Source organism: Thermobia domestica, chromosome 18 (assembly GCF_964235325.1).
Source record: "Thermobia domestica chromosome 18, izTheDome1.hap1.1, whole genome shotgun sequence".
NCBI classification, from domain to species: domain Eukaryota; kingdom Metazoa; phylum Arthropoda; class Insecta; order Zygentoma; family Lepismatidae; genus Thermobia; species Thermobia domestica.
Window position 1 is genome coordinate 73963790 of NC_137471.1, and position 72089 is coordinate 74035878.

General features: G+C 36.1%; 1 protein-coding gene across 1 annotated transcript; it reads left to right on the top strand.

Annotated features, from left to right (window-relative positions):
• Positions 1–1636: 1636 nt before the first annotated feature.
• LOC145676165 (U3 small nucleolar RNA-associated protein 4 homolog) lies at positions 1637–28190 on the top strand (the record flags this gene model as incomplete). The annotated part of the gene is given in 9 exon segments (XM_081747068.1): positions 1637–1707; positions 4781–5041; positions 10526–10715; positions 13931–14037; positions 18186–18281; positions 20428–20610; positions 24575–24709; positions 25310–25443; positions 27985–28190. Coding segments are annotated over 8 exon segments (1160 nt in total), but the record flags the coding sequence as incomplete, so codon positions are not given.
• Between the last annotated feature and the right edge of the window lie 43899 nt (positions 28191–72089).

Here is a 72089-nt window from a genome sequence, read left to right on the forward strand (position 1 = left end):
CCGGGTCAATTGGACGAAACTTTTCACAATACTTAAAGAAATGAGAGTCACCTGGAGAGACCGACGACTCATTCGAAACTTGTACAGAGGACAACGAGTGAAGTTGCGCTTGAATGAAAGATAAACCAATAGTGTGGAGATTGGGAGGGGAGTCAGACAAGGATGTAGTATGTCGCTCCAGGGGCCGCGGTGGCTCAGTGGTAGAGCGTTCGCCTCTGTGCTTGGGGTCTCGGGTTCGATCCCAGACCCCGCCAAGTAAACTTTGTGGTGGACAAACACCGTGTGCGTGGGTTTTCTCGGGGTTCTCCCGTTACCTCCCACTTTCTTCATTCCACCATTTCATTCATTACTCATCATCACCGTCTCCTTTAGCCTAACCGGCATAACCGTGGGACGTAAAACTCAAAGATTTCATTTCAATTTTAGTATGTCGCCCCAATTATTCAACATTTACAATGAATGTTTAATGAAGGAATCATTAATGGGAATTGGGGATTTCAAGATTGGAGGGCAGATCATTAACAAGATCAGATATACAGACGATACGGTTATTATAGCTAGAACCGAAGAAGGACTACAGGAGATGATTGACAAAATAGTTGACACTGGGAAACTATTTAAATCAACATTGAAAAGTCGAAAGTCTCGAGAATATCCCGTGGAAACGCGTCTGTATGGGTCAGAGTAGAACAAAGAGAACTTGAAGAGGTCGATAATTTTAAGTATCTGGGGAATATTTTGATAAGAGACGCTTACTACACCAAAGAGATCAGGTCAAAAATTGCCATAGCCAAAGAACCATACAACAAGAAAAGATCAATCTTAACCACCAGGATCAATATTGGACTTGGGAAGAAGTTGGTCAAGTGCTATATATGGAGCGTTTGACTGTATGGTCTACTGACTTGGACATTACGGAAGTTAGAGAAGAAGTATTTAGAAAGCTTCGAAATGTGCTGTTGGAGGAAAATGGAGAAGATAAAATGGATAGAGAGAGAACAACAGACTAAGATGTTTTGAAAGGCAGAATACTTAATAATAATAATAATAATAATAATAATAATAATAATAATAATAATAATAATAATAATAATAATAATAATAATAGTAGTAGTAGTAGTAATAACCATAGTGGGGTTAAACTATGAACTCTAGCTTACTGCATGGACTACTGTTTATGGTTGTGACCTTGATTGTTCACAGTGTTTCTTCCCTCCGGTTTCGGAGTGACTGTAGCCACGTTATTTCCTGTGCAAATGATTTTGACAGATGCTGTCCTTCAGTTTGCATACTTTCTCGACTTGTCCGACTGTGAAGTTGAAGCTGCCTGACTGAAACTAAAGAACGTTATCCCTGCTGAGTTTTCTGATCTTCCTTGCAAAATGGCATTCTTTCGTGTGGAAGTTTCATATGTAAATGCAGCAAATGTAAAAAAGTTTTTTTGTGAGTGTGACATGTGGTATCTAAGTGTAATGTGAATTTTTGTTATGCTCATTTCTTTCATCACAACAGTTTACAAATAGTAGATATTTTCGTCGGATCTTGTATTATTTAGAAAAGGAAACATCTGGACAATTTGTACGTACATCCTTATGTTTCTCGAATGTGTAATTTATGTTGTTTCTTTTCATTGCAGGTATAGATGGATATGTTACGGTCACCAGCTATCCTCCGAAACTGTTGTTGAGATACCCTCCGTTTCCACAGGTATTTCCCATTGTTTAATGTTAATAACATGTGGCTTTCAGTTTGTTATAGACAAATACAGACTAAATGAACACATTTCTGGGACGATTTGTCGTATTTGGGTATTTGATAATGGGTTGATATTTGGTATTTGGGAATCGATCTTAAACTCCAAATAAATTTGGGTGCTAAATACAGTTTACCAATAAAACGCTACTACGATGTTTATTTATTTATTTTTTTTATTGTAAATCTACCATAAAGTGAGATGTTTCCCGACTAAATGGTGGATATAAAATGAATTTTCTTTTCTTTTTATTTTATAGCATTTCATTTATTTATTTGATTTTGTTTTGTTTCTATGTAAATTTATATACAGCGTGGGCTATAAGTCGCTTGACACTTTTAAGTATTCAGTTCTCAGTTGACTGGAGTAGTAGCAGCTGATTGACTTAAACAATACATTATGGTGTGACTCATAACAGTGCGTGGTTCGTGAGTAGTACGCTGTAAGAAGTGATTTTATAAAGGATTGTTATTGTAATTCAGTTATTTACAATGAATAGAAAGTTATCAAAGGATAAACATCTGTTTGTACCTTATATACCATACAGCGTATCCCGCTTAAGACTATAATTAAAGAAAAATGTAACAGTGAAACAAATGACGGAACGTTTGTACCACTGTAGGGGGTAACTCAGAAAGGTTTGTTAACAATTTCTCAAGTGCTACAAGTGCTCCTATCTTGCACATTAGCGACTCTTATTGTTTGTCTGCTAGCCATCATGTGGACGCCTCAACAGGAGGTGTTTTGAGTGTTATCGCTGGCGGAATTGAAGTCTATGAAATTTGTTCAGAAACTTTTTCATGTACAGCATGGTGTCGGCGCAAAAGAAGTACCAAGAAATGGGACCAAGTTACGAGAAACCGGTTCGTTGTAAATGATGACTGGTAAAAGCTTGAAGAGAATTCGTTTTGCATTTAACATAAGCCCCCACAAATCCATACGGCAAGCTAACAGGCAATTACCCACATAGCACACGACGTCACTAGAACGACCCACTTTGATTCCAGTTATCCCATATAGTTCCTGGGATTATCGGGACAATGAGTAGACATCCCATGGACATCCTACATGGAACGTCTTAAAGGATTTCCACGTACGATGTCCACGGGACGTCCTGGATGGAACAGGAGATCCCAGAAAAATCCCACGCCGGACATACCTAGGACCACATTATTCCACGATTTACCAGTAGACATTCCTTTGAGGTCCCGTTGAATATTCCGTTTTCCGGGATATGAACGGACATATAGATATCCCGCGGAGGTCCTGTGGATGTCCCGGGAGCAAATTCGGATGATCCCGAGGTGTCCCATTGTCCATTGCGGGTCAGTCTGGGACGTCCCGTGGACGTCCGTGGGCTATGTGGGTACAAATCATAAAGTCAACTGTGCATAAGGTACTCTACAAAAGATTGCACCTGCATGCTTACAATGTTCATCAGCGCATAAAATCGGCTGATAAGCCGCTGAGGATACAATTGACAGAAGAAATGCTTGAAAAAAATTAACAAAGACGGCGCATTTCTGAACAGTGGTTGTTTTTCAGACGAGGCGACCTTCCATGTGAATGAACATGTTAACATAGATAACTGTAGGATTTGGGGTTCAGAGAATCCTCATGAAGTGCGAGAAAGAATGCGATTCTCCAGTATAGTGAATGTGTTGTGTGGTGTCATGAAGAATAAAAATACCAGTCTCTTCTCTTTTGCTGAGGCAACGGTAAATTAGAACAATTATCTAGACATGTTGCAGCAAAATGCCTTGCCTCAACTCCTACCCGGAGCCATTCTCTAACAAGACGGAGCTCTATGCCATTTTTCTAACGTCGTCAGAGACTTCCTCGATGATCATTTTAATGGAAAATGGATTGGAAGAGCTCAAAGTTCACAATATGACCCCCACGATCACCAGATCTTAACCGGATGAGACTTTTTCTTATGGGGATTTGTTAAGGACCAGATTTATTCTACTCAAGTTCAAGATCTGGATAACTTTCGTAAAAGAATTGTCGTTGCAAAAAGCAGCGTCACTACGGAAATGCTTGAGAACGTTTGGATTGAGGCGGAATACTGTTTTGATATTTGCCGAGCAACTAACAGTATACACTTAGAAATTTGAGTAGTAGTTGTGTGTGTGACAAGTTTGGACGTTTTGGTAAGTAAAAAAGTTACGCCACTTTTATTTGTTACGAAAGTGGCACCACTGTATAAGAGTCACTGAGTGGAACACAAACATTATATATATCAGGTGTTCTAAAAATAGCGCGCACGGACAAGAGAACACTATTCTCCAGATAAAAACAAAGGAAAAATAATGGTATACCCTTACGGGTCTTCTTTAGTCGCTATGGGGAATCAAAATTTCATTATGTGACAACGTCGTAGAATAATTTGGAATGATTAGCATTGCTCTACGAATCTCTCAAGCAGTTACATCGATTGTTGCATTAATAAGTGGTACCAGTATCAACGTCTATCAACTTTACTTTAACTGGCATCTGGAAAGAATCGATGTGGCTATTTGATGGTTTGGTAAATCTTTCCAGAATTCTTTATCTGTGACGTTGGCATATAGTGTAATTCGTGTCTTCAGACGAGGGCCCAAAAAGTATACAATTATACATATTTTTCGTTTTCACTTATAACAGTGCTCTGTAGTCCGTGGGCGTCAATATTAAAGCACCCGATATATAGAATGAAAGAAATCTAAAGCATTTAAAAGAGCGTGTTACTTCTCAGTTTGATAAATTATCATCCAACAACATTCAAGACATGATTTATACATTGAGAAGTTATGGAGAACACTTTGAAAACTTGATTTAGATAACCTAATTTACTGTTGTAATACAACTTATAATAAGTTCATAGTTTCGTAGTTAATAAGTAATTAATTTCAAATATATTTTTGCCAAGTGATTTACGTTCCACCCTGTATATTAATACAATGGAGTGAAGAAAATCTTACTAAATTGTAAATTCAATAAATCGCTTGATAGTGTGAATTTTTAGTCTACTATTATTTTTTGTAGGCACCCTGTGTTCACCTTGCTCCACAAAGTCGATGTATACTGCTTCGATATCCTGAACATTTAGAAGTGTGGAGGCTTGGTAATTCAGCAGCTTCGCGTGCGGAGCCTGGAACTCTTCTTGCATTAACGCAAGATCCGATTAGATTATTGGAGTTACGGACTAAGCACCAGGAACAAATAGTTTGTTGTGGAATATCTAGTGATGCACAATGGATTGGTTATTCGACTGAAACACATATGCGATTCTACAAATTAATTGTGGTAAGTATTCCAATTTGGCTATTTAGTAAAGTCTTTGGTGATATATAGTAAGTAGAATATACTCATGTAATATACACAATGAGTCTACTAAATTTTAAGGCTAGCATTATCAGAAAATAATGCAGAAATGAATTATCTTTATTGGCTGCTAATTTTCAATATATGACCCTCCTTGTTGTATGCAAGCAATTGCACGGGTGTATAGTTTCTGGAATCCTTTCTGGAAGTCCTCTTGTCCGACATTGTTGAATTCCTTCGTCACAGCCCTTTGGATGTCCGAAATTGAGTCAAAATGTTTTCCTTTCAACGTCATTTTGACCGTTGGAAACAAGAAATAGTCTGCTGGGGCCAGGTCGGTGAATGGTCGAAACGTTACTTTTTTCTTTTTGACAAAAATGTCTGTACTTCAATGGCTGTGGCACGTTGGCACGGTTCACGGTGCATTGTCGTGCAATACAAGCTAGTTATCCCACATGAATCATCTTGTTCCACGATCTTCCGAACCGAAATTGGGCCACACGGAAATATGTTGGAATGAACGATAGTTCGACAAAAAACGCACTAAACTAGTAGAGAAAAGAAAATAGGCAAAATTGCTTTGGTTACAAAATCCAAATGACATATTGGGAGAAAATTTCGTTGACATTAGTTGGGAAACTTCCAAAACTTTTAGAACAAAGAAACATGATTTTTTTGAAAGCCAAAGCTATTGAACTTGAAGATAATAGTAAAAACAAAAACATTCGGGATATGTATAAGGGCATCAACGAATTTAAGAAAGGCTATTAAAGAAAGCGGACGGAATGATTCTTACGAACACAAATAGTACTTTGAATAGATGGAAAGATTTCTTCGATGATTTGCTTAATATGCAGTCAATGAATAAATAATAATAATAATAATGTTCGTGGAGAAAGTGAAGTACACACCACAGAACTGAATCCTAATTGTAATTCCAGATCATAATTGAACAGCAGGGTTGGCAAAAACCATGGTTTTTATTTTAAAAAAAATAAATAAAAACCATGGTTTTTATTTAAAAAAAAAACGTTTTTTTTGGTTTAAACCAGGTTTTTTTGGTTTAAATAATTTGCTCCATATATTCATATCATATATGGACAGAAATAAGTTTGTTTCGCCTTGATGTTATTATGCAACAACCGGATTATGCTGGAAGGGGTCACATAAGCTTAAAGCAGAATAAAAACCGCTTCTCGAGTTACATCAGAGAAATTGTCCTCCATTTGAACTCGGAACCAGGACTAATTGGCCACAAATGCGATACGTCTGCCGACTCACTCACGAAGGAATCCTGATAAAAATACGTTGTACTGATCTTTACATGCTTCTTAATATAACTAACTGTCAAGAGTCATTTCAGAAGGACAAAAAGATAAACAGTTGCACAAGTGAAACCATTATACAGAATTACATATAGACAATTTCAAAGTACTACGGAGAACAGAAGAACTAATTTAGTTCAAGTTAGTAACAACGACTTTTATTGGTCCAAATTAAAGAAATACAACGACTTAATTTGCATATCAGTAAGAAAAGTGAATAAAGATACGAATTATTTGAGTCCACTTTGGCTCAGACTCATTTATACATAAATAGATACCAAAGATACTTCTCATTTCACTAAATGCCTCTCGTGGGGTCTGTATGACCCCCCCCCCCACACACACACACATAAAGTACGGCATTTCGATGTATATTATCAATAGTAAACATTAAAACGAAACAATATTTAGAATTTTTCTTTGATTGCAATTACATAACAACATTTATAAACAGCTAAAAAAAAAAAAAAAAAAAAAAAAGTTGCTTTTGTAGTATAATCTTTTTGAGTAATGAATGGGGAATTTATGTCTGGATATAATACGAATAATATACGGGAGTGAAACGTGATAACCCACAAATGTGTGTTCATCAAGATTTTACTAACACTTACAGTTTTACGAACAATTTTCGTTTTTTGGTTTAAACCAATTGTTTTTTTTTTTTTTTTTTTTTTTTTTGAAAAAAACAGCTGGTTTAAACCAGCCAACCCTGTTGAACAGAAATAGAAATTGGTATAAAGAAACACAAATCTCCAGTGTGGACGAAGCTGGAGAAGTAAAATTGTAGAACGAGGTACACAAACTCATTTTCGTCATCTGGAACAAAGAGGAATTGCCACAAGAGTGGAAAGAATTATTCATTGGTCTAACTCACAAGATAGGCGACAAAACTGATTGTAATAATTATCGAGGCATCTCTCTTTTGTCAACATCCTATAGAATCCTCTCAAACATTCTGTTCGCAAGATTGACCTCATACGCAGAAGAAATTGTTGGAGCTTATCAGCGCGGATTCAGGCAAAATCGTTAAACTGATATTTACCATTGATCAAATACTCGAAAAGAAATGGAAATAGAATACCCCAAATCAGAACAGAATACCGGTTCATCAAATATTCATTGATTTCAGAAAGACTTACGAATCGGTTGGAAGGGCAGCATTGTACAAGGAAGAATCTTATTGAATTTGGTATACTAGAAAAGATAGATTAACTAAAATGTGTTTGAATGAATTCCCAAAGTAAAGTTCGAATAGGAAAATACTTCTCCACGAGCTTTCATATCGAGAATGCCTTAACAAAGAGATGTGTTAGAGCTGTTATTATTTAGTTTCGCTCTGGAATACGCTATAAGGAAAATCAAAGATAGCAAACGGGGCCTATTGCTAGATGATATTTACCAGGTTATGGCTTATGCTGATGATGTAAATCTAATAGGTAATGATATAAGGACAATAGAAAGAGATGCAGAGATTTTATTAAAAAGTTGCAATGACATGGGTTTAGAAATGAATGTTGAGAAAATCAAATACATATAGAAATTCGCCGTTAGCATAATACTGCAAATTAGGGATACGTTGAAATATTAAATACTACTTTCAACAAAGTGTATACTTTCAAATATTAGGATCCACATTAATGTACCGAAACCATATCCACGAAGAAATTAAATGTCGACTAAAAGCAGGGAATTTGTGCTATTGTTCAGTTTAAACTGTTTTGTCTTCGCGAATTCTGTCGAAGAATTTAAAGCTTAAAACATAATGATAATTATCCCTGTTGTAATGTATGGGTACGAAACATGGTTGCTTACTTTGAGAGAAGAATACAGACTGAAAGTAATTGGAAATAAAATCCTGAGACGAATATTCAACCCAAGAAGGACGGGAGTGGGGAAACTTCATATCGAGGAACTGCATAATTTATACCGTGTACCAAACTTCGTTAAGACCAAGTGTAGGAGGCTCAGGTGGGCAGGTCATGTAGCCAGACTAGAAGAAAGAAAAAAAAGAAAACTTCCAAATTTTAACTGGAAACCCAATCGGAGAAAGATCTAGGAAGGCCTACTCGCAGATGAGAGGATAATTGTAAGGCGGATCTCCAGAAATAAGAATACAAAGTAGAAGTTGGATCCAGTGGCTAAGAACAGAAGTCAGTGAAGAGCTTTCGTGAATGTGACATTGAACCTTTGGTTGTATAGGCCATGGAGTGAATAAGTGAGGCTACTAATAAACCTACACCACTTGATCCGACCTTCCTGTATTAATATATTGTGAATATACACCTTATATCCAAGTCTTCAAGTCCTGACTTTTTCTGATAACAATCTATATCAGAAATGGCCAACTTTTTAGGATTTAGAGCTACTTTTCATTTCAGAAATCGCTAGCGGTCTACTTATCTGCTCACTTGTGCACTAGAGGAAACAATAAAAAAAAAAAAAAAAAAAAAAAAAAATCGATACAGACAGTATGACACAGATCACTGCGGGATACCTCTCAAGACTTGTCAGTCGACTAGTAGACCACGATTGACGAGTAGTTCACCGATGATCTATATTGTTACCTAAATACAGTCTGACATTTAGTCATAAGTAATGGCCGGATGTTTAGGCATTAAAAACCTGAAAAATAGGTAATAAAATAGGTACTAAAATAACTCGAAATCATGAAGATAAATATTCAATAGAATTAAAAAATAAATTCAAACCATAGACAATGTTCAAAGAATATTGAAGCATACCTGTTTGTTAATATCTTCTTTTACTGTATATAGAAAAGCGAAGCTTGACATGTATTCCATGTATATTTGGTAAATGCATTCTATACAGCACTTATCACTACACATAAGTCCAAATTTTATACACTTTATCAGTACACACAACAATCCAAAGTTGTACAGTCATCCACATAAGTACCTGGACTCCAATTAATGGAATTATAATAGTCAGTGGGTGATTGTACAGCACTTATCAGTATACATAACAGTCCTGAGTTTTACGGCATCTTATCGCTACAAACAGCACTTATATTTCTCGGAAGAGGCAGAATCCTTTCTTGAAACACTAATTGTATATTTTTCCCAATAAAATTTTATTTTGAAAAAAATGCTCAGAATAGGCAACATTAGGCACTAAAGCAATTATTTAGGCAGAAAGGGGCAAAATGCGCAAAATAGGCAAAAATAAACTTAGCTTAAATTGAAACTGCAATCTCCTATATAAACTTTAAAAAGAGATTCATATCTTTAATATTAAAGAATAGGCATTTTTCCTAACATCCGGTCTCTACTCATAAGTCTCAATATCAGACATGCCCACCCTTTTAGAACTGAGGACTATTTTTCATTTCAGAATTCACTAGCAATCTACTTATCTGTTCGTTAGCCTGCTTGAGGAGATCATACAACAATAAAAATGATCGATACAGACAGTATGAACACAGATCATTGCGAGATACCTCTCAAGACTTGCCAGTCAACTAGTAAACCGCAGTCGACGCGTTAGCCATCCCTGATCTATGTGGTTATCTAAATACACAGTTTTCAGCTATACTTCAGATGTTCCATTTGCGATCACTTCTACATATTACCTACTTATCTAAACAACATATATAGACTTTTTCTTAGCAGTCCTCTACTTCCTTAGCAGAGTATGTTACTTCCTATTGAGACATCTGTCTCCTCATAACCAGTGTCGGACTGGCCAAGTTGAGGACCCTTGGCGTGGGTCCTCAAAGCCCCGCCACCCATATATATAAAATTAACGGTTACGGACTAGACGGGGTCTTTGCTAAGTACGAAGTTTTAGTGGCTCACGAGGCCGTACTGATATGAGCAAGGGGGCCGTGAAGACTTCTTTTGGAAAGACAAACTTAGGTTTCCGCAACCTTTTTGGTAGAAAGACTCTAGAAAGCATTTCGCATCGCGAAACTTCGACAAAGGCCTATAGGTCCTGCTGCTCGTGATCCTTGCAGGGCCCCTCAGACCTTGGGCCCTTGGCGATTGCCAAGTAGCCAACGTGGCCAGTCCGGCACTGCTCATAACATACTCTGCATTTGCCTGAAATAAAGCATATTTCATAATTATGTAATATTTCATATAGTTTCGTAATTTTTAACATAGATTTATTTTGTTACTTTTAGGATTCTGAAACGATTCAGCTGCAAAAAGTAACTGGACTTCCTTCAGATGTCACTCTAGCACAAAGGCTGTTGTTTATGCCTGATAATGAACGAGTAGTAATAGCAACTAAAGAAAGAACCCTTCAGATAGTAAAGTTAGACTTGATAGATCCTGTTCTTTTATACACATTCGAACCAACTGCGTCCCAACGTAAGTAAATTATTAATTTCTATATACAGATGGTTATCAGAAAAATGGAAACACCTGAACGAAATTGCAACTTACCAGATTAATATGGTGTCGAGCCACCTTTCGCCTTCAGAACAGCCTTGATGCGACGTGGGATGGAGGCATAGAGGTCGTGAATGGTAGCAAGTGGAATTTTACACCATTCCTCGTGCAGAACATCGGCCAGTTCTGTGAGAGAGGATGGAGGTGGAAATCGTCGCCGGAGTCGTGTTTCCAAGACGGACCACAGATGTTCAATTATGTTGAGATCTGGGGATTGGGCGGGCCAGGGGAGATGTTGAACTTCATCCCGATGTTCCTCAAACCACGCTGCAACAACGTCAGCTGTGTAAATGGGTGCATTATCATCCTGGAAGATGGCGTCATTGTCCGGGAACAACATCCGGACCATAGGATGCAAGTGGTCTCCTAAAATTACGACATAATCGTTGGCAGTGATTCGTCCGCTAAGTGTGACCACAGGACCCAATGAAAACCATGATGTGGCGGCCCACAGCATCACCAAGCCGCCGTCATGTTTCACAGTTGGGCGGAGACACTGCAGATCATAAGCTTCTTTGGGCGTTCTCCACACGCAAACACGGCCCGTGGTTGTGAATAGGGTGAAGGATGACTCATCCGACCATATCACACGTTTCCCGTCCTCAACGGTCCAAGTTGCATGGTCGTGGCACCATTTGCGGCGTGCGAAAGTGTTATGGTCCCTGATGAGCGTTTTGGCCCGTGCAACACAACCCCGTAAGTTCATGTCATGTAATTCGCGGCGGACTGTGATTGTCGAAACAGGGTGGGGGAGGATCTGATTGAGTTCCTCCGTCACTTGCTCCGCAGTGGCACGACGGTTCTGCGTGACAATGCGCTTTAATATCCGGCGTGACCTGTCACTCATGATTTTCTTCCGCCAACTGTTCCGCTTTCCCGATGTGGTTTTCCCGTGTGTTGTGTAGGCCGTCATCACCTTCGACACTGTCCCACGCAACACACCTAACACAGTAGCCACTGCCGTCACACTCACTCCACACAACCGCGCACCAACAATTTGCCCTCTTTGAAAATCTGAGAGGTCTCCCATTTTACACTACCTCCGTCTGCTGCAGCCACTGGACACTGCTCTTCCACTGCGCCTGACGTAGTATGGAGACCGACCTAACACACCACCACCAGCGGTCCGGCGCTGCGGGCGCCACGGCACTACTGCCAACCCATACATCTGACGTGTTGCCAACTACAGGTGTTTCCATTTTTCTGATCACCATCTGTACTTGTTTATAGAAGTAACTAATAAATAAATATCTCTTAATGCATTTTTAGCGATTAAAACATATCACATGTGTGAATACTGGAAAGCAGTTGTCACGTTCACATGCGAGAACGAGGAAAAGTACCTTCTTAGTGCAATTTTTTTAAATACGTTACTTTTCTCTTTGTTTGCTTGAGTTAAATCGTAGAACTTTAATTTCATGCGTTTGCATACTAATTAGAGCTTTGAAATTTTGTACAGAGACGTAACACAATGATAAACAACATTTTGACATAACTTTTGCTCTAGTGCATCATTGTACTGTCAAATTATTATTATTTGTGCATTTGTGAGTAGTTATTTTTATTCTCTCACTTAACTGAGCGCATCAAGTGTGAGAATTCGCCGTCAGATGTTAGACTTATATTAGAATTCAACAAAATAGTAGTTTTACTCTTATGGTAATAAATGACTATGTTAGTTATAAATTCAAAATAATAACCGTAAAAGAAAACCTCTAGAAACGATGCTTTTATAAAATGACCAAAAAAGTTTCTTTGTTGGGGTAAACCGAAGGAAAGAATATACTAAAACTAAAAGCATTCGATGCGATTGATTATAATGGATTATAGTGAATTAGATCACCCAGTACTTTAGTCTCTGTCCCATTTCTTCTTCTTTCCCCTTATTTCTTCAGGAAACATGTTACCGCTGTTACAAAAAAATAAATAAAATAAAATAAATAAATAAAATAAAATAAAAATAAAAATTATACGAATGTTAGAAATGCTATACAGATTTAATCAAAATTTCACGACGCTAGCTACTTATCACAAGGCCTTGGTTTCTTCTGTAGTGGAATACTATCCCATTTGGTCTGTGGCTTGCCCCACATACGTTTCCAAGCCAAACGCTATTCTCAACTTCTTTTTCCCCATTGTTCATGTGTCAAGTTACGTATGTCCCCAGTTCCCCAACGTTACGTATGTCAAGTAATAAAACTACTCAATGTAGCATATGAGAACACTCAATATAGCATTATACATTACTCTCACGAAAAAAAAAAAAAAAAGTGTTTCTACATAAAATAGTAAACGGAAAATTAAGCTGTCAATCTCAACTCCTTCTCACACTCAATTTCAGAGTACCCATTGACACAATTCTATGTTCCGAAGTTCAAACTTGGAATAGTCCAAAGGTCGCCCACGTTCAGGCTTCCTACTGATTTCCTACTGACCCTACCTTAGACATCTTTACCTCTGAAAGAAGTTCCCGATTGACATTGAGCAAAATTAATTTTTAAGTATTTTACGTAAATATTTTTTTAATTTTTTCCCCTTGATATATTGTTATTCTTTTGTATTATTATTATTGTTACATTTTGATAATGATTTTTTTCTTCTTTTCTTTTCAAACTGTTGTTACATGTTTCGGTGTAAAATTACCAACGCATTGTTTCTGGAACTATACATATAAATAAATAAACATTTCGTACTTGAGCATGAAATACGCTATTTGAACTTATTCATAAAGCGCTTTTAAAGCTCACTCAGAAATTGTTTGAAGTTGTCATGAACAATTGGTTAGAAACTATTCAGTCGGAGTGAAAAGACTTAGCTTTTCGTGTAAACTTTTCCTTTAAATTGTGATGCCAATTTAGGTTAAGATATTTTAAATGTGGAGCGATGATATTAGTTCAATAGACACTTTTTGTATGTACTATTAACAGTTGACTAATCACTTCTTAAACACAGAGTATAAATACTTGTAAAAGCAAAGACAAACGGTAGAATGTATCGAATTCAGTACAGAGAGAAATCTTTTCTGATTATATTCATATTTCACATATGAAAATAAGAACTTATCAATCTAAAGTAATTCTGACTTAAACTGACATAAATTTTTGCCTGCTGAGATTGCTCTACTTTCTTTTCAGATTTTACGGACACAATTCATTTGCTTGCAGTGAGCAAAGACTGTAAATATCTTGTTGCTGCAGATCATGATAGTAATATAGGTATATGGTCCATCGACAAAGAAAAGGTGAGAATTCATTAATTAGTAGTTGAAGGGTTAATAGAATCGCTTATTAATTTGCACTGTTAGTAACTATTTAATTTTCTTGATTCAGTGCTGGTCGGGATATTCGTAAGGAATTAAATACATAAATAATCATTTTTTTTTAAATAATATTTTTTTATCTGTATCGTAAACTTTGTAAAAGTCTAAGAAATATTGTAATAGTAAATAAGGTGATGTATTGAAAAAGGGAACACTGTAGTGTAGTGGTTAGAGTGTTGGGTTCATGTCCGCGTGGTCCGGGTTCGATTCCCGGCCGGTGCTTCCCAATTTTCGGGATCCAGCGTCGTGAGGCAAACTGGGCAGTCATGCAAAAACAGGATGTGATGGCCACTAGGTCTACAAAGCTCTTGATGCGCCTGCTAGGGACAGGGCTCACAAATAGTCCGTTACGCCAAGGGTTTGTTTAATGTATTAGAAAATGGGTGAAAAATTCGGATATCACTGATTTCCCAGTACACAGTCGAATTTGGACTACCTTACTCTTAAGAATAGTTTTGCTTTCTCTTCAGTTTTTTTTTCTTGTATATTTTGAATATATTCTTGAAATCGTATTATTTAATACATTACATCCTTCGGTTATACATTTCAAAATCCAAAATAAAAGTAACTGATTTAATCTTATATTTTTTTTTCTTTTCTCTAAGAAAAGTATTAATGGCAATGTAAAAAATGTATTGACATTATTTTTAAGACCACGCTTTTTGGAAGATTCGAACCGGCGGTCCCCATGCTTATAAGAATACATACTACCCTTAGCATCACTTTGGCTCACACTGATGCTCTCGTTAAAATGTTGACCAGTGCAACTCGGCCATTCCAGAAAATTTGAAACCAATCAAGTCAAAAACTGGAAAATATTTACAAATGAAACCATTTCTTCGGTTGTATAAAGTGAACTTTGTGGTGGACAAACACCGTGCTCGTGGGTTTTCTCGGGGTTCTCCCGTTTCCTCCCACTTTCTTCATTCCACCATTTCACTCATCTCTCATCATCACTGTCTCCTTTAGCCTAACCGGCATAACCGTGGGACGTAAAACTCAAAGATTTCATTTCATTTTTTCTTCGGTTGTATAGAAAAATGTGTAAATTTTACTGATGCAGCAAAATAAACTTGTCATAGTAGGAAATAGTGGTTTTATGAGCGATTGAAATAGGAGTTTGAGTACTGATGCTGGGTTGACACTTGCAGAACAGTTTTTCGTAAGTTGTCATAACGTTAAAATTAACAGTTATGTAACATACTACATCTATAAATGTGTAAACATTATTCCACTTGTGATTGAGTATTATTTTATTGCAGAACTTAGGTTGCAGTGGCTTCTGCGTTAACTGAAAACCTAGGGATTTTGATGTCACGTCCGTTACCAAAATAAAAAAGTTTACATAAATGTTTAACAGACGATCAGAAAATTTTCAATCAGTTTTCGTGGAATTTCCTTTGCAGAAATTTAGAAGCCTGCAAATTGCTTTAATTTGGTGTTTTGAGAGTAACGGACTTGACACATTTTAAGCTACATGTTTGAAGAAAGTGTTTTACCTACTCTTAATTACATTTTGTTTGCATCTTTACATGACTCATTCAAAGTGCAATGTCTGGACTTTTCTAAAAGTAATTGGAAATTTTATTAGATTACGAGTTTCAGAAGTGACTTTTTAAATGATTTTCTCGGATAATGCTATGTCAAAATTCAGAAACAAATATATAATGTGCAACTTACGTTAGTTTGAAGAGGACTTAGGTATTCATGTTTGATTTTTGAATGGAATACCTTTGCAGCTTCGCACGGTAAAGGGCGTGTAGATGCTACGGGGGGAGTTTGAAAAACCTAGTTTGGAGAAGAATTTTAGCTAAATCTGTAAGTGCTAATTCTGCTTTCGAGTATTATTGCGCAGCTGAGGAGATTTGCACGAACATCTACCTCGTTTACGTGCCCAAGGAAGACGCTAAAGGATACAAGGTACTTTTGAATGCACGCTGGAGTTCACAGTTAACAATTCATGGCTTGCTTCGTTTCCACCACTTTCAACTGTGACAAACACCATATTTTTATTAGTGGAACTGTTCTTTTTAAGTTGATAAAGGTACATGTATTTGAAGATGAGGTTGATTTTTAGCATCTTCCAAGACATCAGCATGTAAGGTACACTGATGTTTATAGTAGTGACGATGATTGATGTTTGTTTTTCATTTTGCAGTTTCTCATGACATTCTTTTCATTATATTGTAAATGGTAATGTTATATTATTTGAAATATTTAATCAACACTCACTGTCAGTATTGTTGACAGATATGTTGAATATTCTCGTTTTTTCTTTCCTTTTTTGTACATAAAAAGTGAAGGACCCTCGTATTAAGCTTAAATAAATTTTGCTACAATAAAACAGGAAGGAATCTACTTACCTGTCAGTAAACATCAAATTTATTGTTCGATGATACATTCATGTGTTAACTGAAGAGTTGGATATAATAAAATTGTACTTGTCACATCCGTTACTTTCATTGGTCACGTCCGTTAAGTTGATTAATACTTTAAGCAATCCATAGGAGAAAAATGGCATTATCGCAGGTGCATTAAAACCACAAAGATGTAGCATATTGTAAACATATGTAGCACTCCTGTTTCCGTGCGAGTCATGTCCGTTACCACTGTTCCAATGCCTACATATACATGTAGCTTTCTTTCAATAAATATACGAATAAAACTGTATGCAGAATACATTGTTATCTATCGAATGAAGGTTTTCTTAGTTGGTATGTACCATTTTTTACTCTGGGGTGGCATCAAATAGCCATTCGAATGTCACGTCCGTTACTTTGGAATGGCCGAACTACTGAAAAAAGATTCAAATTTTGACTCATCTATGTTATCTATGGCACATGGGATGAAGATACTCAACATTAGTCTAGAGGATGTGTTGTCCATATCAAAGCATTAAATTTTGGCGAAATTTACGGTGACGGTCATTGCTTAGCCTATCGAATGCAAAATATTATTTTGAAAATATCATTTTATTTGCGTTTAACAGATGGTCTGAATTAACCTTAAAAATAAGATCTGTTGTACTATGATGATGGTCGTATCAAAAAAAAAAAAAAAAAAAAAAAAAAAAAAGTTATTCATTGCGATGTCCAATGTTATGATTAGAGCTGATAATTTCGGTATTTTTAGATGCTATGAATGATAAATATTAAGTATGAATGGCTCCGAGCTTTAAATAAGGAATCTTCCGAAATAATTCAGCTTCAAGACGAAATTCTTTCAGTATTTCAGTTGTTATCGTTTTTCTTATTTTTTTTATTTTATTTTATTTTTTTATTTTTTTTTTTTTTTACCAGTGTTATGATCATAGAAATAAATTGAATGGAACACTTTCGAATCACTTTTCATTCGCATTAAAAATCCAGATTTTAACACAGAGAAAATTTAAATAAAGAATGGGATACTATTTATTATAAGTAACTTTGTTAACAAAAATAACTGACAGAGCTACGTACAGTTCTGTAGTTTGTACCATATTTGTTTTCAGATTTGACAATACTGATAAAAGTTGAATTACAAAGAAATAATAGTTCAGCTAGTACAAAGATTTTCTCTTGTAGTTTAATTATCATTAATGTACTGAAAATTGTAAAACGCAATGAGCTATTTCATTTTTATAGCCTATTTTTAATACACCGCATTTGTTTATTGTTCTTGTTTGCATTATGCATTATATCTTAACTTTGGTTAGTTACAGCGATTATGGCTACTACTACTTTTACTAAAGTCTGTTTCATGTTTTTGATATTGTTATTACTTTTTTATTTTGGTCATATTTAGGCCCAAAGTAAGTGTGTCAAACTACAGAATCAATCCGTGATATTTTCATAAGAGTAAACGGTTGTCTATCAAAAATGAAACTAACTAGAAGTAAGCTATGTAATGGTAGCTTCATTAGGAGAAAATGCTGTGATCTTTGAAAAAATGATAAAATGTCGAGTTCATAAAGTGACTAAAATTCCATTGTAATACAAAATAAAATAGCTGTTAGTATTCCACTTAGATAGAAAGTCTACTAATTAATTATATTTTTAAAAAATGTATTATATTTTTCTTTTCTTTTTCAGCATATCTGTGTTTTACCGAAATACAAATGTGAACCAACTGCAATGTCTATTCACCCTGAAACCAATCACCTAGTAGTAGTGTACGCAGACCAAAAGGTAATGAACTTTATTGTGTTTAGTATAATTTATATTAATGAGTCTGTGGTATTTACTTTAGAAAAGAAAGTAAAGTAAAGTAAAGAAAACTGAGTCACAACTGGAGTTTCGTTGTATCTTCCAAAATTCGTAAAGCAAAATTCCCCCTAAATATGAATACTATGCAGAGAGTCAAGTTATTCTACTTTTTTCATTGGAAAGATCATACTATTAAATAAGCCCTACTGTTAAATTATAAATAAATATATGCAAGTAATACTTTCATAGTGTTTATTCTGCATTTTTGTTGAATTCACGGTGGTTAGCCTTAATCCCATCTACTGAAAAGGTTATAACTCCAAGAGACCAAAAGTTAGATAAGACGAGATTTTTAAAGTATAATACACATTGAGTGGTTTACTTTTGTTATCCAATGTTACTAAAGTCTTATTTAGAGGTCATATTTGAATTACGTCTTTCTTGCAACTCTAATTAATAACGCTAATTTCCCACAACTTGAACGTTTGAGTTGTGGCGGTATTCTAGCCGAGGTGCAATATGTATTCATTTAATTCAATAAATATTTTGTCCTTTGTTTGTTAATGGAAGTTAATATTCTGCTTCCACTATTTTACCTGCAACAATACTTTTTGTTGCTTGCATTTACTTATTCCCTTAATTTGCATAAAAGCATCTTTACTTATCTTATTCACATCGATACGTAGATATTTTTTTACTGTACTCTATTATTTTTGATTGTCAATATAAATTCTGCATAAAATACAATTTCATATATGTTTATATATATACAGGGTAATTCTTTATTGGAACCCCACACAGACTTGGTTTATATGTTATTATACTGAAAAAAAAATCTTCAAATGTGACAAATCCCTTATGGCTCAATGTGTGCACTTGCCGTCATCCTGGACACCCCAACAAAAGTCGATTTCCTGCCAAACAGTAGCCAGCATTTCGGGGGCAACGTCCGCGTGTAATCTGGAGACCATGGCGGCCAGGAAATTAATCCACCGCAACCTATCCACTTATCTGGGAAATGCTTATCAGGAAATTTCCTTACGTCTATCAGGTAGTGCGGGGCGCCATCTTGTTGCAACCATAAGCGGCCATCGTGGTCATCTTCATCTAACTGTAGAACAAGGAAGTTCTGGAGCATATCAAGATAGCCGATGCCGGTGATGGTGCTCTCAGCAAAGAAGAATGGTCCATACACCTTTGCTCCGGAAACAGCACAAAACACGTTCATTTTGGGACTGTCACGAACCAGCTCCTCGTGCGTATGTGGGTTTTACGTGCCCCAGATACGACAATTGTGTGTGTTGACTCGGCCGGAAAGGTGAAAAGTTGATTCGTCACTGAATACCACATTGTTCAAGAATGACTCATCACAACTAATGGATTCAACCTGGTAACACAAAATTCATGTCGTGTATGTTTATCCGCTTCACTCAGTGCTTCAACCAAGGACAGTCTGTATGGCTTCATGGACAAATGTTTACGCAATACACGCCAAACAGTGGTCTAAGGGATACCAGTTTCTTGTAATGCACGTCGTGTAGATTTTAGAGGAATGCGGACAAAACAAATTCTCTATAACTGTTTCCTCCACATCGTCAGTCACGGGTAAGCGCTCTGGAGGCTTTGTGTGTCGCACAGAACAACCTGTTTCAACAAATGTCTGGTGCCATTTGTACACTTCTGGCTTGCTGGGTGGTTCCTTGCCGTATTGTGTGCGAAACTTTGTTTCTTCAAGCCAAAACACGCACTTAGCTCTTTCCGCACCAGCGAAAGTGTCCATTTTCAGTGACTGACCGGTGGCGCCGCGTGTGGTCAACTCCGCAGCTACTCACTGCGTGAGTCAAACTTGAAGTGTTTTGCAGTATAATGACATATAAACCAAATCTGTATGAGAATCCAATAAAGAATTATAACTGATTGAAGTTGTAAGCCCTATAAAGAATCACTTTGTATATATATATATATATAGTGTGTGTGTGTGTGTGTGAAGTGTGGTAAAAAATAACCAAATCTCCATTATCTTAAATTCAAATCAAGATATGACTAGCTTTCTGGAACGAGTTAATTTTAAATTAAGGTGCAGTCGTATTTATATCGTTTTCATGCGATTTTTTTCCTTTCCTTTCAGATTATTGAGTACAATCTACATTTGAAAAAGTACACAGATTTCTCACGGGAATTAGATGTCAGGCATCCGAAACAATGGCTGATCAGGCCGTATGCCATCAGTAATATAGTTTTCGACCCACGAAATAAAGATATAATTATTCTTCAGGATGATAACACAATATGTGTTATAGACAAGAATAAGGTAACTAATTGCATACAATGTGCTAACACTTAAGGAATTTTAATAATTACTTTACTTATTTGAAATTCTGTTTCCTGAAAATGCCATATACTTTCAAAATTTCGACTTTCCCTAGGAGACCTGTTCTCGGAGAATAAAAGTAGGAGGAAAAATAAGACATCAAGGAAATAAAAAGGAACAGATTTATAAGTGCCGTGCAGTGCATAAACACCTCGTTGACAGCTTCTGGTCACATAGCAAATGTTAGTGCAGCACGCCGTAAAATGGCGAGCTCAACTTGTTTATTATTTAGGCAGGGAACATATTTTCAGGAATCACAATTTCAAATATGTAAAATAATTAATTACATTGCCATTTATCAGTCTATTTCGATGGTCTGTTAGGCAGTCTTGCTTCTGAAATATTGTACACTTCTGGTCATAGAAACCAAGATTGCCTTCCATCTACATACACTTTAAAGTGTGTACATTTAGTGCTTCAGGTTTTGCTTGAAAATAAACTAGTGGTGGGCACAGAAACCGGTTTTTCTGTTTTTGGTTTTTAGAAAAACCGAATCCGTTTTCTTGAAAATTTTCAAAAAAACTGTTTCGGTTTTCTTCAAAACCTGTTCCGGCTTTTTTTTTTTTTTTTTTTTTTTCAAAATTAGTTGTATTTTTGATCTGAATAGTGTTTCGTTGTTCTCCGGAAACCGATTCCGTTTCCACAGAAATAGTTTTATTTGTTTTCCAAGAGTTTTCACGGAAGTTGGTTTTGGAGAAAACCGAAATGTCGGTTTTTCTAGAAACCAGTTTCCGGTTTTTATAACTGGTATAAAAGCCGGTTTTCCTCATCCCTAAAATAAACTAATAAAGAAAGTGGCTAATGCATAAATCCTTGGTGAACGAGTTTTTGAGTTCAGTTACCAGTGGTTGGATTAGAGTTTAGCGTCCCTTTCAGAAGTAAGGATATGGGAGAGGTGGATCTACAAAAAAGAAATGAAATCTTTTAGTTTTACGTCCCACGATTATGCCTGCTAGGCTAAAGGAGACTGTGATGATGAGAAATGAATGGAATGGTGGAATGAATAAAGTGGGAGGAAACGGGAGAACCCCGAGAAAACCCACGCACACAGTTTTTGTCCATCACATTGTTGACTTGGCGCGAGCTGGGATCGAAACAGTTACCCCATGCACCAGAGGTGAGCGCTTTATCATTGAGTCACTTCAGCTCCAGGTGGATCTACAGCTTACGATGTGATCCGAACCACATAAATTTTTATCAGGAATCGAACCCGAACTCTCCAGCAACAAAGGCTCATAGGTTAATCATATAACTACGAAAAGCTTAACTCGCGATGGGAGAACGCACTACACTGCTTCAGATACCTCTTTAAACTGTAGGTCTCATTGTATGTAGTATCTCTGCTCACTGTTAGAGTTAAATATAAGTCAACCAACAAGTTTGAGAGAGGAACAAGGGCGAAAAATTTCCACTCATGTTTATATATTTCTAGTGAGCTCCTCGTGTCTATATGGTTAGCGTACGCGTTTTTCGCACGGGAGGCGGAGAAAATTTACTTAGTCATAGAAATTATGGGAAACCAATATCAGAGTTGAGTTGATTTTAGTTTAGCGTCCCTTTCAGCAGCGAGGCTATATGAGACGTGGACCTACTGATTAACGTGGAATCCGAACCACATGAGCTCCCGCCGGGAATCGAACCCGGGTCTCCCACGCCAAACCAATATCAGAATTTCAGTGTGGAAACTGTTCTTGTTACACTGTCTACAGTTCATTTCACATAATTTTATACATTCCATTTTTACTTACATTTCATACTTACGTAGCGCTGTTGTTCGTCTTTCCCTTTTCTTACTATAATGCAAAGTATATTTACTTTTCATCTTTAATTTGTATCCTTCATTATGACCAGGGTAAACGGTGACTTTTTTTTTCACTAAGCGATTTTTTTCTTTTCTCCAGCGTCATGTGAATTTGTTTTGCTAGCTTTTATTATTTTTCTTCCTCCTTATTTTCCTTTCCTGAAAAATAATTTTTTTAAAAAAATGTATAAATATCAAAAATATATCGTCGGCGTTCAGGCAGAAATCACTAACTCCGAAAACATACGAATGGAATTAGATACTTCTTCTGGTGCGATAACTATACACAAGGTGAAATAGACGACGTTCTAACATTGTCAGGCTAGATTTAGCAGGTGAAATTGTGTTGCTAAGCGTGGTTTTACGTAGCATAACAATCCCATCTGCTACATCTAGCCTCATCAGGCAGAAGTCACTAACTCAAAAACATAGAGATGAAGCTAGTACTTCTTCCAGTACAGAGTTTCGTATGTACAAGGTGAAATGTACGACGTTGTAATACGTATTATGAGGCTAGATGTAGCAGATGGCATTGTTACGCTAAAGATAACCACGCTTAGCATTAAAATTTCACCTGTTACATGTAGCATGACAATGTTAGAACATCGTGTATTTCACCTTGTGTATCATTGTCGTACTGGAAGAAGCACCTAACTCCATTCGTATGTTTTTGGAGTTGGTGTCTTCTGCCTGAACGCCGACGATATATCATGCGAATTCAACCGAACTTATCCAATCTGGATCGAACTTGGCATTGTAGTAGACCTTGACAAGCTTAATACGCATATGAAATATGATGTACAAGCTTTTGCTTTCCGAATTATAGTTTATTAAATTTATCGCCAAAATTTGCGAAGACAAGAACATGAACCGAACTCACCCGATCTGGATCAAATGTAGCATGGTGGCCCTTGACCTGCATGCAATACAAGCTTATGAAATATTGTGGTGTACAGGAATTTATGTTCCTGAGTTATAGGATATCAGATTTTGGATTTCATGTTTTCGCACCCAAAATAAATAAACATATATATAAATGAAAGTGACTATGTTAGTGATTTAACAACTCTTGAACCACCCGACGGATCTCGATCAAATTTTTAACCTAGATGAGGTTCGGGCTTGGGATGGTTTTTATCATTTCACTTTGACGGTGCAACTTAGGGCAGAAAGAGGGTGGAGATACTTAAAAATGATCGAAAATGACCGGTATTAATGTCGAATCCATAGTTTTCGGGCCTGTTAGATGAATAGTGACACTTCCGATGCCGTTTAAATCCAAATTCAGCACTTTGTGTCCAAAATGAAACGTATTCTCCCTGTGCGAGGACCTGGTATTCTGCTAGTTAAAAATATAAATAAATAAATGAATAAAATTTAAGTGCATCGAACTTTGCATGAAATAGACTTGACCTACTACACAAGGTTTCTGAGTTATAGTGAAATTTTCGCATAACAATGTTAAAAATTTGGTTAAAAGTCAATGAAGGACGACTTCTTTCCGCAAATCGAGAAATTTATATTAGTATTGCTAGAAGGTTTCGCTTTTCACTTGTGTCGTTAGGTATTTTTAAAGAAAATTTTCATCCTGTGAGTCACCATACTCCTCCTATTGAAAAAGGCGTCTCTCGTTTTTAACACCCTCGTAAAAGATGCACTTTCTTAGTCTGTCTTTACCTTGCTTCCCCTTCCACTTTCATGTACCCAATCTCATAATGGCAGTTTCTCTTCTTTTCAGAGCTGAGGCCGCAGTGGCTCAGTGGTAGAGCGTGGCTCTGGTGCATGGGATCCCTGGTTCGATCCCAGCTCGCGCCAAGTGAACTTGTGGACAAACACCGTGTGTGTGGGTTTTCTCGGGGTTCTCCAGTTTTCTCCCACTTTCTTCATTTCACCATTTCCTCCATTTCGCATCATCATCATATCCTTTAACCTAGCCGGCATAACCGTGGGACGTAAAACTTAAAGATTTTATTTCATTTTATTCTTTTGGTATATGCTTCCCTCTTCCCTTGTTTTATATTTACTATATAGTAATTGAAAAGCACAACAAACATCATAATTTCGAATGCTCTTTGTACTTAATATTTATTTATTTATTTGTAGGAATTACCGGAAGTAGAGGCCAAAATTCCACGATTGGAATCTGCAATAATGGAAAGTCGGGAAAACAGTCAAAGCTCTCAGCATCCAAGGATATCAAAGCCAATGCACGCTTTTCATATATGCAGAAAATACAAGGTATTTCTGTACAACTTTTTTTTTTTTTTTAAAAAAAGAATGATTGGAATACGGATTGTAGAAAATAATTAACATAATCTACATACCAATAAAAGAGAGATTTTTAATAGTATATCATTTTCCAACCTCTCTAAATGCTTGTGCAAGATATACACCATTTTGGTTCTCTTGTTTAGACATTGCTGAAAGTTATCACATAGCCACGCTGCAATTAGTAATTCTGAGTCATTGTATGAGCAAACAACGTTAATTATTACAACAACCTAAGTACAAATGTGAGATAAGTTTTGTGAAACAAGTTCGAAAATTGCTTCGTGGCTAGAAATAATCACCATAAGCGTGCAGTGTTCATGAAGTCTTGCTTCTACATCAACAAATTATTAACAGTTACTGAGCTGGAAATTATAATTTTGACGCATTATTGCCTTGGCACACTTCTCACAGATTTGACCCATATATATAAAAATTTACTAGGTAGAAATTAAATTTCCTAAGGACAACTAAAAACACTTTTTAAGTTTTCCTGTATCTTGCTAAAATGCTGTCAAATTAATATCTCTGTGTATCTTCCATAAAAAAGTAATCTAATTTTCGTTCTAGCATTTGGTGTTCATGGGTTCGTTAGGTAAAGATGAGATGGTCGTCGTGGAAGTTAGTCCAACTTCATTACGAGAGAAACTTCCTCCTGCACTGAAACAGAAGCGATTTGGCATGTAATCAGCTCGTCACCTAAGGTGAGACTGACTTTTAACTAAAGTTAAATATAATATTTAGTTTAATATTCCGTAAGTATGTCCTGTTAGCTGAAGTATGTAAGATAGTTTACAAGTAATAAAATCATAAAGTAAGAAGACTGGTGTTTGTCCGAAGCCCACATGGCCTGCGATTGTACCAGAAATAAGCGCATTATTACAAGGCGTGAAGCATCAGACGTTTTGGTTAGAAGAAAGAAATGCAAACTGGGGAAATTAAAACAGGAGATTCTTACATAAGAGCTATGAACGAAACATGCTGAAGGAACTAAATAAAAACATTAGCGTATGCACTTGCAATACGCTAATGTATACAGAAGAGCAAATATTGCTATTTGTGATGCGTCATCGAATTATATTTTGGTGCGATATTTCACAAATCCTACTGAAGAGGAGGGATGCGGGCACGATGGCTCAGTGGTAGGCTTACCTCTAGTACGTGAGGTCCTGGTTCGACCCTCGACCAAGTATGTGGTGGACAACATCGTGTCCGTGGATTTCTCGGGGTACTGCCGTTACCTGCCACATTCCCATTCCACCAATTCGTCCGTCATTCATTTGCCTTAATCATAGTCTTCCTTAGCCTAAAGGGCGTAATCGTGGGACGTTAAACCGAAACATTCCATTTTTTAGAAACCCCATGTGTGCTATGTTCAGCAGACCTTGTCTCTAAATTACTTATTGAAGTACTACATATTCATGTTATTCCTCTTAACTTACTAAAACAGTAGAAGAGTATCGTCAGCACTTTAAATTTAAAAAGTTAAGTGGAATAGTTTTCATATCCTTTACTGTACGCAGAACACTTTACTACTATGAGTGTATTCCTTCATGATAACGTATTCCGTGTAAATACCCTTCAATACGGAACACAGTAATCAGTTGGTGTTTTCGAAGGACTATGAGGGAAACTGAAACGTCAGAATCGACCTTACACGTTCAGCTAGTAGAAGAAGCCATGACTACTCGTACACAGACAGTACTGGTTTCCATTAACCGTCTGAACTAGCGCTCTCCATCGTTTGTTCTTACTGCTCTTTCTTTCTGTTATCCTTCTACGAAAGGAAAGCCGTGCTCTGGTGTTATAATCATCTATTTGTAGATGAATGGCTTATGAGACCATACATCCTTTGTACTGAGCGGCTTTGATAACAGTTGGAAAGTCAATGACCATGTGGACTATATGCAATGAAGTGAGGATGCTAAATTTTTTTATTTTCTTTTTCTGAACTGTGATATCGATCTTTTTCCTCCGTACTCATCATTTTTTCTCCTCCGCACTCATCATTTTAAGTTGTCATCTTATAGAAGATTGATTAATTTTACGTATGGTTAAATGTAATTCTTAGTGAACATAATAATGTAGTTTTTTTTTTTTTAATACTACAAATGGTTTTTATAAAACCATCAGGATACTGTAGGGTTTACTAGTAAAAAAGTCAAGTGTTTTAAAAATGAGACAATAAAAACCGCAAGTGATGATGAAATATATTTTTATTGTAAAAACCCATCAGTGACATTTTCAAAGATTCTATCGTTCAAATGTCCTTTTCTGGTTCAGTGCGTGGAATGGATTCTCAAGGTTCAATTTTGCACCACTTTTCTACATATATTAGTAATGATGCGTTCAATGTACCCTTTCACTTCGCGTATCGGTCGTGGCTTGTTCTCTGAGACTTTTAAGATAACCCTGTGAAAAATAATCATGAGGAGAGATCACATAATCTAGGCTTCCAGATCACATCTTTTCTCGACAGAACGTGTCCAAGGAACTCTACCCACCGAAGCAGAGGACGACATTCGATCGACATTATCTTAAAGACAATGCCATTGACGACTTTTCTCAACAATAATAATAATAAAAAAATCATTATCACGTGAATAAAATTCGTTTTGAAGTTCTGACATTATTGGTAAACCCTTTTACGAAACCTTCATACTATAATTTTGAGTATATATCCTCTCCCATTATTTTCGCTCATCAAACAACATATCATAAATAGAGTTTCTGTATTTTTTGTCATACTCTAATGAGAGATACTAATCACATAAGAAAAAATCTAAAGCATATTACGAAATGTGAACTATACAGAGAGATAAACTGCCGAAAATGTGCAAAACTTACGTTGTAAAACACCCTGGTTGAAAACTGTGTGAACTAAGTAAAGCAGTTAAAAAAAAAAAAAAAAAAAAAAGTTATCATAATACATAAACTCTATCTAAATACCCATATTCAGTATGAATTAGTCTCACAATTTTTTAAAGTACTTTTATGTTAGTTCCTTCAGTTTCGACGAGGAATGTTTCAGAGACTAATTTTCAGCATTTTCGGCAGCATATAACTCTACGAGGACACGATTTTCGAAACATGTTTATCATCATCATTTAATGAGAGTTCTTGTTATTGACAAGAAATTACATACACCCTGTATTTGTGATATATTGAGGTTTGTATGTAAAGCAGACACAATGTATTGTTTGTAACAAACAAATGGTATTTTTTTTTCCTTTTCTTATTTTCAGGTGAATGAACAGGAAGTGATTATGTCAAATCTCCATCTGAAATCGAACTTTCACTGATTTGCCTTTATGCTGTATTTAAAACTTTTATAATTAATTAAAGAAAAATAAATAATCTTGTTTATATATATATTTTTAAAAGATCAAACCTTGTATATTTTTAATTGTACTTAACAATAAATTAAAGCCTTTTAGAAAAGATGCTGCGAGTTTGTGTGTGTCATTGGTTAGACATAAGAGCAAACAGACATGAAGTTCCTATTAAACTCTTAATAAATCAATCACGAGTAGCACATATACCTTAGGTCGGCAATTCTTGATTATGCTATAAGATCATTTAATGGGTTGAAACACAGATAAAAATAAAATATTCAGGTGTTAATAAATTTAAGAGATGATTTCTCATATCAAGTGAAAAAAAATGTTCTAATAAACATGGATCGGAAATCGCCTATATCCAATAAAAGAAAAATGTTCTAATAAAAGTAGGTCGGAAATCGCCTCCTTTCAGAGTAATAAACCACCAAAAATGCAGAATATCACGTTTTAAAACGCCTTGCCTTGAAAATTATGGAATCTATTGCAAATGGTTCCAAGAATTTCACAGGAACTAGTATGCACTCTAAATATCCAGGTTTCATAATCCTCTAGTACTCATGTAATGCATACTGAATTAGTACACAGGAAAAATGAGGTGTTAGAACAACTCAAAATGACTACCACTTTAGGGTGTTACTTTGGTGTTAACTTAACACCAAGGACATCGCCTTCGAAGCTTATCATAAATAAGAAGTAATTGTCAGTGAGAATTTGAATTCGATTTTATTGTTTGCTATAAGCAAACCTTTATGCAATATATTTGGCATTTATACCAAGTAACGAGTAATGCACTATGTTTTCCGTAATGGGTCATGAAAATAGTTTAGGAAGCGTATTACTTGTCTGGCAACAGTTACATGAGTAGCAGTTCTGCCATCTATTCTTATGTGCTAGGATATAAGAACAAGAGATAGATGGCAGCACTGCTCTTCATGTAACTGTTGTCAGACAATTCACGAGCTTAAAAACTATTTTCGTGACCGATTACAACAAAACATAGTTATTCTTCACTTGGCATATATGTCAAACATACTGCGTAAAGCTTCGCTCATTGCAAACAATAAAATCCAGTTCAAATTCCCACTAGCAATCACTGTTTACTTCTGATATGCTCGGAAGGCGATGTTTTTGGTGTTAAATTAACACACAAGTAACACGCTAAAGTGGTAGTTATTTGTGTTGTTTTAACACCTTTTTTTTTTGAGGTGTACTTTTAAAAGTGTATTCCCGTAACCTACTTCCTTCAAACAATTTGTTACGGTGGTACCGGGGAATTGTGAAACATGAATATGTAGATAGAGCGCATACTAGTTCCTATGTAATTCTTTAAATCGCTTGCGGTAGGTTCCACATTTTCAAGCGAAAGTGTTTTATTTTAAAACGTGATGTTTCTTATTTTCGGTTGCTCATAGCTCTGAAAGGAGGTATATTTATCAGGACTTTTCTTCCATTTGACATAAGGAATCGCCTCCTAAATTTATCAATGTGTTCATTAACACTCTGAATAATTAATATTAATAAACTAGCGTCAATTATTCACTTCGCTGGGTTAAAGTAAGAAAAATTAGGAACATGTTCTTAGTCAGTCACTTTTTATTAATACTAAAAGAGTTCTCAAATCAATGGAAACAAAGAAAATATAATGAAAAATCAGAAGATAATAGGTATATAAATAAAAAGTAAATATTACTATTGTGGGCTGAATTTGGATCTAAACAGCATCGCAAGTGTCACTGTTCATCTCAGCGACCCCAAAAACTATGGATTCGACACTAATCTCGGTCATTTTCGATCATATATGTATATATAATACATCCCCTTTCCACAAGTTGCAGGGCTTAATTTGGGTCTAAACGACATGGGAAGTGTTACTGTTCATCCCAGCGACCCCAAAAAGTATAGATTTGACACTAATGTACGTTATTTTCGATAATTTTTATATCTCTCTTCCCTCCCCTCCCCTCCCCCCCCCCCAATAAGTTGCACCGTGAAAATGAAATGATAAAATTCATCCCAGGCCCGAACCTCATCTATGTTGAAAATTTGATGGAGGTTGGTCGAGTCGTTCAAGAGTTATTAAGTCACAAACATAATCGCTTTCATTTTTACTTATATAGAAGATAAAATTATAGTTTATCATGCATGCTGCTTTTTGTTGATGGTCGCGCCTTGCATCTCACAGAATTCTTAAGTATTACTATATAGCAGGGTAATAGTATTGTTCTAGGCGCTTTGTATCCAAGTTCCACTCACGTTCTTCAACTAAATATAGGTAAGTTTTTCTTCTAGTTAACACTACTAGGAAACGTGGTATAATCTATATGTAAAGGAACATGAAAGTAAAATATTGAGATTCGCTTCTCTTCTGAAGGCATGAATAACGCCATTTACAATGCAAAATGGATTCAGGGCTTGCAGGCTGTACACATTCAAAGTTAATGGCATGGATCACCATTTCTTAAACTGTGGTTCTCGAAGTCGGCATTTGTGGTTCTCTTATCAGTAATACCAATGCTACTTGTCATATTGTATTAATCTGAAACATCACACTTTGTTGTTTTTACTGTCCTCTTTTATAATCCCCTCATGATACTGTTTCAAAGAATTCCTGTCTTATTCGTTGCTCTCATAACCAAAAGAGTTTTCTAACCAAAATCTCACGTTTCTACATATAATAGTATAGCCTGGATTTTGATGAGTGAGTCACTTTTTCATTATAGATTGTCCCTCTCCCCGTCAGTGGCTGATAAAGAAAGGGGGAGCAAAAACTATACATGTTTTAGAGTTATTTCAACGACACGAGGTGATAAAAGTATTTTTTCTGTCAATAGGTTAGACCAAAATCTGCTCTCAGATTATTGGTAGTACAAACTAGCTAACATTCTCAAGTGTTACAGCAGATAATATTTTGCGCTCCTTGAAATCTATCCTTTTGCGCAAGAATTAAGATATATATATAAACCCTGCTTGGTCTAGTGGTAGATCCAGAAGGGATGGCGCACCTCTTAAAGGGAAAATGCAATTCATTTTGTGTTTTCTGAACACGAGACGACAAGAGTATTTTTTTGTCGATATATTAGACCACTAATCTGTTCTCAAGTCTATTTTTACTACAAATTAGCTAACATTCCAGTGTTATACCGGACTTTTTTTTTTTTTTTTTTTTTTTTTTTTTTAAAGAAAAGAGATCTGAGGCTGAAAGTCTAACTTATTGAAGAAGTGTAAAAAATATTCTAGATGATTTTTGTGATGATGCATCCCGTCAGTAAGTATAAACCTTTCCAGATATACATATTTAAGAAATAAATAAAGCCAGCGATTTCAAATTGAATTATATTTTCCAGTTACTTCTTTCAAAATTTGTGGGGCAGCTTCTGTTTTAGCAACACCTTTGGTATGTAGCTGAATAGGCTTCATTCCATGATGAAAAAAAAAAAAAAAAAAGTGTCCGGGAGGCAAACAAATCAAAATGTGAGGGAGCTGCGCTGAAACACCATTTGCTAAGTGATGCATTCTACACAAGAGTGCCATATGTAATCTTAGTTTTATCTTAGCTCCGGTGGTAGGGGATGAGAAAGTTGTCAACTCCAGATTGTATGCTTAGAATAAACGCTACCGCGAAACAATTTGATAGTTTCATTTATAGAACAGAAATTATAAATGGACAAAAAAAAAAAAAAAAAAAAAGTTTATCCATGTGAAGTGCGTGAACTCCCTTTATCCTTGGTCTTAAAAAATTCAACTTACTTTCACTAACTTCAACTTTGGAACATTGAAAAGTTAAAATTCATTTATGTAGTGTATTCAAAATATTGTTTCCTTTCAGAGTATAACCAAACTGGGCATGTCTATTAATCAGTAAATGTAAAAATAAAAAATAAAAATAATAATAAAAAAAACTATGATACGGTCCCACAGTGCTTCATGGTTATTTTTAACTATTACGTTATCCATTGCGTGGCGTTGGTGGCTGAGAGCATCGGAGTAAGAAGGGACTGGCAACAGTGAATTCATTTGAAGATGAACGACGGTGAAAGAAGTTGGTAAAAATATCGTAAATGTATCGATAAAAGAAGTTCTTCAGAATATTATTTCTAACGAACAATGAATTCAAAGTGAAATTCATCGAATACCATGAAGGTTTAACAGTGCAACATTTCTTACCTGAAAACAGGTTGGACACGGACAATAGGACAGATAAGTAAAACTTAAAGGGTTTTTCCCTCTAAGAAGATGTTTACTTAATCATGAATCGCGGAAAAGAAAAACAGGGCCTACTACGGTAAAGATATAATCGTACGATTAGAACACAAATAATTACACAAGTGTTAACAATGTTTAGTTGAATTATATATATAAATTTCTAGATATGCATGATATCGTGCGTTTTCTTTGATCTTCTGTATGAATGAAAATGAAGCGTTTTAAGTAAACTAGTAACTCTATGTTTCGTTCATAAGTGTAATTAAATACTTAGCGTTAACGTTGTAAATACAGCTTAATATTGTGCCCTTACACTGGGCTACACGAGCACATTCTAGTCTCCGAATTCTGGGTAAGTAGGTTGGAAGTGATGATTGTGACAGGTTAATTTTGTGGGTGCCACTAGGTGTATCTGTGCACGGGTTTGGTATGCAATAAAGATGGTATTATTGCATGGTGGATATGGGCGGGGTGTAGCTGGGGGACCCGCAAAGTAAACAATAGTGCAAGGCTATTATGCCGGTAATGTTCCTAACCACTGAAGTCAAAATAAGTACCAAAACAAAAGCACTGCATTATCACTCACCCACCCTCCTACATTTTAATAGTAAAGTAGCGAAATGCATCAAAGTGTAATAATCGAAATACGCTACAGACTGAATACAGCATTGAAATTAGTGTTCCCACCACATCAGCTACGACTGTCACTGTCAGAATGGAAAATGAACAAGAAGGTTCCACTTCTATAAGTCTTGAAATTAGTGCGCTTCCAACATCAACTACGATTGTTGCTGTCAAAGAAGAAAATGAACAGAAAAGCTCTAGTTCTAATGATGCCGATTCCGAAGTCAGTGAAAACATTGAAAAGCGTGATGCCACATACATCCACAAGACGATGGCGTCTCAAGTTTTTGAATTCCATCCCCATTAACCATAATAAAGCATCCCTTTTAATCCTGAGGTTGGTTACAAACGAGCAAATAGCAACAACAGGGCTTGGCTGTCATATTATGCTGCTCAAAATACGTTCTTTTGCAGCATATTCTGCAGATTGAACAAACACGTTTCTTAATGGTTCTAAACACCACTAACGTAACACTAAACACGCTTATCAGCGACTAGGAGAACACGAGTCTTCCAAAATACATCAGATCAGCGTGAATGGTTGCGTGTCCAACAAAGGAGAACATAGTGTTAAAACAAAAAAAAAAAAAAAAAAAAAAAAAAAACTATTTCCTCATGGACAGATAAAACAACGGTAGTATCGGGATGAGAAGAACAGATTCGGAACGAGAAGGTAAATCATCGAGTTGTCGAAGTGCTGAAATTCATTGGTAAAAGAGAGCTCACATGCATCGGAAAAAGACATGAAACAGCCTATAGACTGGAAGACACAGCTACAGATCATGGAAACTTTTTGGGTATTATTTTTTTATTAAGCAAATTAGACCTTTCGCTTAAAAGTAATTTAGAGAAGATCATCGAGAAGAGTAAACTGAGCTATCTACGAGGAAGTAAGCAGGATGGTGGTGGTCACATAACTTTCAAAAAACACGCTGAATTTTGTTTTGTATGCTATCAACACACTTATCAGTGAAAATATTTCGAAAAAAGTCTCTCAAGCTGTAGTGTTTCCTGTTCTATTAGGTACTATTCAACAGGCCAGTTCTATGTTGTTCAGGGGTGCCCTCAAAGGGGGGCTATGACGCAAACTGCGTCATTGAAATATTTAGGGGGTAAAAATCTATATAAATATATTTGAGGAGGTGTAAAAATTAATCGAAAAGATTTTTTTCATGGAAGAACACCTACGTATAGACAATTGAGGGGGGTGCGTCATGGACATGAGGGGGGGGCACCACTGTGTTGTTAAAACTGTTATTAAAGAAAAAATTATTGCCATTGTAAAATGCATATCTACAATAGGCCAGTAGACTATCTTTGCGGTTTACTGTTGGAAATTCTGCAGAAGTTGAACCTTGAAATTAAGAAGTGTATTTGAAAATCAGCTGATGGCGCAAGTGATATGCAAGGACCAGGCCCGTATCCACAGGGGGGCTAGGGAGGGCCGGGCCCCCTAAACTTTGGCTGGCCCCCTAAAAGTTTCACGGTAGGCTTGCAAATGAACTATAATATGGTGATGAAGTATAATATGATTGGGTCGCCCCCCCCCCCTTCTAAATTTTTGGGCTGGCTACGGGCCTGGCAAGGACAATATTCCGATTTTTCAAAACATATGATCAGTTACATTTGTCATGTTACGCTCATATACAGTGAAACCTCCCTTAACGGACACCTCTATAATATGGACAGAGTTTTTTGTCCCGGCAAAATTATATGTTCTCTTACGGAACAAAACCCTCTCTTTAACGGACACTCTCAGATACGGACGCGGACAGTCCTTTTTCCCCCCAAACGTTTCAATAACCTCTTCATATCGGACAGGATTTTTTCTCGGTTCTGCGATATATTACAGGAGACAGAAAAGTCTTCTCCCCACAAGTGTATCTATCATGAGTCTAGACCTGGTGAACCATCAAACAGAACAGCTTCAAGCTGAACTTGAAATTCTTCTTTGTTTATGCCCGCAATAAACTGTTTTCTGATGGAAATCCTAGAAAAACTTCAATAAGTAATAACACTCATGCGGATCTACTTTCATTTGATTTCTGCTCTACTATATATTTTCTTTTTTATTTTGTAATTCTGCTATCACTTTTTTTAATTGTCATTATATTGATTTGCCTCAGTATTAGTACCGTAATATAAAATGTGAATGCATAAAAACAAATTCCATTTGTTAACTGCTCATGAAATAAAATTTAGAAATCTTATTTAGCGCGAAAAACCTTCTCGTTCACTGGAAACCGTGCTGTGTTGCAGAAGCACTGCAACGACCAGACCCGTTAACTTCTGAGGTAGGGGAAAGGAGACTTAACATTTGCTCCAATTCCCGCACTGAAGGAATCTGGTCGTTGCATGCTCGCTGCAACACAATATAAATTAGAGACTCTGTGACGGATTATTTTTCGCTTTTTAAAACGGATTAACGAAACGGACAGTTAGAGAAGTAAAAAAAAAAAAATGTTATTTAAAGTATATATGGGAGTATTAGAAAGTATTTTTTCTGTTCTTTACTACTATTGCTAATTATATTTTTTTCGTGAAATATTTTGGTCGTTGCGCAACGCTGCAACACTAACATTAGCCGCCACTGGATGATTTACTCATTTCTATATTTAAATATACAGTAAACTAATTGTTGAGCAAAACTATAATTTTCATTAAAATTCAACACGTGTTACAGTTTCACCAACTAACTCTTTGGCTTCATCAGACACTATGTGATACAGGATAACTGTACAATCATATATACATACAACAGCTAAGATATCTTTCTTCTAATTCTTTTATATAATACCGGTATACTACTTTTATATAATAGTATAGAATAACCCTATAGATGGCAGCATGTACAAATTTGTTGCTATTTTTTCAGAAACGGAACGTATTTCTATGCCTCTGGAAATAATATTCACAGCGTTATTGTCAAGATTATTTCTATTTACTTGATATTTCTCAAATACGTCGTCTTGATAACATTCCTATCCTTGGTTCAAGAAATTAAAGGTACTCGTAAGTAAAACTCAAAGAGAGAAGTATTAGTTATCAGGATCAAACGCAAAATTGTTTCTTGTTTTGGTTTTAACTTTATCACGGTATCGTTTTACCTGGCGAGAACGAAATTTCACTTTTTAGAGAAGCAATTATGAGTATTTTATGCTCTTGCTTCAACGTTTGTTACATACAATAAGGAGGTTGTAGATTAATTTAAAACAGAGCTGACGAAATTAGAGATATTCAATAAGGTTGAGGATGAGGACCTATTAAATTTCGAGAGTGAAAGTGTATCGAGATGTCATCGGTTACTCGAAACTGTTCGAGTTCGAATATTATCGAAGTTTCGCGTATTTGAAAGTTCTAGTGTTATCAGAATTTCAGGTAATTTTGAAATTTTGATTATGACAGAAATTTCGAGTATATTCAAAGCTTCAAATATTAACAAAATTTCTGGTATTCTCGAAACTTCGGGCATTATCGAAATTTTGAGCATTATCCAAACTTTCAGTATGACTGACATTTCGGTTATTGTCGAACCATTACGAAACTTCATTTGTCGAGTAGCCTATTGAAAAGTTTTCGAATGTCACCAAATTTTGTCAACCATGATTCCATTTTTGAAGTGGTTTTAGACACGCCTCTTATGCACGAGGCTAATGGAGCCAAAAAAATGTATATGCCTGACTAACATTCAAATCAAGGACCCCTAACTTCGGAGTGCAATAAGCAAGGTCGGCATGAAATCTTAAGTGCCAGTGACAATGCGGATATTAATATATCAGGTATGAAGGAAAAAAGTGTTTATTAATGCTTGATATTTTACATGTAATTTGAAAAGATTAGAATTTACCAATGTTGTTCCATAGGAGAGAAAGTGGATGCTAAATGCTAACATGGTTTTCCAAAAAATTGGGTAGTTCAGGTTCAAGCCGTCGAGCCATCACTCTAACTAGAGGTGGCCCGGCCCTCCCATCCTTTTTTATTAACATATATATATATCTTATCCTGCTACTCTTGTTGATATAATTTCCCTCTGAACCAAAAACAATAGTTCTGACTCCTTCAAATCAAATTTACATGTAGTATTTACGCTTATGGGCACGCTATTCATGCTGTCAGTACAAAATAAAGACAAAAAGGGCCTGAGATGTTTCAGTGCGGACTTAATATCGTCTTGCATTGACTCGTGTGGGGAACAACGTGAAAATCCAGCTTGAATGTAGGTGGCATGGGCCAAGAATCGTAGGCCCTCATCACACGATTCCACCCGATCCCTTCCGAACGAAAAGGTTTGAAGCTTGTTTGTTGCCAAAATTCGTTTTGCCTGTAGAGGTTACCGATTAAGCAATTTCAGTTGTTTTGTCCCTTGACTGCTCTCTTGTATTACTTCTGCTGAAGGGATCCAAAATCAACCGCGAGTCCATCCCTCAGTTTAGACGTGCATCTTCTTAGTGTCTTTTGTACTATTTTTCCTCTTGTGTTTTCATGAGGTTGTGCGAAAATGAATAAAGTATGCGTGTTAGAAAGTATTACGAGCGTTTCCAGTAGGTGAACCCTCAGAACTTTTCCACTTTTAAACATTCCTTCCCGTGAAATGACTTAACAGTTGTATCCTGTTTCTATCCGATGCTGAACTAGTCCAGTAAATAAAGGCTTTTGTCGGGACTAATTAGTAACAAGCTGAAACTTTGCCAGTTATTACAACACCATAAGAGGAGCATTTCCTCAAAAGTCCCCACCCTCCCTTCTTGCTTTTGCCCCCACGGCCCTAAACATGCAAATTTGCATACTTGCATTAAAATGTCAATAACTCGATTGAGCCAGCTCGTATCAATATGATTTTTTAAAGTTAGGTTCCTCACATTACGTTCTTTAAATTATGTCATGTGTTTTTAGCTAAAATAAGTATATATGGCGCAATTGAAATAAATTGCTGAAAAAGTAGATTTTTCAATATAATGTTCAACATTTTTGTTATTATTACTAGAAATCTGATAACGCTACAACAAAATGTTTCAAATAAAACTTTTAGCTTGTTTTATTACCTTTAGAATGATATACGCATTAATAGGTTTATAAGAGTGGGAACGATGTCCAGAGGTTCTTACTAAATAACTGCAGGTACGGGAAAATCATCCTGCCGGGCTGGCTACATATTTTGTTTTTCTGCCCCAACCTAGTCACAGACTCATTCTCATTAGATGATCAGATAACGTGACGATAAACTTTCATTTCTTATTTCAGTGTATTCATCTTACGACAACACGTGATTGAGTAAATTGAGTTCTGATGCATACTGTGTGTAGTTATCAAAGTTGATGTGATTTATACATGATAGTTTTATAAAGTTAGCATTTTTATAGAAACAAGGAAAAAGGCAGCTTGATATTAGCATTTATCAAGTTGATAGTTTTATATACGTAGACGTAGCTCTTTATAAAGTTACTTAACACTTAAGCATTTTTATTGAAACAAGGGGAAAAGCCCATGATATTAATGTTTAAAGATTAAATCTCTCTATTCGCAAAGGGTGACCTTTCAATGTGGATTTCAGCTTGAGGAATAGAAAGAAGTCTGCAGGTGCCAAATCAGTTGAGTAGAGTAGTTGAGGTACACAGTGGTGCCCACCCTCCTCATGTCCATGACGCACCTCTCTCAATTGTGTATTCGTAGGTGTTCTTCCATGAAAAAAAATCTTTTCGATTAATTTTTACCCCCCCCCCCTCAAACATATTTATATAGATTTTTAACTGCCCCCAAATATTTCAATGACGCAGTTTGCGTCATAGCCCCCCCTTTGTGGGCACCCCTGAGGTACAACAGTTGCATTGTTCTTGACGAAAATTTCCCTGATGAGAAGTGACGAACAGCTATGAGCTTTGTCATGGTGCAACATCCATGTTTCGTTTTTACAAGCTTCCGACCTCTTCTTCCTCACAGCCACCTTAAAAGGTCTCACCATTTCGAAATAAATACTCCTTATTAATAGTTTGTCTAGAAGTGAAAGGGTTTGGAAAAAAAAAAAAAACCTAGACTTCTTTGAATATTTCACTACGTAAAGTAAAAGTAACTCTTTTCATCTCCATTATAACGTAGAGAGTTTTATAGATCGAACTATTTTGTAAAGCCATTAGGGTAATGATCAACAGCAAAAATATTTTAGTAAAAGTTTAATGGTCGTGGTAGTAATTGTTCTGAAAATGTAGTAGTTAGACTTATGAAAAAAAAACTGCCATCTCAAAAAAGTTGGCATTTTTGTATCTAGGTTTGCATAAGTCTGTAAATGGAATAATTGATAATCCAGAGTTTCTCAAATTCTTGTATTTTAATATCAACAACAAATCTCTACGAATGAGACCTCCGTTTTGCTGTAAAAGATCATATTCAGAAGCTCATTCAAATTCCCCTGTAATTAGATTATGTAAAAGATATTATAAAAATGAATACAGATGTAGAAACCAATTGCCACGCCCCCATTTGCGCGTTGTGCTGGGATCTGATTGTCTGCCCTGAGTATAGTGTAGCCTGGTATGCGACATGGAGTTGCTTTTGTCAAGAATGTTTCATTTAGCAAGAAGACTGTGATACGTTCCTCCCAAAGGAGAGTCTCAAACAGGAGTTTGTTTGTGGTGAATGATCTGATATTCAAATACAGAAAGTTCAAAGCCATGAGGTAGGAGTGATTAACTGATGTGAGTGGTTGGAGATGCATGAAATTGTACTGTATTACCAGAATACGTACCTGTGAAATTGATATGAAATGTGGTTTTGGCTGCCAAAGTAATTTGCTGTAAAATGTGTGGCCGTATGAAGGGGTGAATATTCTGGAGTGCCAGAGTGAAAAAGGTTAGCAATTGATTTAATGTGACAGGGGTGTCAGTGGATGGCGGAGTGGAAGGGGCGACGGATGCCGTACGAAGTGGTACAACAAGTTCGGGATGGGCTGGTGTTGGTTCCGGCTTGGCTTTACACTTGTAACTATAAGTGGGATGGTTGTCAGGACACGTCGAGCACTTCGCTGGTTGGTTTAAATTGGTGCAGAGCCGTGTTGAGTGGGGTCCGGCACAATATCCGCACTTGTAGTTGTTTTTACATTCAGATGTGGTATGAGTATTGTATTCCTGACAGCGCTCGCAGCGTATGGGCAATGGTGCTAGTGAACGCGATGGTTCAACTCTGTGTTTGCGATTATAAATATATGCCCCATGAGCGAGGAGATCGTCAATCGTCTCTTGATGCGGAGTAAGAATACGGACCATGTAGGTGGGCCCACGGTCGTTACGGATCCTAAGTACTTTAGTTATAGAGTAGCCATCGAGTTTTAATTCCTCATGGATTTCATCATCTGTGTATGATGGATCTACCCCGCGGATAACCACAGAGAGAAGTGAAGGCCGCCGTGGTGGAGGTGGTTGTTTGCGAAATGAATCTGACAGTTTCTGCGAAATGAATTTCGGCGTTTGCCCCGAAAGTATCTATTGGGACCTTGTTGCGAATTGTGGTATAAAGATCAGGGTCTGCTGTTTTGAGAATGTACCCATTTCTGGTATGAACTATTTCTTTGAGAGCAGCACGTGGTAGATATTTGCGAAGTTGGAGTGAGACAAACTTCTCATTGGAAAACTTGCTGTCATAATTACGGAGTAAGATAGAAAAAGTTGGAACACGTGAAGTTGGCGTATCGGAAGCTCCTATTTCCATATTGTCAGTACCAGAGTCTTCGTGATGATGTTTTTTCTTTGGTGGGGAATCTTGCACCCTTGACGCATAGCTGTCTTTAGACTGAGGTGATCTGGATCGAACGGAGGTCGTGGATTCTACAGATGCAACGGAAGTATGAGAATCTCTGCGTGTGCGAGAAGTTGTGGCACTTGTCTGCGTTTTTGACGATCCTTTCCGTGGCCTCACCCTCGTGGGGCACACAGGAGGTTCGTCTACGACAGAAGGAAGAGTAGTATGCCGACAGCTCATGCGTTTGCCAGAGGTGGTGCGTGAATGCTGAGACCTCACCCTTGGCTGAGATAAGTCTGATGAACAGTGTCCTGTAAAAACGCGTAGAAAAGTCCAGGATCAGGAGGGTTTCTACAAAAAACGTCACCGTTTTAGATAGGTGGCGCTTCAGAGGCGAAACCTCTGGAAAAGTATCAACACCAACCATATCGCCTTCAGAGCATATCAGAAATACCACGTTACTGGCTGTGAATATTTGCATTGTTTTATATTGTTTGGTATGATCAAAGCTTTGCAAAATATATTTCGCATTTACAGCAAGTAACTAGCAACATTCTATGTATTCTGTAATCGGCCACAATAATATTGTTGTAAACCTGTGAATCATCTGACAACAGTTACACAAATAGCAGTGCTTCCATTTGTTTTCTTTATCTGTTATTCTTGTGTCTTAGCACGTGTGAACAGAAGATGACAGAGATGTTGCCTGTGTAACTGTTGTCAGACGCTTCACAGGTTTACAACAATATTATTGTGACCGATCACATAAAACATAGAACATTATTCGTTACTTCGCATAAGTGTCATATATTTTGCAATGTTTTTCTCATATTAAACTATAAATACCAATGCAAATTCTCTCAGGTAGTAACGGGTTATTTCTAATATGCTCGGAAGTCGATGTGCTTGGTGTTGAATTAACACACAAGTAACACGCTAAAGTGGTAGTCATTTTGTGTTGTTTCAACACCGCATTTTTTACAGTGTAGCTACCATATATAGTAACAAGCTTAGCCCTGTATTTAAAGCCTTATATTTAATAGAAATCGAAATGACATTAACCTATGTTCAGGTTAGAATGGTATCTTTTGTTTAGATAAAGGCTCTTTACCCAGGGGCGGATCCAGGACGGACTTCTGGAGGGGCGGTGGGTTGTAATACTGCTACTTAGAGCTACTTTTAAGAGCTCCAAACTCCGGGATGGGTTTTATTTATATATATATATATATATAATAAGAAAGTTTCCTCTTCTCCCCCTGGATCCGCCACTACCTTTACCTACACAAGAAAGAGTATCACAATCAGGGAGTGCCGAAATATCACAGGAGGTGACGAAACATTTTTTGCCGAGGGTGTCGAAATTACGAGAGCCCTGCATGATTTTTCTGGCCATGAATAACCAGACGGATTCTTGCAATAATTATATAGAGGCAATACACTATTCATATACATATAAATATATTATTATTATTATTATTATGAAATTATATTCCCTCATATGTTAGCAGAAAAATTTTCATTCTTAGGATTTGGAAAGCAAAGGCAGATAACATATAATTTTGTTGATCCAAATTTAGTTTTAAGAGTAAGTCTCATAACAGCAGTGGTATAAAAAATTGACACAAAATGTCGTTAAACGGGATATGAAATGCCTCCAATTTTGGACAATATATTGCTCTTTTTTTTCTCTGCGTTAAATTACTGTCTATGTGCGGTCTTGTTTCTCTTCTCTATATATCGTTTTCGGTATACGTATGTTCTGAAAATAGGTTGCACAGGCGATTTCGAAAAATGCCTGTATGGCGATCCACACTATTGCTGATACAAGGTAGAGTAGTTAGCTGAACACATCAGCCAATATGTCGAGAAACCGGGAATCCAACTCTTTTTCAGAGATGATATGGTACTGATGCTGCAAATCTGAGCCTTAATTACCTCTATTTCTTAATTCTTTAGTCAATATACAAACTATATCACAGGTTTGTATGTAATTTTCCTTTCTTTTGAGTAAATCGTGCTTTGTAGGCGTCATAAGAAAATACTTTTGTCTACAAGGTTACAATAGCCCAAGTGCACAAAAGGACGCTAAATGCTCAACCAACTAATCAATGAAGCGTGAAAAAGAAGACGTGTTTATTATCCAAAACTAAAGAATAATTGCAGATGAAAGACATAGTGTGAGTCAATGAAAACTTGATCCATGACCTATTGAGCCACCACTCACCTTAAACAACGACCCACTCTGATCACGACCCACCATGACCACCACCCAAAGTGACTCACTCTGATCCACCACCCACCAAAACCCATCGTGATCAAGTCTGACCCTTGATCCATGCCCTCTTCTCCACTGACTAAAGCAGGGAGTAATATACACACCCCCTAACACCCCTCCAAATTTCTTTACACACACCCCTGGATGGAAAAGGAATGCTCCCCCAAATCCAATTGTATCAATCAGTATCACATATCTTATTTATTACATCAAGTTAAAAAAGCTTTAGCGTTTAGGATAGAAGGCAATATTCTTATTTATTTTATTTCACTTCAAAATATGAAGCGACCTCGTTCTCATGTACAGCTTCGAGAACCACATGACCTCATTGTTTCGGGCGGTGTTTCATCGAAACAATTGACAAAACAGACCGCTGATACTTACCCTTCTGGGTTCCGCGGTCGTTTCCGAGAAAAAAGATTGATGGACAGATGTAGATGACTGAAATTGGCAACGTCTTGAGCAGTCATTCAGTTACCTCCTCCTCAATAATGAAAAATGTAACAATATAGTAATAAGCCTAAGAAGATTCAGTTGGTAAGTGTTACTCTGCAACAGCTCGCAATCAGAGGGGTGCTAGGGAGGGCCTGGCACTCCTTAAATTTTTCATGTCCCCTCCAGACCTCAATACAAAATGCACAATTTAGATATTTGTAAGAGATTTTTTAATCACGTGGGCCCTCCTAACATATTCATGTTCCCCCGAAGCTGTGTGGCTGGTTTCGAGCCTGCTCTGCAAGTGGTGTATCAACGGACGGACGTTAGAAGGGCGTAGTCAAAACGTGTTTACAAATGAAGAGATCGGTTGTTAAGAATTATATATATATATATATACACAGGGGCGGATCCAGGATATGATCAAGGGAGGGGCTAAACCATATTTTGCCTTTTTATCCAGTGTATACCTGAGGGTCAAGGGGGAAGCTATAGCCCCTATAGCCCTCCCCTTCGATCCGCCACTGTATATATATATATTAGACTGAGTCTAGTGTTATGCAGGAATGCATTTGGCGCTAGCTTAATGTTTTGTAAAGTATATTTTTATTCACGTAAATTCATTGAGTGGAACAGGGCTCATAGCGAGTCACTTTTCTTTGACTAAAATTTACTTTTTTTTCAAGTTGGTCACTAAAAGTTAATTTTTTCAAATTTGTCACTAAAAGTTACTTTTTTGAGAGGTAAAGTGACTTTTCGTGTGATTTATGTTTTGTATTGGCAGTGTAAGAAAAATATAAAAAAAATGGAGAAAGGCAGAAACTTGTTACTCATTACTCTTCTGAAAGCTTCAGTACTTGCTGCCACATGTGAAACAGTCAGCTTTATTCTCACTTCAGGGTTTATTCTTTCTAAAGCACAGTGGACTGGTGGTGGATGCTTAAGCTCTCAAGGTGGGGTTGAGAACCCTTCTGTGTCGATTCTTTCTTCCATCATAATAATCTTTTAGTTTTCTCGCGTAATAGTTAACCCCCCGTTGAACGTTGTGTATGTGTGTCTGTGTATCATGTTCGTCTTGTGTTATGCTTCTTATATGTTCTTCTTAAGAGTAGGTGATGAATTTGAATATTTCACGTTTTTGAGAACTCTTAATGCGAAGTTAAATATAATGTCTGGGATGAAGAAATTCGGAAATAGGCCAGAACTGGTTCCACTTACTCAGAAGCTTTATACATCTGCTAAGTCTGCTCACCGTAACTACAAAGCATACTTTGAAAATCTAAAAAAGGAGGAAAGAAGAAACAAAACAACAAACGAAGAGAGAGGTGATGGAGAAATTGACAAAGGAAAAAAGGATCATGATGAGATTTTTGTTACTTTTTCGTGTGCTTTTGGCCATTTTTTGGTCACTTTCAACTATTTACAAGAGACCAGATCACTATGAGCCCAGGGATTATTAAAATTAGGGTATATTAAAGAAGACAAAACAGAAAGATACAAAATATTTGTAAATTGAAAAACTGGATTTCTGGAAAACAACTAAATCAATGAATAATTTTCTTATGAAAGATATTCAGAGTGAATAACGTAGCCAGGAAGGGGCAGGAACGGAGATTAAGAGATCAAATAATATTACAACAATTAACGTTAACAACAGGGTTAGAATATTAAAATAATGAAATTGGAACTATGTACAGTATTAATTACTAAACGAATGTTATTTCAGCATGGGACGAGGGACTTTTTTTTTACCAATTAATATTTTGGAAAAAATAACCCACTAAAACTTGCTGGGGGTGAATAAATTGAAATAATAGCAGAATTTTGCAAAATAATTACAATAATTCGTATGTAATCAATTCACATGTAATTACTGGGTAAAATAGTGGAGGATAATTCCTACAGTGAAACATTAGGGCATCTCTCAATAGTGGACATCTTCATAAGAGGACAAACTTTCTTATTCTTCCATGCCATAAATATGTGTGGTGTGGTGTTATGAGAGAGAACCCTTCCTTTCAGGGACACCTCTCATTTACGGACAAATAATCGGTTCCACCGATATCCGTTTTGAGAGATTTCACTGTATTACTTAGTTTAATAATAATAATAAATGCCCTAATGTGTGAACTTACTTTATTGAAGCTACCACTGAGAAGAGCTGATATTATTATTATTATTATTATTATTATTATTATTATTAGTAGTAGTAGTAGTAGTAGTAGTAGTAGTAGTATTGCAATAGTTGCGTAACAAAATATACTGTTTTCTTGTTTGAATTTGTTTAAAAATTATATCACTATTTTGAGAGCACACACCCCGTTTTATTTTGAACACCCCCCCCCCAAGTAAAAATTTCTGGCGTACTTACTGGACTAAAGAGAGGCTGTGAAACTGTTACTATTCGAAGTTTGAATTTCTACGGTCAATCACTTAAACACCGCTTTGTTACAATACCGCTAGATCTGACCTTTACGATATAAAATGGTAAAGTGTTTGTCATGGGCCATGTTACGATGAATTTCAATTTAATTATCATATATAATTATTTCCTTGTTGAATTACAAATACTTTTCAGTGGAAAATAGGATGACATTTGAAAGTCTCAAATCAAGGTAAAGTAGCCCAATGTAAAGAGAGAAAAAATTATAGTGTTAGATTCGAATATGTCTCGAAAGCCACGTAGTAAGTTCTATTGGTATTATCACAATTACAAATACAAATATCTAAAAGTGCCAGAAGTTCTTTTTTCATTTAGACATACTCATCTCAGGTAAGTAAATAGAAACAAATTATAATGGAAGAAAAATGGAGCGCTTGAAAGTAGAACGTAAAAAATTCACCAATGTTCAGAAGATACTGTCTACAAGATGCACTGAGGAGAGTGAGTCGATGGGTCAGAGTGGGTCATGGTATGTCAGAATGGGTCACGTCCTGTTGACTCACGACTCACTGACCAACTTACAAATCTTGACTCACGATCCACTGACTCACTTCATCTCTGACAGATGCGCAAAACTATTATCAAAGTTAATTTTAAAATGTTAATAATTTATTTGTTAAATAATTAAATAACTCCCGTAGCTAGTCTAATGGTCTCTAGTAATGATAACCAGTAAATTAATTTGTACCTTTGTCTGCTGCAATACGCCACAGAAATCATTTAGTTTCATTAAGTTTTTTTTTGTTTTTTATATTGTGTTTTAGGGAGACCGGAAATTTAATTTTGTAGACAAGTCTGCATAATAGTTACCGTTATACGACTGCGTGTCTACATATTTCCTTGAATGCTAATCCTTCCATCCATGCTTGTTTGTACACGTACTAGAGCAGTTAACATTCGATTAATAAATTCTTCGAATATTTGTTACTAAAATATTCGAACAACATTTATTATTCGAATAATTAGTCGCCTTTGGCGTGGGAGACCCTGGTTCGTTCCCGGTGGCAGCTCATGTGGTTCGGATTCCACGTTAATCAGTACGTCCACGTTTCATATAGCCTCGCTGCTGAACGGGACGTTAAACTCAAAATCAACTTACCTCAACTCGAATAATTAGTCGCACGATGCATAATTATTCGAACGATTATTAGGATAACGAATAATTATTCGAATTATTATTCGGATAAAGAATGATCAGTCGAACGATTATCCGGATAACGAATAATTATTCGAACAATTATCCGGAAAACGAATGATTATTGGAACGATTATCCGAATAACGAATAATTAATCGAACAATTATCCGGATAAGGAATGATTATTGGAACGATTATCCGAATAACGAATAATTATTCGAACAATTATCCGGATAACGAATGATTATTGGAACGATTATCCGAATAACGAATAATTGTTCGAACGATTATCCAGATAACGAATAATTATGCAAACGATTATCCGAATAACGAATAATTATTCGAACGATTATTCGGATAACGAATAATTATTCGAACGATTATCTGGATAATGAATAATTATTCAAACAATTGTTCGAATAACGGACAATTATATGAATAAGTATTCGAATATTCAAAACGAATAGAAACAAAAAATATTCGAAATATTGTTCGAATAATTTTAATAGCAGTAGTTTGTACCTACCCTTCTTTCACAGAATTTTTGGGAATCCAATGCGCAATTGACCAGAGTTCTCAAGGAAGTATTTAAAAAAGAAAAAAATACAGATGTAATTTTAGCTGTGTAAATTTCAAGATCATCTTTGCTATCATTATTGTTTTTACCGCTATGTGTGGAGTTCTCAAGTTTATAGTTTTGCAAGATATCTTTCATTCATAACCAGTGGCGGATCTAGAAGATAAAAAAAAAAAAAAAAAAAACTAGCGGGCCAACCAGAACCGAAACTATGATAGGTATATAAATATATAAATAAAAAATATATAAATTCATATATTTTCGTTTCAAAAATATATAAATAAAGCTTAAATTATTTTTGTCACTCAAAAAACTGGGGCCGTAGGCCCTGCCTGCCCAGGGCTAGATCTTTTACTGTACCATAACTTGAAAAGGAAGCCGTTTTCAACGTTTGTTCACATCCATCAAACGCTGTAATACACATATCAAATCATCTTCTATATGCTTTTATTTTATTTTATTTTTAATTCTATAAGAGCGTGGTGATTGTACAAGGTCTCACTTACATTATGTATTGTGTTCTCTTAAGTACCATAAGTGTAGTATTACAATTAAGACTTTGAGTATCACAGAATTGCTACGAACATTGTATGTACTGTACATCTGGCGCTTATTCGCAGCATGTACTGAGTGAATGAATGAATTGCCTCTTTCGTGTCTTGTTTGGACCGCTCCCAATTGATGAGGGGTGCGGCAACAAAATATATGGGAGGCAATTGCAAAGCTTAACAGTATGCCAAAGTGTGATGAAGACCGAGAAGACGCAATGAATACATTAGCTGTCACCAGGTGGTGTAGGAGCAGCTTAAGCACAGCTCCCCTCTGTCAGCAATTAATCAACATGTCGGACACAAAAGAATGAACGTAGAGAACTGGAGATTATTCCTACTTAGAAACAACCAATTCATCTTTCAATTCGGTCGTTAAGTACGTGTCTCTCTCAGAAGTAGCTGCAGTCCTCACCCCAATCCAATCCAATGATGACTGCAAGCTCCCCCCCCCCTACTCTTCACTGCCTTTTATGAACAAAAGACGAAAAGATATATCTATTCGCACTAACAAGAGCAAAATAAAAATCTCTAACGTGATATACAAGTCTAAAGTTTGCATTAAGTGACCGAATACATAATCTTGTGACACAGACACACACAACAGACAGACAAGGTAGGTCGTTTGTTACAGGATGACATTAATACATATGTCAGTGACGCCTGTTTTGTTTTCAAAAAGAACTGAAATCATAAGCCGTTCCTTCACAAAAGAAGCCTTCTACTGTGATAACGTGTCAGTGCACGTAACTTATTTCGTATTCATAAATAAGACATATGTAAAAAGCATTCATGCGCAAACTATGTTGAAGAGTCGAGTGTTAGGATGGAGTATTGTAATTATATTATTACTTATGCGAAATTCACAGTTATTATTATCATTGTAAACAGGTTTGTACTAGTGCTGCGTAAGTTTGAGTAATTCCATATTTGAAGAAAGTAAGTATTTGAATAAATTGTTCGAATAGGTGTTATTTCGGATAACTGTTGAAATAATAAACAATTGTAAGAGGGACGCCTGCAGGATATTTCCAAGGTGGAGCCAACAAAATCGACACTAAAACACAGTCGCCAGACACATTTGGCTTTCACTCCGTTATGTTTTATGTCATCGAAACACAAATTTTTGTTTTAGTTTGCGAGAGTCGTTATAGCAGTTATAATTACTTGTTGCATTATTTGCGTTGCGTTACGACCCACAAATTTGAAAACATCGTTATGGAATGAGGTCCCTTAATATAACAATCAAGCAAAGTACCGGTACATAATTTATTTATGCAGTATCTTTAGGATGTTTATAATATAATATATAAATCCCCCTAAAATAACAAAGGGGTAGCCAATAGAGTATTTCGATGCATGAGCGCCCGAAAGTGGGAAGCCCCTCCCTGCCTCACGAAAATGTATTAAATTTCTTAATACAAATAAAAAATACTAAACGTAATATAGCAACCAGGAACATGAGCCCCCTAGAAAATTTTCTTTGGGCACCCGTTTCGATGTACTGAGCCCTCTTCGAAAATTCAGTGGCGGTCGATTATCCCACCCTGTGAGCGGTCATTCTAGGTAGTAAGTTAGTCTAATGCCGAAAATTTTATATATATATATATATATATATATATATATATATATATATATATATATATATATATTAGGGATGTAATGGAGGGTATACGCGGGTATACAGCGTATACCCACCTCTAAGTTTTGGAAACTATCGTATAGTCACCTAAAATTTAGGAAGTACGTGGGTATACGCTACATTCGATTCATAGTATACTGACTTGATTGGAAAAATACAACTACTACTTTTCATGACTGTCTCAAAAAAAATATATCACTAAACAGCTTGTCGTCAGGCTGTGGTCGCGAATGATGTCTATTTTCTTTTTTTTTTTAATATTTGTATTTTAGGGCTGTGGGAATCCAGTTTTCTGAGAATCTCTTCTATATTGGAAAACACCACTCTAAACCTGAAGTGGTTTTTCCTCAAGATGTCACATGCGGTGTCCTTACCTTCTGAAAGATGACCTTTGGTGCTATAATAAAATAAAGCCAAGCTGTTTCCAAATGTTTTTCTTGGAAACTCTTAGAAGCTCTTTTATTTCTAAAGATCAGTGGGAGATTGAGTTGAGTGGCGAGGGGGGTAGGGAGTAGGGCGTATATCCAGGTGGTGACATTGAAGTTGTTCTGTTTTGACATAGCAATGGCCGCAATTTTGCACTCTTTGATCCAAATTCAAAGTCTACCTATTGGATGCAATTTGAGCAAGGCAATACAAAATGGAACAAGTTCCTTCCCAATCGTGTAAGGAAGTTCCGAAAAAATGAATCTTTACTTTAGTTCAAGGGTTAAGAGGAAATTAAATGAATATATTTGCGCCAAAAAATCGTTGGCCCTCACAAAAATAACAAAACGTGACCTATCGTCGGTCTAGTTGAAGCTTTCACCGTCGTTCTCAATACCACCGAATACAACAGCGAACCTCGGATTAGTATTGCTCATTTGTAGCCGCAATTGACATCACAGAAAGTGGCGATTGATTTTCATAAATACTCAGCAACTAGTACTAGTAGTAGTTTTTCAGGAACTAACTGGGCCAAAAAAAAAAGTGGGGTAAAAATAAACATTTTTCCGGTTTCTTTCAGGTAAAAAAATATTTGAAGAAAATTTGTCAACAGGAGAAGGTGGAAAACAAAAGTCAAGGAGAGGCCTAGCGTATGAGCATGTCACAGCAATCTTTGAGCATTTCAGTAGAGCCGTCACTTGTAGTAGCCGAACTTCATTTGCTAAGTAGTTATTAAACTTTCTTGTTGGGTTGACGAACTAAGAGTTGCTTCGCAATTTGCAAGATGTCCAAGAAGGTGTTAGAAAATTGGTTAGAAAGGGAAAGAGGCAATAAATGTGTAAATTCCGTTGACGAAAATGTAAAAGCAAAGATATTGAGAAATAAAAAAGAAAATCCAAAGAACAAGTTCATTTGCCAGCTACTACTTTAGAGAGAGACTTAAGAACATTTATTTATTGATTTCACTTTATAAAGGTTGTTATGACATTTCCGGCTTGAGGACGAAGATGTCACAGGGATAAGGTCCTTCGTTAAATACATTGCAAAGGAGACTAATGGGATCTATAAGTTAGGCACTATTCCGATATTTGTGTGATGCGAATGAAGAAAAACCTGTCAAGATAGCTGATCTGCAAAGGAGTTTCCACACCTTCTTCACCGATTTATTATTATTATTATTATTATTATTATTATTAATTATTATTATTATTATTATTATTATTATTATTATTATTATAGGAATTTACACCTGTGAGAACATGCCAAGTTTAAATTTAGTTGGAAACAGCTGTGCGAGTAATTATATATATATATATATATATATATATATATATATATATATATATATATATATATATATATATAATATATACACCGGTATATATATATCTTTAATTATAGCCAGCCATCCTCATTGTTCTTTCCAAGCTTTTCTTTCACAGATTAAGTGAATGCTGGAATAGTACATCAGCTTATAAGTTCGGACAGGATCCTTTTCAAATTCTTTTGTCTGACAGTGTCTCAAGGTTTAATAATTTAATAAGCAGTGATGGAACACCTTTCAATATCTGAGAAAATGTCTGATCACGGAAATTGTAATCTACCTAGAGGAGCTAGACTTGCGGGTTTTCTCATTTGATTCCTCGGTTTTATGTTCTAAAAAAAAAAAAAAAAAAAAAAAAAAAAAAAAAAAAAAAAAAAAAAAAAAAAACTGGTAAAGCTCCCATTCTTTAGTTTACAACATTATTTATTTTAGGAAAGACTTTTAGGAGTAGAGCATTTTTTTTTGTCCCTATCTATTTTTCGTTTTTTCCAGGGTGTGTATTTGTTTTATTTTATTTCGTTTATTTAACAATGGTCATAATACGGCAAATTATGGATGTGTTCAAATATCGAATAATATTTCTGATAAAGTGGATACTTTAAAATATCTAGGATCAATATTAACAGATGTAAACCATATTCACGAAGAAATTAATGTCGACTAAAAGCAGGGAGTGCGTGTAATTATTCAGTTCAATATCTCTTGTTGTCGAGAATTCTATCGAGGAATTCGGAGCTTAAAATATATAAAATGATAATTATGCCTGTTGTTCTGTACGGTTGCAAAGCATGCTCGCTTACTCTGAGGGAAGAACATGGACTGAAAGTATTTGAGAACAAGATCCTGAGACGAATATTCGAACCCAAGAGGAACGGGAATGGGGAATGGCGGAAACTTTATAACGAGGAACTACATAATTTATATGGTTTACCAAACATTGTTAAGATCATCAAGTCTAGGAAGCTCAGGTGGGCATGTCATGTAGCCAGAATGGAAGAAAGTAGGAACGCTTTCAAAGTCTTAACTGGAAGACCATCCGGAAAACGACCATTAGGAAGACCTAGGCGCAGATGGGAGGACAATATAAAGTGGATCTCGCAGAAATAGGAATACAAAGTAGAAACTGGATGCAATTAGCTAAGAATAGAAGTCAGTGAAGAGCTTTTGTGAACGCAGCATTGAACCTCCGGGTTCTAAAGACCATAGAGTTAATTAGTTAGTTATATAACAATCACCAATTACAGCTAAGAGGCAATTTTATACTGGATACCTAACAACAATAATAACAGTGGAAATTTAAGAAATTCAATACGTTTTCTTTGGAAAGGATTTGGAAAGGTATCGGCCATGGCCTGTTTAGTAGGTACTATCTCGGGATTTGCCTGATAGGACTGAGGAAAACCTCAATCAGGATAGTCGGCAGTGCGAATCGAACCCATGATCTCCCGAATGCGAGGCGAACGCTCTTGCAATTGGGCTACTTTGATAGGTAAGATTGTCGTTTGAGATTTTTTTCTTTTTGAATTGCTGCTGCGGGAAACTTGAATCTCGACCCGAAAGAAATTATTGGACTAAAGTTTTAGATAGGTATATCGATACTACCCGACTGTAACTTCGGAGCTGGCATCAGGATTTAATTCAGCCATAAATTGGCATCGTTTGAAAGTATTCGTACAACCGTTTCTACAACCTGACTTACTTAACGCAGAGCGTTAAATAAGGTCTTAAATTAATATATGATACTCTAAGTAATCTTTTTCTTAGTCTCCGGTTGATAGGTTAAACGGTTATATAACTATTCTCCAAAATGTAGCTCTCCATCCAGGTTTTTATTTTTGTCATTTCATATACATATCCTGCTTGTTCGAACCTTAATGGCGCAAAGCATTGTGGTGAATTTAAGAGGAAACCATACATGTGTTGTCAAGAAATACCAAGTTCAAGAGAATGGAGAAAGTAGATACAGAATTTCAAAAATAACTTCAAGAGCTCATAGATAATTGTGGATTAAATGGAGCAAAGTTTAATTAAGTCTTACGTAATTTCACGAATATCTTGAATGTGGCATTTTTCGAAAATACATGTATGGTTTCCCCTGAAATTCACCGTACTACAGCTTCTAACACTATTAGTCTTTGAACAATTAATGCTCAAAGTTCAATTTTCTGCACTTTTCCGCACTCGTAACCCGAAAAGGGCGCCGCTTTCGACTACGGTATAAGAAAGTTTTTTTTATTGCTTGTTTTCGTGTCTAGTTTTAATTCCCAAGCTTTGTAATAGGAATTATGAAACACCCTATATATATATATATATATATATATATATATATATATATATATATATATATATATATATATATATATGGGAGGGGTGACAAAAGATGGAGCGTATACCCACCTAAAATATTAGCATTACATTACATATATATATATATTCATAATATCTCTGTCCTCATAACAATACAAAGATGAATTTAATATTAACAGTGCACAAATAACCTTGCTTTAATGTGGCCAAGCTCCAAGTTAAGTGACCAATTTACAGAGCATTAAGTTATACAGGTTCTATAAGAATAAGACCAAGTTCCAAGTTCGGTATACAACTTATAGAGTACTAAGTTATACAGGTTTTACAAGAATACGGCCAAGCTCCAATTTAGGTGTCCAACTTACAGAGTATTAAGTTATACAGATTCTATAAGAATGCGGACAAGTTTCAAGTTTGGTAACCAACTTACAGAGCACTAAGTTATAGAGATTCTATAAGAATGTGGCCAAGTTCCAAGTTAGGGGGCTAACTTGCAGAATACTAACTTATATAGGTTCAATGAGAACGGGGCCAAGTTACGCAGGTGGCCAACTTAGAGATTTGAATAAATTAAGAGTTTCAGGTCAGTATAGATCGTTCATCTCTACCTCAAAAAGGTTCCTAGTTCGATTCCAGCTCACGCCAAATAAGATTTGGGGTTGACAAATATTGGTAATAATTTTCCTGGGAAACTCGATTTTTTTTTCACTTCCGTCACTTCACTATTACTATCTATCTTATCATTATCGTATCCTTGGTGCATAATCGTGGGATGTTAAACTAAAGAAAAAAAAAGGTTTCACTGTAGAAAAAAATAGAACAAAACAAATGTTATTACTATCCTCACGTTCACTCCCCTTCAAATTGTTTCTTGAATTTTAACGTCCGTGAACCTGTAATTTAGATTGGCATCTGAATCAGCGTTTAAATTTTAATGCCCTTCCAGTAAGAAATCGAACTGACGACCACGTGCACCAAAGCCGCACGTGGGCAGTACTCCTCGAGTTGAATAAAACTCCTGCTGACAGTAGAAAGGATCACGCACTAGAAATTTCGATTTCGTCCGATAGATGTCAACCTTTGGAGGACTTTACTGCCATCTAATGGCGAGATGTGTAACTTCTATTACTTTTGCAAAAAAATTAAAATTCGCTTTCGTTCTAGATTATCGTGTGGAGTAACGGATGGATATAACTCACCGTTACCTGTTATGATGTTAATAGATTGACTCCGTTAAGGAACTTAACCGAGATATTTGCTCTGATTATTCATTGCAAGAAACAGAACTCAAATACTTAGTTTCGTTCAAGGGTTATCGTGTAGAAACGAACGTAATAACAGACCGGTGTTAGAACTCCCACGTACGTGATCGAAATCTTGATAGAACAAATCACAAGGAAGACGAAGTAGAAAAATATAGTAAATGAATGGTATTAAATTCATTAAATTCCTAACTAAAGACAAAATAATCTAATTAACAGCTTTCTTCTACCGAAGCTTCCTAAATTGCAGTTTATGAACTCCCAATAGCAATAAACTCTGTAAAGAGTATCATGTGGAACTTTCATGTATAGCAGGGCTTCTCAACCTTTTCCACTCGCGTACCGCGAAAGGCGTACTTTCATAACTCGTATTTACCACCAACAGCGTCTCGCGTACCACCAGTCGTACGCGTACCACACTTTGAGAATACCTGATGTATTGGATTCCACACAGCACACGACATTCCTAGGACGTCCCATTTTGATCCCAATTATTCTATATAGGGGCCAATGACTAGACATCCCATGGATGTCCTCCATGGGACGTCCTAAAGGATTCCCATTTAGGATATGCACGGGACGTCCCGGATGGGGACAGGAAATCCCACGCCGAATATACCTAGGACCACATTATCCCATGATTTACTAGTGGATATCAATTTGAGGTCTCATTGAATATCCCATTTTCCGGAATATCAGCTGACATCTGGATATTTCGTGGAGGTCCTATGGATGTCCCGAGAGCAAATTCGGATGATCCCGGGATGTCCCGTTGTCCATTGTGGATCAGTGTGTGCTATGTGGTATGTAGATAATAACCGTTAACCATTAAGATTAGGGATGGTATCGAGACGAGACGACACTAGGCTTTGTACAGTCTCGGTCGATAAGTAGCGGTCTCGGTCTTGATCTCATCTCGAGTCAAAAATCGTCGTCTCGGTCAACAGATGCTTGTCTCGATCTCGGTCTCGGTCTCGAAGGCCAAGTCTCGGTCTCGTCTCGAAAGTCTCGAAATAAATAGTATGAAATTGAAATTGTGAAAGTATTATCTGTCGTTTCCGGTAAAGTCTGTCGTTTCCGGTTCTTACTTTTAGCCTTCATTCTTGACAGAAATATGGTATGATGTACTTCTTCGTAGGTAATTTGCTAGCGCTAATGCTTTCCATGCGTGTGTTCCGAGTTCAATCATCAGCGGATACAACATAGTACCTGGGATAAAACCCTAATAGTAACCCATATTTCACTTTCAGCAATAGACTTTGTCTCAAATAGCCTCAGTACTTCCTATACAATTAAACTCTATCAATATCCTCTTCAGTCCTGAAAGCAGCATGACAGGATTAATTATATTTTTCTTACATAACTTTAACCTTTGGAGCCTATGAAACAAAAATTTGGTGTTACTTTTAGTGTAAGTGTGTAGGTGGCACTGAATGAATATGTCCACATATGTGGACATTAGGTCATTATTACTATGAATATTAATGTCCACATCTGTGGACAAATGAAGAATTTATCTTCTTTTGAGAAAACAATGAATTCTTAAACTTTGTGCTTTTACTATTTCAAAACGTACATTTAGTGCTCTATTTACTAAAAGAAACTAAAAGAAAATACTGCTAACAAATAAAAAATATACATGAATAGAGACAATACAAAATAATCTTCTTCGCCAGTAACAAAAAAGTCAAGGAACATCTTCAGACATTTCGAGATGCAGATCTTTTCCTTAACTTCAACGAGAATGAAATCCTAGGGAATAGATCTGTTCTTTTAGAATGCATAAGTATATTTTGCAAGAAGTACACATAATTCCAGTTTTGCATCTTCACTTCTCATTTCTGCAACAAGTTGCATTTGGTATGTCCATAACTTTAATTAAGTGAAGATTGGAACTTTTCTTGCTTCAGGTAGGCAAGTGCACGTTTCCAGGACGTCCTACTGGTATTTATCTTGGAAATTCTTCGTCTTGTTCTAAGAAATGTATTTGTGTATCAGAATTGTCAACATAACGAATCAAAGATTGGGTTACACGAAGTTTGAAGTAGTAGAGATCAAGAGTATTTTGTTCTCTGACACCAAGTGCCTTGCAGTCATCTTTGTATTGCAACCAACTGTTTACAACAGCAGCGTCAAAGAAATATTCCAAAACACGAACAGTTCATTTATTCTTCGATGATTAGGACGGTAATGCGAGATAAGACGGTGACCAAATTCACACCTCCCATGTTTTCATTGTACTCTTCAGTGGCGTTGAGTTGGGTGATCTGTGCATACTGTCTTTTTTTGCTGGAATATTGGGAAAAGTGCTCTCAGGATCCCCTATCGTTCCTATCCTCTTGATTTCTCTCTGGATAATTAAATTTAGGAAAATAGTTTTTCAGTCTTATCATTCCATCCTCCTTGGATAGGTCGTTTGCTTCCAACATTCTTACCTTTTTTCACTCTCACAACGTTCTTTCATCTGGCGGGGTCTACTGTAAGGCACAGTTTGTGGAGAATGATACAATGTCTGTAGATCACAAATATTTGTGGCACCGTCCTCTGCTCTAGAAGGATCTACGTGTAGACCTAATGATGGGGTTAATTCCGATAAATTATAACTACCTTCATCACTGGAAGCATTGATGTCAGATAAATGGCTCATAGTCCTTGTCCTTCTCTGAGTTACCCCTAATAAGATCAAAATTACTGTCTGAATCCTGTCATCCTACACTTTCTAAAATTCTTCAGTGGGTTGTTCGTTTTCAAGGACATTCAGGAAGATCCTGCAACAAATAATGGTAGGAATGATAAGTATTGCAGAATAGTATTTTTCTACACTAATAAATATTAATTGTACTAAATGGTAATAATAAGTTTCACTAGAATTTTTAATGACAATTCATTTGAATTCAGGAAAAAACATTGCATGAAATAGTTGGTCTAGGTTCCATGCAAGACCAACATTTCCGAAACAGAAAATACAACTTAGACCTAATGTCCACATACGTGGACATACTGCCTCCATGAAGAATAATAATACAGTCCCAATGTCCACACTTGTGGACATATTTGTTTTATTTGCTACAGCTTGTCAATAGTTAAATTGAATGTATTTATTTTAGGAAAAATATCTTCTGACATGATCATTTTAATATACAAATACAATAGAAACCTTTAAAAAAGAAATTCAAGCAAAGTATCAAACAACAATTACCTGGAGGTCGGAAACATGATCGTGTTATTCTCTTCATTGTATTGTCCATTGTTGTAGTTCATTCCATAGACGTGCAAAGTTGCTTGATTTTCTCCCTTGCGTTGTGTGATCCATAGACATTACAATAAGACAAGCAGTAGTACCAACTACGAATTGATGTGTCTAGAAAACATTAAAATAATTTGTCCACAGGTGTGGACATTAGGACGGTAGAGGATATAACTCCAGCACTATACAGTAGTTTATTTACTTTCTTTGAATCAGAATTGTTCAATACCTCCTAACGGATAACGCAACACATAGCAGCACGAATGTGTTTAATCGTGCCGAAATTGAAATTTTACAATTTCTCAGTTATTATCCAAAACACTCTGCTTTAATTGTCATTTTAAAAATAGAATATAACGTTCATTATCTTAACAAATAGAGTAAATTATTACTACCATATATTTTGTTTCAAATTGATAAATTACTTTATTACCGTTTCACATCTCAGTGTATAATTGACACTTTAAAACAGGTACTTCCTTAACCTTATAGTGGGAGCTAAGGCACTCGTTTTTTCTATCTGTAGTCTCGGGTTGGATCACGAAACAAGTTAGATTCAAAGTCTTATGTTTCGTATAGTTCGCGTCTCACTTTAAGTACATTCTGTTTCTTATACAAGTTTATAAGGTCGTAATGTATTGTCGTATAAGCATATATCCAGAGCCGTAACACAGATTAAGCTTATTCCTGAGTTCTCAGCGGTGCATGGGGCCGCGGTGACTCAGTGGTAGAGAGTTCACCTCTGGTGCTTGGGGTCACGGGTTCTATCCCAATCCCCGCCAAGTGGACTTTGTGGTGGACAAATGAGTGGGTTTCCTCGGGGTTTTCCCATTTCTTCCCACTTTCTTCATTCCACCATTTCATTCATCTCTCATCATCACAGTCTCCTTTAGCCTAACCGGCATAACCGTAGGACGTAAAACTCAAAGATTTCATTTCATTTTTCTCAGCGGTGCATGTCATCTTTATTCGATAAAATTAATCATGCGTTCATTACGCTGAAATTTTACGCTTGAAAATTACTTGCGAAACATGGACATACATATTATGTAAGCATATAGGTAATTCGAGCTATATGTATCTATTTTCTCTGTCCCGGCAAAACAAGTGATTCTTAACTTTCTTGTTTTCTTTAGTATTAATTTTCGTAGTTTTGCTGCAATATGAAGGATCAAATTTGTTTTTCGCTGTACGAATTTCGTTAAATTTTGGATCTGTTTTTACCCTACCTTACCTAGTAAAAGTTATATATATATATATATATATATATATATATATATATATATATATATATATATATATATATATATATATATATATATATATATACAGTAGAGCGTCGATTATCGGAAGTAATTGGGGGACATGGGTGTTCGGAAAACTGGTTTGTTCGGATAATCGAACTGTACATGTTTATTTGCCATGCGCGGAGCGGCACGCCTCAACTCTAAGCTGGCGCAGCTGTTGCTGTGAACAGCTTTGATACTGCCGCTACTTCTACAGCCAGTGCCAAACCGACAGAAGTGTGCTGATTGTTGAAACACAGCGACTGGCGGCTTGGCCGGTCAGCAGCGCCTTATGAAGGCCCCATTAGAAGCAATGTTCCGCCAGCGGTGGCTCAGTGCGACGATTACTGTGGGAAACTTGGTTTGGGAGTGAGGGGGATGATGGACGGTAGAGTGGGAGAGTAACAGGTGCGAGCGAGTACACAGTTCGGTTAAGCGGTCGTTCGGTTGACCGACGTTGGGATAATCGACGCTCTACTGTACATGAACTTTAGAGGTAGACTATGCTAAGTCATTTTTTGGTCGAAATTGAGTTAAGAATACTTTTTTAATAGACTATGTTCTTTCTAGTGGTGTAACAATGTAAGACTAAAAGCATCCTATTACTTTGTAAATACTTAGTATAGTTTGAAAACAGTACTATAGATCTTACTTAAGGAACTGTTTTTTCGCTTTTCTTGCAAAATTGCGAAATTATAACTTGGTTTAGTTTACCTCTGAGGTCCAGATATAATAAAGTCATAGCCATAATCATAATCAACCATTGTCAATCCACTGCTGGATGAAGGTCTTTTCAAGTCTTCTCTACAACTATCTATCTTGAGCAATTCTTTTTCAGGTTACTCCCCAGTTGTTTTTGATTTCGTCAAACCTTCTTGTATAAGGACGTTTCCTAGGCTGTTTTTATCTTGTGGTATCCTATCTAGAATTGTTTTTGTTCATCGATCATAATTTCTTGCAATATGTCCAGCACATTTTCCAGCCCATGTTAAAAATTAACCAGTCATTGGTTGCCAAATAATTCATTTCTACTGTATATATTTGGCCTACAAATAGTTCAAATCCTCTACTTTTGGAGCACAGACACGCTACTTTTTGATCTTCGAATCTGGCAACACTGACTCAATGATTTAAATCAACACAATGTGAGGACCTCCATTTGGTTTAGCGGCTAGCACGCTTGAGTTCGGTTCACGTGGTCCCGAATTCGATTTCCGGTGGGGATACAGTTGAACGACCGAAGTGGTTCGATTTCCATTATAATCTTTAGCTCCACGTCTCCTTTAGACGCCCTAGCATAATCATGGGACGTTAAACTAAAACAAACCAAACAAAAAATCAACACTATGTGTATTACTACCTGTAAGTCATTGAATAATTGCATATAGCTAATGGTATGGATCGAGTTTGAGGTGGTCAAACTGAAACAAGTGAAATGTAACTAGGGTGTATTTAGAACTTTTAATTAAGCATGGCTTTGTGTATATCAGACCTAAGGCTTAGGGGAACAACTAGTGTTACTGAAAAGTTATCAGTTACATTTAATTTCAGTTACAATTTGCATTTACATGTATTGCTGGAACGCAGTGGCGTATTTAGGGGGTGGCTTCCGGGCTTAAGCCCCCCCCCGAAATCTTACTTAGTATAGTAAAGTAAATGAAATATCTTGCAGAATTTTCACATTTCCAGGCAAATCCCCCCCCGAAAGTTAGCAAAGCCCCTCCCGAAACAAAATCGTAAATACGCCACTGCTGGAACGAAAACTTTGACATTAACATTATAAATAGCACAAAGACTATGAAAAACGTCGTCTTTTAAAACCATTCTTGCACCATAAAACAAATTACGAGTTATTAAAATATTTTGCAGCTTAGTTACGTTGTTTGACTATATTTAGAATAATATTTAAGAATTTAAGTTGGCAACATTGCTTAAATAACGGAACTGCAACTTGTTTTAATTAAAACAACCAAAAACTATTGTTGTAATGTTATAGAAGCAAACTAAAACAACAATCATTATAAAAGCTTAATACAAATGCGTTATTTTAAGCAATAAAACAATCACTATCCATGTGTTTGGTATCTCTGAAACGGTTTGAAATAACAATTCTTGTAAATGACATAATGATCACTTAAGTCTTTTGGAAGCATCTACATGATGAGACGTGATATGTCAGCACGTTTTCGAAGTAAACTCTTTAGAAAAATCAAATTTTTCATTTCTTGTATCTTTGTTCCTTCATTCATTCGAAATACAGTATATTATACCATGATCATAGTATTTGACGCTAAGATACAAATGATGCGCATTGCACCGTCTATGCTATTTGAGTTATTAGAGATCTCTAAAATGTTGATGTTAGTGATACTGTATTGTCCTTTGTTACACTGAATAATATATGTGGTATTGTGGTTTTATTTAATATCTAAATTAGAAATAGGCAATACCTTACATAGTGCAATTTGAGAAAATATAACTTTATTTTGCGTTGGTAACACTGTTTGTTTATATATAAGCGCGGATGCAAGGGAAGGGCTATAGGGGCTATATCCCCCCTTAACGTTCAGGTATACACTGAATAAAATGAGCTTCAATCCTGCTTTACACTGGATAAAGAGGCAAAGTATGGTTTAGCCCAGTGGTGTCCAATTATAATGAGCCTGAGGGCCATAACCGTCTTTACTAGTAAAGTGGAGGGCCGCAGCTTATAATAATAATAATAATAATAATAATAATAATAATAATAATAATAATAATAATAATAATAATAATAATAATAATAATAATAATAATAATAATAATAATAATAATTATTATTATTATTATTATTATTATTATTATTATTATTATTATTATTATTATTATTATTATTATTATTATTATTACGCTACAAAAGAAAAATATAGAAAAAGTATTTGAAATATTATATACCTATTCAATATGACAAATGAGGATGACTAGCAGCGTTTACAAGGGGTGCAATATCTACATTCATTTCTGTTGTTGTGAGTCGCAGAAAATGTAAAAAAGAAGATTCTCCAAGGCAGCTTCTGAAGCGATTCTTCACAATTTTCATGGTAGAAAATGCACTTTTACACAATTAAGTGCTATCAAACATTGACGCTCTTTTCCGAACGAACTCACAGTTTTTAGGGAAAGGTGTTGCAGTGGATGTCCGCGCCTTTTTGTTGTACAGAAGCGCTAAATGGATGCGTTATTTCCAAAGAAGAGGGGAAACATTAAATGAATGAATGAAAATAATATCAGTAGGGCTAATAACAATTGCGAATCGTGAGAGATTTGTGGGCCGCAGAAAATGGTTTGGCGGGCCGCATGCGGCCCGCGGGCCGCCATTTGGACAGCGCTGGTTTAGCCTCTCCCTTGATCATATCGATCCGCGCCTGTTATCCTATATATATATGATCAAGGGAGAGGCTAAACCATACTTTGCCTCTTTATCCAGTGTAAAGCAGGATTGAAGCTCATTTTATTCAGTGTATACCTGAACGTTAAGGGGGGATATAGCCCTTCCCTTGCATCCGCGCTTATATATATATATATATATATATATATATATATATATATATATATATATATATATATATATATATATATATATATATATATATATATATATAGGGTGGGCCATTTCAATCTTTCCACGGAAATATCTCGAAAACGGTTGAACATAAATAAACTGAAAAAAAACTCAAATAGGAAATACTATGGGACAAATCGAATGATAATGTCATGGTGTCCCCCAGGGCCGCTCTTCAAGGGCGCCCCGGGCCCAACTTTAAAATTTTAAATGAAAGCATGGGGCGAGTGACACCTCATTCGATAGATGTTTAAAAACTGAAAAGGAATGTGGCAAAAGACTTTTTCATATCGGTCACCGTTTTCAAAATGGCAGCCAAGATAATTATGTTACCTGTATTAGTTAATTGTCCAGTAGCACTAATATGAAAACGGTTGAACATAAATGAACGAAATAAAAGTTCAAATAGGGAAGCCATGAGGGCACATCGAATGGTGTTGTCGCGGTATCACCAAGGGCAGCCCTTCATTGGGGACCAGGGCCCAACTTTAAAATTTTAAATGGAAACATGGGTCAAGTGATACCTCGTTCGACAGACCTTCAAACACTAAACAGAGTTGTGACAATTAACAGAACAAAACGTGAAACAGGAAAATGACATAAAGCACGTCAGATGATGTCGTGGTGACCCTCAGGGAGCCCAGGACCCAACTTAAAAATTATGAATGGAAAAAACATAGGTCAAGTGATATCTCGTTCGATAGATATTTAAAAACTAACAAGTGTTGTGGTAAAAGATTTTTTATGTCGGTTACCGTATTCAAAATGGTAGCCAAGACATGGTGCCTGTATTAGATAAAACGTCCAGTACCACTAATATGAAAACGGTTGGAGATAAATGAACAGGATAAAACTCGTATAGGAAATCGCAAAAGGTATTTATCATTCCAACGGAGAAAAGATTATTAAAGTATAAGTGAGATGATGCTAAAGAGGAAATCTAATTCTTAGAAAATTATCTTTCCGATCTCCCTCCGTAAGTGGGTGAAGCGGAGATGAATGGTAAAATCTCAAATAAGAACCCCACTTTTACTTGCAATAGGCATGGTTTGTCTGAAACACTTGGATGTACAAGTGACAGGTACTGTAATGAAGTAATGAACCAATATTGTGCAGACGACTTTTGAGCAAAACCAACATTTGTACACGTTGTTCTAAACTTGCATTGTTCGACAAATTGGTTTCGCATTTCAGTTGATTCATTTTTGCACAAATCATTACCTGTAATCAAAATGGGAAGTAATATTTAACAAGAATTTTACATGCCCTTTTTTTAAAAGACACCTATCTGTTATAAAATAACATTTCAGATAATTTTGTTCTGTAGATACAATTTGCAAAAACTAAGGTTCTCATTTGCAATTTCACCGTTTCTTCCCGTCCCACTTCACCCACTTACGGAAGACGTTGGAACGATGATTTTCTAGGAACTAGATTTCCTCCTTTGCATTATGGCACTTTAACTCTAGGCATCTTCTCCTCTGTTGCAACATTTTCGAGTCCTGGAATGATAAATATCCTCTGTGATTTCCTATAGAAGTTTTATTCTGTTCATCCGTTATAATCTTCAACCGTTTTCATATTAGTGGTACTGGACGTTTTATCTGATACAGGCACCATGTCTTGGCGGCCATTTTGAAAACGGTGACCCATATGAACAATCTTTTGCCACAACGCTGTTTAGTGTATGAAGATCTATCGAACGAGGTATCACTTGACCCATATTTTCGTTTAAAATTTCTAAGTTGGGCCTGGACCCCCATGAAAGCAGGCCCTGGGGGGCACCGCAACAACATCATTCGAATTGCCCCGTGGATTTAATATTTGATTTTTTGTTTCATTTATGTTCAACCATTTTCATATTAGTGCTACTGGACTTTCATCTGATGCAGGTAACATATCTTGGGGGCTATTTTGAATACGGTGACCGATATGAAAAATCTTTTGACACACTGCTTTTTAATTTTTAAAGACCTATCGAACGAGGTGTCACTCGATCCATGTTTCTATTTAAGATTTTAAAGTTGGGTTCCTGGCCCCCTCGAAGAGCGGCCCTGCGGGGCACCATGACATTACCATTCGATTTCCCCATGGTATTTCTTATTTTAGTTTTTGTTCAGTTCATTTATGTTCAATCGTTTTCGAGATATTTCCGTGGAAAGGTTAAAATGGGCCAGAGAGAGAAGAGAGAGAGAGAGAGAGAGAGAGAGAGAGAGAGAGAGAGAGAGAGAGAGAAGATTATATACAACAACAGTGGATTTTGTTTCGGGAGAGGGTTGAGGAACGGGTAACAAACATTTGTGTTGTACTTGCAATGCGAAAAATGATTACAAATTTATTTCAGGAGGGGCTTGAGCCCGACACCTACCCCCTAAATACGCTACTGGGCAGGTACATCAGTCAACCGTTCCCATATTATCTCATACAGCAATGAATCCAATACTGAGTAAAGGCAAAATAACTATCAATATTCGAGACTGACCATTGTCTCGTCTCGATTTATAGAGGTCTGTCTCGGTCTCGGTCTCGTCTCGGTATGTAAAAGTCCGTCTCGGTCTCTGTCTCGTCTCGATATATAAAAGTCCGTCTCGGTCTCGGTACCATCCCTAATTAAGATGTTAATGTGCTGACTCAATTAACGAATTCAGCCAGAATAATCGCTCTACCTGTGTATTGCAAGATATGGATAACCGCCGTTAAAGCCACCGTTACCCGTTAACTTAATCTATTGACTGCATTAACGAATTCGGCAGTAATAATTGTTCTAGCAGTTTGTAGCAAAAAATAGAATTCAAAAATCTGCTTAGACTACAGGTATGGGATATAGGTAGGAAGCTACCGTCAAAGTCAATGTCATTCGTTAGGACGTTAATGAACTGTCTGCATTAACGAACTGGGTTGAGATAATCTCTTTAGTTACTTATTGCAATAAACAGAATTCAAAATTTGTTTACTATATATATATATATATATATATATATATATATATATATATATATATATATATATATATATATATATATATATAATCTATGCGATATAGATAATCACCGTTAAAATGTTAACAGATTGATTCCACTAAATATTTAGCAAATATAATTGCTTTAGTGCAAAATTAAAAATAAATCTATATATTTAAATACTTCTTTCACATGTTTATGTTCAAAGAAAAGTTTGTCTGCAATTCTTTCGAGAATGAGATTTCAAAAATCTCAAGTACTAGAAACGTGCCATTTTCGCTGGTTGATTCCAAATTTTGTGTAAATTGTCCAGTTCTAATTGAATATTTGAAAAATGTGGCCGTCAATGCTTTATTACATCTTTTAGGGGTACACTGGAAGTGTTGAAATAAAAAAAAAATAAAGCATAATATCCTACAAGTTATATATTCGAACACAACATAGTTGTACAAGGTGTTGTATATCTCTCAGGCGTTTATTTCATGGCCAAATGATAATCAAAAACGAAATATAACCATTTCTCCAGTCTAAGATGAATCTTTGCAGTGTTTCCCCAATTAGCACCAAATATCACTGATATAATGAAATGAGCATGTAATGTATTTGCTTATTACATACTGCATGTAAGAAGAAAGAAAAAACTGATTATACATGAAGTAGAAACTCCAACCGAAAGTAGGTACAATTTTGCAAACGGTGGGAGATATCGAAAAAAATAATCGAAACATCTTTCCTTTACGATACCCGTTGCCGATTTTTATCAAGACGTCTTTCACTTGTGTCTGTAAAGGGACATGTGCAGATATTGTGAGAAATGACAAGGAGATTCATCCTCATATGTGATTGATGCGCTGTGTAGAGAGCGCAAGGCTCAGCTAGTAAAAATAAAAATTTCCTTCCGAAATGAAACTTTTCAGTTTAATACTCCACGATTACGCCCTTGAGGCTAAGTGAATGATGATGGAAATTTGGTGGAATGAGATAGTGCGAGGAAAGGAAGTACTCCGAGAAAACCACAAAAAAATTCGCTCCCGTTGAAGAGCTAATATTACTGAGTAAGGGACGACGAACACACTAGATGACAACGCAATCTTATACTCGTATGTAAAGGACAGACGTTCATGACTCCAGAGGCCTAATCACTGCGAAATTAAAATACCGCTAATATTATAGTAATTATATGATATTTCAAATTAATAAAAGATAATCGGAATGTGGAACAAGAGCGCCCTCGACAATATTATTTTGAATGAGGTACCGTGATCACGAGCCATCTAGAAGCTTTCCGTTTGCAGCCATTTAGAAACGCGAAAATAAATGCCGATTTTCTAAATGCCTGGAAATCGAAAGCAGACAAGTGAGTCGTGATAACGGCGTCTCATGTAAAATAATATTGTCTAGTAAGCTCTAGTTCCATTTTTCGAATATATTTTATCTACTTGAGGATATCACATAATTTATGTAGTCTAAAACTAGCGGTATTTTAATTTCGCCGTGATAGGGCCTCATAAAAAAGAGGCCCTATATATGATATATGATCTATTAGGTGTCCTAAAAGTCATGGAAAAATGGCCTAAAAATGGTAAAAATGATTACATTTGTAACTGTAACTTGAAAATAATATAAGAAACGTACTAAATGATTGGCATCGTATCCACATATCATAATATGTAAATTTGATTTTAAATGAAAATAACCAAATAAAGTATAAATTTAAACAATTTAAATACTGCAAATTAAGATAAATACAGCAAATTATTCAACTTAAATGCACTTGTTGCCCGCATCTCGGCCTACTATGTAGAATGCTGTGTTTCCATATCCCGTGCGTTAATGCAAAGATTAAAAAAAATAATAATAATACTTCCACGTAAATCGTTATAATTATTGTTTAGAATTAGCAAATTGTATATGAAAAATCGGAAAGTGAAAATTACGGATACATTCAGGGTAGGGGGATCTTCCTAAACACGCTGCCTCTTCCGTCAAGATACAGACCGTCGAAAAAATAACAAATTTAAACGTCAGAAATGATTTTTTTTTTAAATTTACACACACAAATTAATTTTTAAAATAGTTAATGGAAATGAAATTCCAAGTTTTTCCATTTACCTTACATATGGTTGTAGTAAACTACCATTACCTTGACAACATAGAAACAAAGAAACTGTTGACATCATAGAAAGACTGATATCTGTAGTTCAAATCATCTTTCTTTTGCTTGTAAATTGTCACCTTATCAGAAAATGTGTTTACCTCGGCGTAAACTGTCGAACATCGATACATACGAAAAATGACGAAAAAATCACCGAAACTTAAGGAAAATGTAAAAAAAAAAAAAAAAAAAAAAAAAAAGACAAAAACTGGTAAAATATCCAAATATAAAAATAAATGCACTTTAATTATTTTGTGTTCCAGAACGAAGTGTAATATTATGTGTATTTAATGGGCATTGTGTCCACAATACCAGAAAAAAGATATTTCACTAACTTCCATCCTGTACTTTAAGTATCACTGCGTGATTCTAATAAAGTAAGAAAGTATAGAAATACCCATGATAAGGGCGAAGGCGAGTTTCAATTAGCAACAATAAACGATTTCTTCGGGTCACGCTTATTTCTCAAAGTTCTTATTTGAATATTTTCTGAGCGGAATACAGACAGAGGTCATCCAAAAAAATGTATTGTAATAATTATATAATGTACCTAAGATTGATTTATAAAATCAGCGTGCTGATATAGCACGCTATACAAAAATAGTTGGAATCGAACCCGGGTAACCATTCGCACACTGGCATGACCTTGAATTAATTAAAGTATTAAATATTATAAATTTATGGCTGTGAGAATTTACATTATTGTCCTCACTTCTAACAAATTGGTTCAAGATAATTAGCAATTGGAAATTGTTCAAGTAATAATTAAATAAGCTGTATGACTGAAAGCACAAGGTTTCCTTGCAATGTGCCGTTATATTTAAAATATCCCATCTAGTGGATCTTACATATCTGCTGCCATCTACCGACACGATTTTAATTACATCAATCGAAAGGACAAAACTTCTTTAAATGCAAAGGGAATAATCTCCAGAATAAATTGAATCCAGAAAAGATTCGATTTCACTATGATATATGCTAACGACCGTCTATAATATCAACCAAACATTATAAATCTTGGAAGTTATATAATCCTAAATAATAATAATAATTGAAAAATTCATGTGCTTAAAAAGCATTGGTGGCTGCACAACAGGAAGGGAACGCTATTGATTATTAACTTTATTTACTAGCACAAAATTAATGGTTTTTCTAAATAATAATAACGATCCTTTGTACCGCAAAGCAGATGCAATATTGTCAAGCTTATAAACGTTAAAATTTTATCATTTCTCAGTAAATTCACTGTCGCTACCTTACAAAATGTTTCTCAATAATTTCTCATTCAACATCCAGTTTAAGAACACTTCACCGTTTTACGTATAAATACTAAGTTCAGAAATATCATAAAAAACTACAGAGTAAAAACCACACACCAACTTGTGCTAGGTGGCCACTAAAAGATACGAATGCTATCTAACCGAGTGAGGGCAGGAATGGAGCAGGGGGGGCCATAACTGTAGCAAGGGGTGCGTCAGCAACGTTGAGTATGCACGTAAACGATGTCAGCAAAAACACTATTTTACGCTAGGTTAGTTCCTTTCTTAACACATTCACTGGCATTATTTATCTTTACGTAACGACAGAGGACTTGAATATGAACTTTGATCAATAACTTTCCATGTGCTCAGTTTATTTTCCATCATCAACATGATACTCACATTTGTATATGTGACTGTTTCTGCATTTCTTTATTTTCATTGCCTTCTTACATTTACCACAATTTCTGCTCAATTTCAAAAATCCGTGCCACTCCAGAAAACCTAACAACTTTTCTTCTTCACCAACATACGTTCTTATAAAGCTGAAAATGAAAATGTCACATCCGTCACATGAATCGCTGCCATCTTTCAATACAGGTTCTCATTACACCTTGCACAAGATTTTAGCAATTTTAAAGAAAATCGCGTGTAACTTACAAACGTAATGATTTAGAACACTGTATTTTAAACATATAATAGCTAGATATATAAGGAAAACACTAGTGCAAGCATTCAGTATGACCATAGTTATTGAAATATAAACATTGGTGCATAGTAACCCCAAAAACGTACGTTCAACATACGAATATAACATTTCTGTGGAATGTTTTCCCTTCAATATTTATACATATTTTCTACACAAAACTGCATGCAGTCTACAAATATTGATATTAGAATGATAGTACTGGTATCAGTACTTAGTTTGAATTATCGATATTTGTAAAGAAAATTATGTATTTTCTGGTACCAGCACAGGAATCATATTCTAATAGTTTAGCATATGTTCCACAAAGATGCCAACTCAGGAACACAAGAAAAAATTCCAATGAACTGATTTGCCTTGGTTAGGCCTATTCATTATGTCCAAGAATATCGTCCCAACTGTAATCAGTGGAAGATTTACAGGGTTTGGGACTTCCAGGCTAAAGCCCACACAATTACATGATTTCTTTTTTAAAAATTATTGTTAGTTATTCCTATACGTATAAGCTGCAAGTCCCCCCCGCCCCCAAAGTTTAGTAAATTCTGAAAAAAAAAAAGCCTTTGTGAGTGAAGTCTCTCTCAAACTACTTTTCTGGATCAGCCACTGTTCATAATTTATTTTCCAACAAGAAATTCATTCCGGCATCTACCTAAATAGAAAATTTATCTAAATTTAGAATGCAGGAGGTTCCAGTAGTAATAATTTCCTATCTAACTAAGCGGTATTTTGGACTTGTGCAAAGCAACCCCGAGTAGAGGCTGAAAACGCCTTCTCCCAGTTTTACTCTTTTTATGACTTTAAAACGTTTCCTATTTCAATTTCAACTATTGCATCAAAGTCCCATTATACACAGTAGTATTCTACGAAACTGACAACTTTGACGGAAAAGTCTTGTAGGTTATATCTTTCAAATTTTGGCGACCTTTAGCAGTTGCGCAAATCTGTCTTCAACATTGGGGAGACGGGTAAGACTGTTCCCATCTCTCTCTCTCTCTCTCTCTCTCTCTCTCTCTCTCTCTCTATATATATATATATATATATATATATATATATATATATATATATATATATTGCGAGGTCCAAAATATTTATGAAGTTGAAAAACAATGTTGTGGAGGATCAGAGTTGTCTTCAACGTTGGGAGGCGGACAGATTTGATGCTTATTTTGCGGGACATCAATTTCATCTCACGTTCCTTTGTGGCAATCGGACAAAAATTATCAAATTTCTCCCCCCAAAACACATTTCAAATCGGATTATTGGGGGGCAGTCCCCCTCAGTTCCAAGATTGGAGGAGACATGTTCCCCTCATCTCACCCGGGATTTGCGCCAGTGGCCTTTAGTGACTGCTTTCCATACCTCTACAACAACGAACTCTCCCGGTAATTAGAACTGACGTTAACCGCCAACATTATAGCCAAAATACAGTTAGATGTTCTATCTTACGGTGTCAGTTGAAATGTCCTCTTTATTGTTCATGGTTTTGCCGACAGAGGACTGTGAAACCCTTCTCATATTTTGTGCAAAGTAGCCCCTTCTTACAGTATATATATGGTGATCAGAAAAATGGAAACACCTGAACGAAATTGCAACTTACCCGATTAATATGGTGTCGGGCCACCTTTCGCCTTCAGAACAGCCTTGATGCGACGTGGGATGGAGGCATAGAGATCGTGAATGGTAGCAAGTGGAATTTTACACCATTCCTCGTGTAGGGTATCGGCCAGTTCTGTGAGAGAGGATGGAGGTGGAAATCATCGCCGGAGTCGTGTTTCCAAAATGGACCACAGATGTTCAATTATGTTGAGATCTGGGGATTGGGCGGGCCAGGGGAGGTGTTGAACTTCATCCCGATGTTCCTCAAA